The sequence below is a fragment of the Sturnus vulgaris genome, chromosome 2 (genome assembly GCF_052056855.1).
Source record: "Sturnus vulgaris isolate bStuVul1 chromosome 2, bStuVul1.hap1, whole genome shotgun sequence".
NCBI classification, from domain to species: Eukaryota; Metazoa; Chordata; class Aves; order Passeriformes; family Sturnidae; genus Sturnus; species Sturnus vulgaris.
Window position 1 is genome coordinate 102,244,110 of NC_142244.1, and position 72,089 is coordinate 102,316,198.

Below are 72,089 nucleotides of genomic sequence, written 5' to 3' on the forward strand. Positions count from 1 at the left end.
ATGCAAGTGGTGTCTGTGCTTATCCTGACATTTTAAGTCTGCCAGAAGTACTGGTTGCTTTTGTACTGGCAGACCCAGAGGATATCTGTCCTGCAGCCAGCATAGCACTACTGTCCACTCTCTAACAAGCCCTCTGACCAATTTGACAGAAATACAGTTCTGCCTGTGTCTGATTTGGATCAAATTATTTACTGTAACACACAGGTCTGGTGTCAGTTATGAAGCCACAGCACAGACCACACTGGACTTGGTTCTACTTTCTTTTTTTTTTTTCTTTTTTTTCAGCTTTACTAGATTTTACTGTCTATTTAGTTGCAGATCCATTTCTGTTTTTGCAGCCTTGAGGCCACATCGGAGTACTTTAACACTGATATATCAGCTGTGCTAGAAGAGAAGGCTTGGCCTAGAGGTCTTCTGTTTGTGTCTTTAAAATTGCACTTGACAAACTCTTAAAAACTGGCAATTTATGTCGTAGAGTTCTACATTGTATGAGTCTGAGTTGGCACAAACTGGAGAGGCAGAACTGTCAGGTGAGTTTCAGCTTTAAAATGCTAACAAAATGGGTTTAAGTGAAAGTTGAGTATGTGGAGGAGAAAAAAGGTGCAGTGACAACAGTAGATGGAGCTATTGGAAACCTAAAATGTGTTCATCCTTATGGGGCTGCAAAATACCTCTGTGCAAAGCTGAAGAACCTTTATCTGGAATGTTTTATTTCCTACTACTAATGCCCCTACCACACAAATGCTCCAGAACATTTTTAGTACTGTTCTCTATAGTCATTATACCAAATAAAGTATTACCTGCCTGCATTCTACAGTTTGAATTTAAAGAAAACTGAGTTTCTTATAAAATATAAGCATGAACTATCTATAGTTCTATAGATTGATACTATAATTAGCTTTATATTGATAGTTTGAATCCAGATTTAAACTGTAAAGCAAGAATAATTAATTTTAATTATGCTTTAAAATCCATTAAATGAGACAAGGTATTCTTTAAATTAATACTGCTACTGTAGCCTTGAATATCTAGAGATGAAAACAAGGTAAGGTCTGTGGAGGAAGAAGTAATTTATATTTGATTGTTAGAATTGAGAAGACTCAGAGAGGCATGCAAATGATTCTCGAAGTGTGAAATGGAAGCCACAGATTTCAAGCTTTGTATGGGCTGGAAAGTGCTGCTCTGAGGTTAATTTAATTGATGTGGAGCAGGGCAAGGTGAAAGGTGACTGTGCTCCAGGGGCCAGGTAGAGAAGTGTAGGCATTCTTAGCTCTAAAAACTTTTAGGAGTGAGCTGTGGGTAGATTTAAAATGGGATGCACAGGGAAATGGAGGAATAGAGAGACCAAATGACTTTCAAGGGATTTTCATGATGTGCCTTCATAACTCAGCTACAGGAAAATATTGAAGTTTGCTGCAAAGACAATCTTGATAAGAAGTATTACATAGTTCTTGTGGATGCCTTAAGCTCTTCCTTGTGTCTCATCACTTGTATTGGTGATTTTATTTTTATTGAATCAAAGTAACTGCTGCGTAACTGTATTTAAATGTTTAAACACAATTCTGAAAAGTTAGTCCATTAATAGGAACCAAGATACACTTTCCCAAGAAAAAACATCAAAGGAGGCACATGAGTGTGCATAGACAGTGGGATCTGGGGTCAAGGGAAAGTTTTGGATAATTGCCTTGCCAATGAGTCACCTAACAGAAATGGATGGGTTAGTCTGGGTGTCTTGCATTATCATTTCAGGTGGACCTGTGGTCCTAAGCCACACATCAGAGATAGTCTTCACCAATTAAAAATACCACTTAGCATAAGATAGTGGGGTAAACGGCAAAGTGAAATGCTTCTGATTTTGTTACCTTATTTTTTGGCACTTAATTTGTAATTACACACCATAACTAGATATTTTTTGTATAACTACTGTTGTGTTCTTAAATATATATTCTAGTCTGCATATACCAATGAAAACTAGAATTAAATCATTGATTATTCAACTGTAAACGTTTTAAAGGTACCTTTAGATATTTAAGAAAGGAAACAGTTCATGCTAATTTATGGATTCCCCACTGCTCTCGGCCTGGAACGACCATTCACATTGAGTAGTATTGTAAAGTACAATAAAAGTGGAAACAAAGAAGTGTGTTAATGGCATTGAAGTCAAAATGCAGACCAAGCCCTGACACATCATTTTGTGTACTCATTTTGTTTTATTGGCCAAAGGAGCACTTTCCTTTTATCTTAATTTAAAACAGATTTTTTTACCCCTGAATTAAAAGTTTTTAGTGAGGTTTTAAAGTAACTGCTGATGTAGGAGTTTGATAAATAACATGAATGGCAGTACATCACTTGTAACCCCTGCTTGTTTGTTTTTATTAATGTAGACTTTAATAAATGAGAACATAGATTTACTTGGCCTGGTATCCCTTATAGTTCCAGAAAGAACAATTCACTCCACAAGTCCAGAATTAGAAGATGACAACCTCTTTGATATTTTAAAGTTGAAATGCATTTACCAGTTATTTAGAAAATACAAAGGAAACAGACCGCTGAAGGAGCTTCCTCAGATTCAGTTTTGGGTTCTCAGGATTTTCCTTTCCTTTTTTTCTTTTTTATGCTACTGTAAAGCAAAATAACTTTAATTCCATAAATCCTGACTTGCAGTGGTACAGGAAAACAGAAAATAAGCCTAAGCAGATTCACGTTTGTTTTTGCTGGAATACAGGAAGGGACCTTACGAGTCAGCTGGAGTTGGTGCCCAAAGGATACATACAGATTTATTTGTTTGATACAGATTTTTTGGTTTTGTTTTATAGAGATTTATTTGTTTGTAGGGTATATGAGTATGACAGGATTTATATGTGCTCTGCCAACCCTCCCATGAATAATTCTTGCTCTAAGCAATGTCACAGCATATGACCTGTGATAGCCTTTGAAGTAAATGAGAGCAGTACTTTCAAGACATGCTTGAATTTCTTCCGTGTCACCAGCATTTGGTAAGAGCACATGTACCTCTGTCCTTCTGGAAGTCAAGTATGTTTTTGCAAAGAGATAAATATTTCCTGAACGTTTCAATGCAGTGTGCATATTTAGCTATTATTATTCTGATTCATATTCTTCCTTGTCCCCTTCCTGCAAGAAAGCATATATAAGTAGAAACTAGCTACTCATAAAAACTGATGGTTTGAGAAACTTCATTGTATTTATTTAGAATTAACAATTATTATTTAAGTACTGTCATTCCTATTACATACATAACACAAATATCACATTAAAGACATCCCTCACTATATTAAAAATAAGACACACCACAACAGGAATTTTCAACACTATTCTTCTGCCTATGAAATCTGTAAATCATGTCCATATGCCTAAAAAGCAAGTCATGCTGAACACAGTAATAAAAGGCCTTTCAAACTTCAAAGAGAACATTCCACTGCTCAATAACCTTCTCTCTCTGAGGGTCATTTAGTCATAGGTTGAGTTAATGACATCAGTCAAAAAACAGATCTGCTATGAATTTAACATACCTAATTTAATTCTTCTGAATTGCTATATTAAATATCCTAATGGAAAGTCAATCTGATGTATTGATATGAAAGATAACATAAAGCATTTCTATTTAAAAATTTGTTGAATTTTTTAAAATGAAAAATCCAGAATTTCACCTACAAAATAGCATTGAACTTTTATAGATTCTCATCAAAATCTAATTATCTGCATGTGTTTGCATCTTCACCCAGACCCTCCTTTTAGTCCTGGTCTTCCACGTAGAGGATTTATGGCTATGTCACAGGGTTGATGACATCCAGGTATTCTTGGGGCAGTGACAGTGAAGACCATCACACAGCACTGTGCTTAAATTCATGACCTTTTCCACATACTGTTTCAGTGAGTGTTACAGATATGCAGTACATGCTCTAGCTTTGGTAATTTTCTAATGATTAGGAGAGCAGGGTAGCAAAAAGCAGCACCCTACAATAGAGACTGGCACAGGACCTTAGGAGCAGATGATCCCCTGGGGTAGGAATTTATTGTAAAAGAAATAGGCTGTAAGATGCATGTAGGTTGCACTAGAGCTGACAACTCTGCTTGAAGCATGCAGTGCAGAAGTACATTCATAAGCCTTTTGGAAACTAGGGCTGAGAACCTCTGAGGAGAATTGAAGTAATAAACTGGATAAAAACCTGTGTGTTGGCTGCTTAGGTCACACTTGCTAGTGAATGCCACCACAAGCAGTTTCCTTTTCCATCTTCACAGCAAGCCTAAGAGCCATTCTTAAGCCACAAGCTTTCAGGCACATTGCTCCTGCAAAACAGAAATCCCTCACATGTAGAAGAACCTGTAGGGGGTTAAATTCAGTGAAAATAACACTGAATTTTACATTGACCTCCAGGTGTGTTTTTGATGATCACACGTTCTCTGTTGCTTGAGCATGTTTGTATCTGTCCTGGTTTGGGCTGGGATAGAGTTAACTTTCTTCTGAGTAGCTGGTACAGTGCTGTGTCTTGTTTTTAGTATATGTTGATAATATACACTAAATTTAAATATTATAATATTATGATGTTTTGGCTATTGCCAGGTAGTGCTTACTCTAAACCAAGGGCTTTTTGAGTCCCGTGCTCTGACAGAGAGCAGATGCACAAGAAGCTGTGAGGAAGCATAGCCAGGATGGCTGACCTAAATGGGCCAAAGTGATATCCCATTCCATAGAACATGATGCTCAGTGTACAAACTGGGAGACTTAGGGAAGGGGAGTTCTATCACCACTGGGATGGACTGGGTCAGTGGGTGGTGAGCAATTGTGTTGTACTTCGTTTGTGGTTTTGGGGTTTTTTTTCCTCTCTCTCTTCTTTCCACTACAACTGCTATTAGTAGTATCATTAGTATTCTTATTGTTGTTGTAGCTGTTATATTTAATTTTGTTTCAATTATCAAATTGTTCTTACTTCAACCCATGAGGTTTACTTTTTCTGTCCAAATCTCCCCACTAGGGTGGTGGTAGGGCAAGTGAGTTGTGGGGTATTTAGTTCCCAGCTGGGGTTAAGCCACAACACTATCAAAAATATTTGCCTAAATGTTTAACAAAGTGATCCACAAGATTTAAGAGCAAAATTTTGAGGTTAAAGGTTAAATTCACCCAGAGGCTTAGACTGAAAGAAGTCTATCTCAGTGAGATCTTCAGTCCTGCGCTGGGCATCAAGCACAGGTCTCTTTTTCAGTGCAATGGGGAAATGTGAAAAGCTCAGAGCAGGGTTCACAGTGGTGGTCAGTGCTGGTACCTTTCCAGCCTAGGTATTCTAATGGCCATTGTAGTCTCCTGGAGATTAGGTGGTTCATGTTCAAATCCCTCTCTATCTCTGTGAGAAAAGCTTTGGAGCATGGTTTTCAGCCCCTCAGCAACTGCTTTATCTAAGATTCTACTTGTCTCTCTGGCAAGAGTGTTCAGTTTTGAAAAATGAAGTTAATATAGTCACTGGTCAGGACAGAAAACCAAGGAAGCCTCTACAGATCAACACTGACAAGGCACAGATGTTATTAATACAGCATTCCAGTTGCTAAACTCCAGGATAAGCTAGGAAATGTAAATGTTGATTTCTTTCCATAGAATTTAGCTTTACAAATACTTCTATGTGGTTTTGCATAAAGGTGTATTTTTACTGCATATAACTCTGGTGCTACCAGTTAAGTGTCAGGTTTGCCTCTGCAGCTCCCTGGCTTTCTGAGGAGTGTGCTACAGGGGTAGCTTATTGGCAACACAGCCAAATGGTCAGGGTGCCCCCAGAAGAGATAGAGGAGAAGTGATGGGGAAGTTCACTCCATTTCTGGACCCCTGTGCAGCTCAGGAACCTCACCACCACAGAGATGTTTGAATTTAGAGCCTCTTGGAGGAGAAGGGGAGATGTAAGGGTGTGCTTGTGCTGCCAGGCTGGTTACTCTGGGATCACCTTCCCCTTCTTGTCCATGCAGAGTTCATGCTGGCAGCTCTGGAGGAGCACCCACAAGCAGGATCCCAGTGCAGCCCAGGAGGTAACCCTGCTCCAGGGGCTCCACCCAGGATGCTCACAGGTCAGACTACACTGCTCAGTGAGAGAATCCCAGGCCAGTTCACAGAGCAGATAGCACAAACAGCCTGCAGGTATGTTTGTACAAACCTAGGTCCCAGATGGCTTAGGAAACACTCACAGAACTCAGGATCAAATCCTAAATGCCTTACTGAGACTAAAGGCATGTTAAATTGTTTGGTGTTTTGTCCAGCCGTTCAATCAATCTTACACGATTTGGCTCTAATTTTATTATAAAGCAATCTATTTTTTCCTATATGAATAAAAAAGGAATCTTAGTTGCACATCAGAAATCAATTTCCTGTTCCCTGTGTTGTGTCAAACGTTCCATCTCTGTAACATTTATTTCATATACTCTATTCCCTTTTTTCACAGTGCAGTGTAGAGTAGGAGAATTCAGCAACTGGGAAAAAATCATACAAATGTCAAGAATATCACTTCCAGTTCAGAATTATTGCTTATAATATTTTCCCTGGACTACCTCACACAAGATTTCAGAGGCTCAGAAAATAATATTGCTCTTTTACCTGATCTGCTTAAAGCACTGTTACTCAGGCCTCACATTGGGGAGAGGAATTTCAGTGCAAAGGAGATATTTTCATTGCATAGTAGGCTAAAAGGAAAACCATCTTCTAGTGAAGTCCTTTTCCAAAAAATCACTGAAGAGTTAGTACTGGTGTGGTGTTATCCTCTTAGGACAGTTAACAGACTATACCAGCAACAAATAAATAAATCACACATGCTGTCAGGCAGAAATGGGAATTTTTTTTTTTCCCCCAGAAACTATTGGATCAAATGACCTCGTTTCGACCTGGGTTTGGGCAGAAGCCAGTCCCTGTGGAACAAATGTAGGAAAACTGTACTTGAAATGGCTTTGGGTTTTTTCTTATTTTCTTTTTGTTGGGCAGAATTTTAAAATAACAGAGAAAAATCAAATCCACTCGAATAACTGATGTATTTATTTTCTTATATACACTTAAATATGGCACATCTGACAGTAGTTGTACAATAAACACAAAATGATAATCAAAGCTGGACAGTAGATCAAATAACTCAGTGCTGAACCTATTAGAAGCCAAATCCTGTACACTGAATTTCTGAAGAAAGTTTTACCCAGGAGCTGCATTAGCTAAGGATTCAGAGATTAAGATTATCAAGTCTCAGTTTCTGAATGACTGGCTGGAGACTGTGACTCTATTTCCAATGCACAGTTTCATCTTCCATAATGTAACATTTAACTGGCACTTTCCAGTCTTTCTTCCATGCAGCCAGAAATTCATCAGCTGTTGTTACCTCTTAGAGAACAATTACCAATGTCCCAAAGGATTCACTTGCAGTTAGTGATTACTCTAATAAATAAATGCAGACTGGATTAATTCTTCTGCTATTAATGTGGAAGATGTTCATGTTTACTATTGTTTGAAAGTCAGTGACAGCTACTTTGCAAAGCAGTGGATTTTCGAAGAATAGGGGAAGCTGAGTCAAGGAGTTTCTCTGCTTTGGGACCCATGAGAACCTCTCTTCTCCTTTGGACAACGACAGTGCCTGGAACACACTGGTTTGGCAGTTGGGCATGTTCTGGGTTGGGGTGGACATCTGTCTTCACAACTGTTTGATAAAGGAAAAAGAACACGAAAGAGAAAAGCATTTTAATATGAAAATTCTTCACTGTAATATTCCTCAACTTTTTCATCAATGAACACTGCAATGCTCCCTACACACTGTTTAGGAAAATGTTGACATCCTACAACACAGGGAGACAAGAATTTGCTGCTTCACAATTTTTGTCTACAGCAGCATATCTTGCAGTGGTCCATTTGTCCAGATTCACATCTTAAGTGATGCTTTCCTTTCTTGAGACCAGTGAAGTCCTGAGGGTCAGCACTGCATAGTGCTGCCCTTGGACTCTGCAAAGTAGCTTATCTCACTTCATCATTCAGCTTTGCTCCTCCAGAAATACTGCACACGGAAGTCTGGCATTAAGGTCATGTGTCCAGATTACAGGAACTTCTAGAAGCCAAATTCATGTAAACAAATGATTACATTGTTCCCCTCCCACCTCTCTGAAACATATAAATAACCAATTCTTTCATGCTCATTTTTAGCTCGACTGATTGTTTTAGCTGTTTTTATACTTGCTAACTATTTTGTGTTTGTCCTTGCTCTCAAAGCTGAAGATGAAAATGTTAATTCTTCCACAGCATCTTTCCTGTGAATGAATTTATGAAGCCACTGAGAGTGGACCCTGTTGGTGAACACTCAGTGAACTACACCTCTCTCATGGTACCCAGGGAAACTGGATGCTGACTATCCTTATATAAACTTTGAGACTAAGCTACTGCATGCTCCTGGGTCTCTACATGGGACCAAAGCTTTCTGAAAAATTTTAAAAAATTAACTAATCCATGAAAACAAGTGTTCTAAGAGGGCATTTTCTATCTGTGATTTGATACAGAAACCCTAAAACTAATAATAAAAACAGATTACGGAAATTTATGGAATATAGTAGCCCCAGAACAATTTTCCTGCTTCTCAGTGGGGTCAGAGCTGGTTTAGTAGATTTATATGTGTACAAAATTGCATTAGGTTTAGAAAATTATTTGCTCTGAGGACCAACTGGAAGAGGAATGTGCTGTGTGCTCTGTGTGCAAATATAGGGAGCCTTTGTCTCTAACCATCCATGAGATTGCCTTCAGCTGGCACAGAGAACACCTGTCACAGGATGGGTTCTGCCTACCTACAAGACTCGATAGCTCATTGCAAGAACTAATATCAGTTGTAGTACAGTTTTAATCATCATTCCCTAAAGATAAGCAAAAAAAACCAAACGGTAGTAAGTATTGATAGTTGATTTGCAGCCTTGTCCAGATTTCTTAAAAATACAAATAAACCTTAGATTCCTTTTATATGGTAAGTATTGTAAATATAACCTCCAATATTTTTATCAGTGTTATTATTTTTTTATTTCTGTAATTTCAGCAAGGTATTTTATCCCAAGTGGACCTCCCAGCCAGTTAAGCACTTGCACCTCTAATTCAGCTCTTGCAATGTAGACACTGAATGGCAAGGATCACTTACCTGCAGGTTTCAGCATGAAATATCTTGTGTTTTAGAGCACAGCTCTCCTGGCTCTCCCTACACAAATAGCAGCTGCAGTTCTCTTTACTTTGAAAGAAATCTGTGGGACACTTATGTCTACAGATGCATTCACAATTTTCTTCATCAAATTCCATATGTTGTCCACACATAGCCAGCTCAGCAAGAGGAGGGAGTCCTGCAACAGCACATACATCTTTTAGCAGTAAGCTTTACATGACTAAATCCTGCTTTGAAGAGACTCTTTATATTCTCTATTCATTAGGACTCACACATGTACTTTCTATAGATTCTAGACTTCACAATTTCTGATGCAACTTCCCATGCAGAGAAGGACTCTAGAGGACTGAGCTGATTATTTCACGTTATTCTAATACTGCTATTTCTAGTGAATTGAACTTAGCACAAAAAAGTTTTGGGGGATGTATACTGCAAGAACCTAGTGTTATGTTTTGGAATACACAAATATTTTCTGGACAGCAAGTTTTAAAAAGATAATCTCAAAAGGATTTCATCTATACCTGTGACAAAAAGGCACATCCGTGCACACTACCACACCCACCACATGTGTACTTCACTACACAGTCACTGCAGGAATTTTTAAGGAGTAATGCTATGTCTACTAGGGGGCAAGCTGGCCTAGCACTTCAACAAGGAGCACATTCATATTTGTCAAAGATGAAAGAAAATACTTCATTTGAGAAAAAAAGCCAAAACAGCCAAGGGAACTCGCTGTCTAATATCTTCCCTGAAAATGCACATCTGGAGTACAATATGGAGCTAATCCTAGCAAAAAGGGAACACATTTTGTGAAAGCTTTATTAAAATGCAAGCAGCACATCCCTGGTTAAAGGTCATGGCATATAAGGTGTCATTGGGAAGGTAATTTCCTGTAGTTTTACAATTAGCTCTTGGATATAACCTATGGAATGTGAAATGTAACCTGCACCTCTGCCATCTGATCCCTGATCTCAGTGGCCAGAAAAGGCTTGCACATTACTTGAAAGAAATTTTCATTATTATTTACTCAATACTGAAAAATCAGTATCTGGACAGAATAAAACCTAAGGCCTATTGAAAGGGAGGAGGGAGTGTGCTTAAAATTCTTGGAAGACAAACCCTTTCCTTGGGGTGATAAAGCTTGGCATGTGTGAAGTGGTGCAGAGTGTTTCGATCTCACTTTGTTTCAACCTCAAAGACAGATTTTAAGTTGTTTTGTCCCAGCCACTTGCCAAATACAATGTACTTTACTTTTTCTGAGGAAATATTGAGTCTATGTCAGTAGAGGCCATAATTCAACAAGTCACAGATTTTAATGCTCCAAGCTGCCTTTACAAAAGACTCCGAGTTAAGGGGGCTCTGGCTATTCTCAGTCCTTTGGACTCACTCTGAAATACAGAGTACTAATCCTTTCTGGACTGAGAAGTGTAACTTGTGTTTTATTGCCTAACCTGATGGTCAGAGGATCTTATCCAGAGTGAGAAAAGATCCAACAGAAACCACTATGCAAATTATTTCTTGCTTATTAACATTAGGAGATTGTAATCAGTAAACCAGTTTATGAGGTTATTTAGTTTTATTTTAGTTTTCTGGTCTAGGAATTACTTGCCAGACTGATTTATTGTTGTCTTGAATGGTTTATTCTTTGTCTTGCTGAATGTAGCTTGAAGCACAAAGGCAAGGTTTCTTTCTCTGTCTGTTTCCTCTAGTGCCATGATCGTGTTATTTTGACCAATACAATTTCCTGAGAAAAACAATTTTAAAAACCTTGCATAGGACTTGGAGAAAATTTAATTTCTCTTAATATTTATTGCTAGTAAGTATGCTTAGACTTGCACAATTACCACCCAGAATACTTCCTGCAATTTTCTTTGACAAGTTAAAATTTTACAGGAGAAGCAGAGGAAGAAAGGCAGTTGCTATTCTTCTACAAATTTTATCATCTTCCATTTCCTTCCACAGACCTGAAGAAGTATACATACATACTCCTGAGAATGTAGGGTATATCAGTTTGAAAGATTCCTAAATAACCTAAGATTATCATTAAAAGTACTCAAATATTTTGAAAGGTTGTATAATTTTTTGCACTGAGTGTAACTAATGTGCAGGACTGGTTTTGTCTCTCTTATTCGCTATTAATTCTTTTCTTAAGAACTGAAAATAAAATTTAAAAAATAAAATGAGTACCTGCCTCATGCAATGTATTCTAGGGCATTTTTTTTCTACAGTTAAGAAATTTCCCTAATGCCCACCATACAATTTAAGGCACATGTGAAACAAAAATTTGTACAGAGCGCCTACTTCACAAAATCTTATAAATACTTTCCTATGTCCTACTCTGGTTGCTAATATAGAGAGAGTAAAATATCCAAGAAAAAAAGACCAGAATGGGAGAGAAAGAGCTTGGAGATAGTATTAAAAAGTGTCTATTTGTCAGTCCATCTTTACCTTCTCGTCTGTTGGAGTGCTGTGTGTCTATAACACATTCACATTTGTCACTATCCCAGATCCATCCATTATGGCAGAATTTGTTGGTAAAGGGGCATCTAGAAGAAAACCAAATTGAGACAGGAATTTAAGAAAATAATTAGGGGCATCAGAGTATCCATTTGGCAAAATGAGGTGCTGGTGTGCAGGATCTGCCACCTGTACCAGGTGAAGGCCTGGCACCTGTGTGCTTTTCTGCTGCAAATAGAGAATGGGGTCTGGGTGGTTCTCTGATAGGGCAGAGCTCTCACAGGACACAAGTTCAGCACCTATTTCAGATTACAGCCTTAGGAAAAAGCTACAGTTTTGCAGCTCCACTTTTCCACAAAACAGCTTTACCCCAGGCAGGGTGGTCTTTGTCCTGCAGTGTTCATGTTGTGTAACTTTACTCAATTTTGCCTTACTGCCAGAAGGTTCAGTTCCAGTTTAATTTGCCCGTGCTCATGGATGCACAGGGGACTATTTCAGTGTCAGAGGGACAGATTGACTTTCAGGCCCTTTGCTCTGGGAGAGGAACTCACAAACTGAAAAAAGACTGGGGTTCTGTGTTTGTCAAGAAAGAGGATTCAGAGGCCAGCAGGCTGAGGGAGGGCTGGAGTGGCTTTGCTGAAGTGACACCTCTCCCCACCCCAGTGTCCAGCTGAAGGGCAGTGATGGGGACAAGCCAAATGCAGGGCTTGACAGAGAATTTCGAGCTGACTTCCAGTGAGTCACTAAAGCTCTTTTAGTTTCTAGAGTCTTTGTTTAATTTATGTAGCCTTTTCTCACCAGGAGTGCTGGTATTTTATGCCATATTTTGGAGTGAGATGTGAGGTCACTTTTTCTCCCGTCCATGAGCCCGACAGATGCAAACCAAGACTGGATCAAAAAGTGGAAAGCCAAGATTCACATCGATTCTGACCCAACATGCTCTGTCAAGTATGACAGAGGGCTTTTGCTTGAGCACAGAACTCAGTGTGCCCTGGCTAAATAGTGACACAGCAGAGCTGTGAGTTTGCTGTCAAACAGAGTTTGCTGTCTCAAATAGCTCCACTGGAGCATAATGCCAGTTTGAGCACTTTGAGTCCTTGCTCAAGAACCTAAATATCTTAATGACTCCAGATGCTGCTGAACTGGCCTACAGTTTGTTGGATTCTGATGACCCCTCACTTAACATTCACATGGTTTGGGTGTACTTCCTAACCCAGAGTGATAACTAAGTTATTCAGAAAAACTGTTGGGATAACAGAAAGAGAGTGGACCATTATAGCATGCAGATCAGGACAAAACAATTTCAACATGTGTAGAAGTTTGCAGATGAGGGAACTTACCCATCTTCTTCTGGGTACTGGACAGATCTTCGTATGATGGTGTACTGGGGGCGCTGGGTATTTGATGTACACTTACAGGCTGTGTGATTGGCAATTTTGATGGGCACAGGCTCAGGAACACTTGTCAAGGGAACTGAGATTTCAAAGAGCTAGATGGAAAAAAATGACATTTATTTTACAGTTTCCATTCTTCAGCTAATAATTAATTAATAGCTATTAAATAATAATTAATAATTAACATTTTAAATAAAATTATTGTATTCTTTACCACCATTTTCCCCATCTTTGCTCTTATCTAGAGATAGTTACCATAAATAAAAATGAACAGAAGTGCACTGGAGGTTTTGAAGAATAAGCAATGCCCACCTAGGTAGGAACTTGCCAAAATGGGCACCCAGGACTACTCAAAATTATTTTGCAAGCAAACACAAAAACCTCTTTTGGATGCTGGAGCCAAATGTGAAAGAGGTAGGTGTTGAGAACTTTGTTCTTGGTTGCACCATCAGTTGAGTCTCTACCACTTACAGAGACACCTACTTAACTGTCCTTGGGGATAATCACACTATGCATCTTCAGGGACCTAACTTAAACCTCACAGCCTCCTCAGAGAGGGGAGAAACAGGAGTAAATACAGGAAAGTTCATTCTGCTTCAGCTGGGTTTCTGCAGGGAATCTTCCTGGAAACGTCTCTCTGTTGACTGTAGCAGGAGCTTTAGGAACAAAGCAGCCTGCTTTCAGTGCATCCAAATTGTTAAGAGTGACCTCTGGGTAGGGCTGTGGAGGCTCTGGTTCCTTGGGCAGCTGTGTGTAGGAGCTGTTGAAGTAATCCACATTCCCTCTGCCCCTCAAACCAGCTTCCTTCCCATGGAAACCCAAGCACTGGGCACATCTTGGTGTGCCAGCATGTCTTGGCTTAAAGCTGCATCTACCCGCAGGGACTGAGTATTCCTAAGCAGACTGCTTAGGCATTAAAACTTATGTGTTGCAGTGTCTAACTTTAGGTGGCATCAATATCCTCCAGTCGATATTTTATACCAAGGGAAAAAATCCTCTTACTAATATGAGAATATGGGAATATGGGAATAATTCCACCAGATGAATAAATCTGGACTGATCGCGGTGTATCCAGGAATGGAACTTAGCTGGGGACGTTTGAGGGAATGCTTATTTTGAAGGATGCTAAAGGAATGTTGCACTCTGCAAAATTGCAGTTTTTCAACAAACTTATGAACTGCTGCTTAAAAAACACATAAATAAATAAATACTTCTTAGCCTGACCTAGCTCCCTGAGCTGATCAGATGTCTTTTGTGTGTGGCCAACAACTCATAACAGCTTCCTCCTTCTGGTGTGGAATGAAAGCAATTAATGAGCATTGACGCAAGAAGGACAAGCCCTGATTTATTTTACTCCAGCTATATTCCAGCACAACCAGACAGAGTGGAATTACATTCCAACAAACACAAAATAAATTCAGAAGTGAATTGGACCTGTTCCCCATAAGGGCTTCAATTTTCTTTTAGAAACAACTGCCTTTGATCTTTATTATGATTTAAAGAGAAGCCTTTTTCAGAAGTAGAATTTCATTTATTACACCAAGTGAAATAGGAATGCACAAGATGAAGGTTCATCAAAGAAGACAAGTCTTCATCTGTGGGTATGAATCATAGAATCATAGAAAGGCTTGGTTGGAAGGGACCTTAAAGATCAGTTCCAACCCCTTACCCCTTCCCCTGGGCAGGGGTGACACCCACTAGACCAGATGCTGATGAACAATGGATGGTTTCATCCACAGAGTGGATTTGAAGTACTAAACTTGGAGCTCTGCTCACTCACCCACTGGAGCAAGATATCTCTGTGCATAGCCTCTAGTGGGAGTAGAGAAAAGCTGTCTGTCTATCTATGCTCAGTTTTTGGGAGTGGCCATTAAAACTTGGGTATCGCCTGTTGCACCTATTTAGTAATTGACTACTGGTTTATGCCTTTATTTCCCTAAGAGGCCTGTAATTTGGGACATTCTGATCCTGAGGCATGCTAATTAAGAGCATCTGGTCTCACCTGATGAATATGTCTCCTTTTTTGGCTTGAAAAATTGCACATCCAAAATTATTAACCAGTTATTTACTTCTTGGTACAGACGATAATGTTGAAATGCAGTGGCCCAACACAACAAAATTTCCTGCAGTTAAACCTTGAATACAGAGGATTTCTAGGAGACAATGCTCTCAAGGGATTCCCAGTCCAAGTAACAATATATTAAAGAAGGATCTAACTTCTGGTGGTCACGAGCCTGCAGTCGCTTTCTAAGAGTCTGATTTTCTATCTCTACACAGAAATAAACGATTTTTTAATAATGCAACATGAATGTAAAGTGCTATTGCTCACTCCTGCATTTGCTCCACATGGATAAAAAATTAATTCTTCTGTTTGTTATGATAGAGCAGACAGATCTTTCATAACAGGATCTCAGAAACCAAACATCCTCCTTCCCCTCCCTTTTTGGTGAGCCAGGGTAAAAAGAAAACAGATGCACAGCCTCATTTACCGTTTTTGACACGTAAGTTGTACTTGTATTCATGCAGCTGAGACTTTCCTCGTTGCAGCAACCTCCACATCTGAACACATTCACACAGGGAGGCTTGAAAAATTTATTGGTTGTTGTACCCAGCTCTTTGGCAACTTCCACGCAGGTTTCCCTTGGCACACACTGAGTCTTTTGCCATTCTTCATCTATGACTGGAGAAAACACCATTTTTATGAACAATCATGGCAAAGTTAAACCTCTTGATTAGTGAAGCAGAAGAATTATATAAATAAAAATGAAGTGCTGGCAGGCCATTTACTTGCATCAATTTGCACTTATTTGTATCAGTCTAATGACCAGAGGGAGCCTGAGTGCAAAATTATCGCAGAAGTTTACACCATCTGCCCTGGCAGAGAGGTTGTTGCATTTATCTGCCTTTAGTTTTCAATGCAAATGACCAAAATCTGTTAATTCCAGCAGATCAGGTAGAGCTGCATTGATTTCCCTTAGCTGAATATCCCCAGCTCCACAGTGTCTCTCTGACAAAGCTGCCCCACACCCTGTTCCCCTTTGCTCCAGGGTGGCCTTCCTTATTGTCATTTTATCCTCTCTCTGAGTGTTCCCCACCATGGACTCAGCAGAGCCTGGCCTTTAATGTGCAAAAGCACATTAATGATTACCAGATTCTGGTCAGAGGGTATGAGTACTCCTGGTGGATGTCAGCCAGGGAGCACCGTTTCCAAAATGCCCGGTGAAATCCAAGACAAACAGTCTCACACCTCAGTACCACCAGGGGGTTCCAGGCTGAATAACAGGAATATTAATTCAAGCCTGAGTCATCTAGTCAAAACACTGTGGCACCTTTCAAATTCTGAATTTCTGTAGACTAGTAGTCTAGGCTTGACTGATTTGTCAAACTCTGACTTTAAGGAGGAATAACCCATTAATTGCCTGAACCAGACAGAGAAAACAGTGACATTTACATACTATACATAATAGTCTTGAGTTTTGTCAATAGGTGGCTCTCCATTTTTTGCCTTTTGCTAACTTGATTCAAGGCATGGAATTGCTCATGAGTTATCAATGCTTATGCCTTAAGTTCTTCTTAAAATGATGAAAAACAGTTTTCCTCTTTACCCCCTACATCAGGCTTGTGAAAGACGAAAAGCAACTTTTATACTATTAAAAAATGCTCTCTCTTCCAGTGCAACACACTTCCCTACTATTGTAAAAGCAGTGCCTACATTTACAGTGAAATTCTGAGAAAGAAGAAATTCTGGAATATTTTAACCTCCATGCTATACCTCGCTTTCAGATGAAGATCTATTTTTCTCATTCCTGATTTTCTTTTTGCTATTTTAAACTCTTTCTTTAACTGACTTTGTATATTTAAAGAATTTTGTTTATTCCTGCAAAGTCCTTTGACAGGGTTGATTTGCTCCATTTTTCAGTCATGCAAAGAGTACAGGAAATAAGATTTTGATGTCTGAATTGTGAAGAAGAGGTATAAATTTAGAGAAGAATAATCATTAAAATTAATAGAATTTTCTAGAGTAATGTTAATTCTATCAAAACGCTAATCTAATCCTATCATTAAAATAGAAATTAAAGTGTTTGCACATTCATTAGGATATGTACATGCAATCGCTTCAGATGTCACTTCAATGAGTATAAGCAGCAATGACCTTTCCAGCTACACACATCCTCACTTTATTAACCACTTCTTTAGCAGAAGGGCTGTTGCAGGAACTGGCTGACAAGGAAGTGGGTGTCACATCTTGTTCAGAAGCCCCATGGTCACTCTGGTCATTTCTGTGACCAAGCACAGAGCAGTTTCTGAGAAATTTTTCTGTGATACAGTCTCCAGCTTGAAAGTGCTTAGTGACTGAGCAGCTCAGGGGAGACTGTGATTAGATGAAGTGACACAAACTTTCAGTTAATTCACTATTAAAGCTTTAGAAAGGAGGAAAAAGACTCCTGAATTTCCCCCAGAGGAGTTTGGAGTGCTGTGGAAGATACTCTAGTGAAAAAATGGTAAGTCTTGACCCAGCCTTCTCAACAAAACATTTTATTAAAACAAAACTGATTCCCTTGGCAGAGAGGTCACTGTTTAATGACTGGAAAGGGTGTGGGAAAGAAATACATGTTTATTGGCCTGTGTTTTTTTAGAAGAAACTTTAGTACCTTGAACATACGAATATATTAGAACAAAAGTACTTTCTGTCCTGGGATAATTCCACTTTGAATGGAAGAATGGAGAAGGTGGCCCAATGGGCTTTTTTTTTAACTTGAATTTCGACAACCTGACTTTTAACGAGAAAGCTGACATCTCTGTGTCTAAAGTTAGACTTTCAAAGGGAAAATAGGAAGCAACCTAATAGCTGTTCCCAGAAGAAAACTGTGTCTATATAACCACAGTAAAATGGAACCACAGAACAGTTTAGTTTAGAAGGGACCTTGAAGATCAGCTAATTCCAACACCCCTGCTGTGGGCAGGAACACCTTCCTCTAGACCAGGATGCTTAGTATTCAATCCAGCCAGGCCTTGAGCACTTCAGGGATGGGTCATCCACAGCTTCTCTGTGCAACCTGCTCCAGTGTCTTCCTAATATCTAATCTAAACTTACCCTCTTTTTTCATTACATGCCCTTGGGAAAAGTCCCTCTCCAGCTCTCTTGCAGCTCCCTCTTAGGAAGGCTGGAATTAGATCTCCATGGAGCCTCATCTTTTCCAGGCTGCACAACCCCAGCTCTCTTAGCCTGACTTCATAAGGGAGGTGCTCCAGCCCTGTGACCATCTCAAATTAGTCACAGCACATTAAATGGCCTAGTGACCTTGTTATCTGAATATTATTTATGTTATAAATATTGAATTACATTATTCTGCCACTGAAAAATGCCCATCTCAATGTTCCCTGCCTCAGTAACATTTTATAATGTCCCCTGTTTCCATGCTTTTTTGACAAAAGGGATGTTTTAGTTTTGCAGAACTGTTGGTGTTCACTAAATGAGCAACAGTGAGTAGAGGATTACAGCACTTGACTCTGGGTACTCCTAATAACTCTAAGGATTTTTAATGTTTCTGAGTAGAATTAAAAGGTTATGTAAGCAAGAATGTTTATCACTCTTAAAAGCTGTCTTAATTGTTCTTCATGTGTGTATTTGTTTCAACTTTTTTTCTGTACAAAATTACTGTGTCAATTGTAAAACCATGCCTGTTATATGAAAACCCTCTTCAGACAGGCCCTTGTATACACATTTCTGTGTTGTGGCTCAGAGAAGCAATTTAAGGCCTTTGCTCAGACATAATTTAGCTGAGTAATGGTGTGTGAATGTGGCTGGGGTTGATGTAAAAGTGATATTGGAACAGGATCAGCAATATCTAATTTCCCAAAAGGAAAGTGATATGATAATATCACGTCAGAATAAAGACAACAAAGAGATTATCTGAGCCTGTCCTTCATTAGGCTGTAGTTTAGCTTTGCTGTAGGATGTCAATTTGCTGGACCAAAATATAGTAACTGATCCTTTGTTTTACATCCATGAATATGTAATGCCTCTTGAGCATCACAGCTAGAAGGAACAATATTCATACTTGTTCCAGATGGAGGGAGTAGGCTGTGATTCTCCACTTTTAGTTCCTGGTGGGTTGCCTCAAGATCACTTTTCTCTGCAGAAACTTCCTTAAACAGATTGAGGTTAGGACAACACCTTCTTTCTCTCAATTCCCACACAGAAACTGCTGCTGGTGCAGTGCCTTGTATCAGAGCACACCTAATAAAAAAGGGATTTCTATGCCTGCAGTAAAGTTTGTTCATTTCTGCCTGCAAGCAAGTTCTGAGATGTACCACAGTGCTGCTGTCCAGCCCCTCAGCCAGTTGTTCCAACCTGGTTTTTGTACATTGACTTCTCTTTCTTCTGTGCACTGATGAATCCCTGAACAGTACATCTTCCCTTTGGAGAGTATGCAGAGGAAATAAGCCTGATTTGGCCACAGAACAGGGAGGTGTACTCAGGCTGTTGCCTTTTTCGTGTTTTCATGTTCATCTTTTCCATACAAAGTCATTTTCCAGTAATGCCCTCTTGTTTCCAGTATGGATATATTCTAGGAAACCCTTTACTTCACAGTTTACTGCACAAGAATCAGGGAGGGGTCTTGAAGCTGAGATCAGACTTGGCCACAAACCTGCACCTACCTTTCAGTGTGTCGATATCATAGAAAGCAGCAGCAAATCTGGTCGAGCGATGTGAAGCAGAGCGGGAGTCTAAGTTGGCCAGGCTCTTGAGTTTTAGCCTGCATTTCCACAGCTTCCAGTCCTCAGAGTGAGTGATGTGAAGCAGCTCTTCCAGGCTGGATGCTCTCCTAATCTGCTGTTCTGACCGTTCCAGTGCTGACAGAGATGTCCTCTGGAAGGAAAGGGGGCAGTCAGAAAGCCAGTACTTCACACCCAGTGCAGCACATGGAGCACTTGGACCAAAAGGCAGCACATTACTGAGGACATCTGAGTGTACCTGGGAAAACAGAGGCACACAGAGATGTCCCAGGCTTTGAGAGTGCCCAGCACCAGACTTATCTGCAGGCTTTGTGCCCACATAGATTGGGAAGGGGAGATACCCACTTCTTCACCCTCTTCATCACAGCCCTCAGAACTGTTTGACAAATGCAGACTTTACTGTGTCCCTGGTATCCAGGGAATCTTGTAGACACTGATCACATCACTGCTGTGCCTGAGCTGGCCAGTCATGCCAGAGTGAATCCCAGGGCACCCTACAGATAACCTGACTCAGTTCAGCTGGTGAGCCCAGCCCATGTGCCTCTGCAACAAAGCACCTCAGGTGCCAAAACTCTGGTTCCAGCCAAGAGACATCACTGCAGGGTCAGGTGACACAGCTGGAAGCTGCACTAGGTACGAGGGCCCATCCGTAGGGCAGGCAAGCAGATGATTCAACATGCTGCAAAGGGCAGGATGCATCTGCCATCTCCCGTTGTGCCTACACTGGGGTCATGCCCATGTCCAGCCTCAGAGCTGTGGCTGTGCAGCAGCATTAGCACAGTCACTGCATTCTCCACCTGTGTGATGTTCATGACCATTCTGCTTCCATTGGAGAAAACTCTCTACAAAGACCTGTACCATCAGTTTGAAGTTAATATTCACTTTAAAAATAGCTGTTTAATACTTAATATTGCACAGCACCCTGTAACAATAGTGCTTTCTTTGGCTGCTGCTTTCTGACATCTGTGTTTGTGCCTTTATCAAGGCACAGAATATTTATTTCCACTGACTCACCAGATCTGCTGAAAACATTGTCTCCAACACAAGTAAGAGGTTATCTTTGTAAATGTCTGTGTTGCACTGGGCTGGTGCTCTCTCAGCTGTTCTCTCTGCTCATACAGTGAACTATATTTTTTGACTTGCAAACAAAGGGCTGCAGTGCCAGCTGTCACAAATAAAATTCCAGCTCTTTAAAGCAAAGCTGTAGTGCAAGAGGCTGTCGATGAGGTGTGTAGCAGACAGCAGTCTGGACCAGTAGCAAGCGAGTGCTCTGTATAGGGCTGGGGAAGGGGTGAGGGAAAGGGCCACCTATAACAGGAAGACTTTTAGATGAGATCTGAAATCTAAGCACTGAGTGCATCTGTTACTCATTTTAAAGACAACTGTGGCCTTTATTTTGCAACAATACAGATGTTAGCCTGTACACATGGGCCAAGTTAATTTTTGGGTAATTACCTTCCACTGACCTAAAATTCCTTAAGTAGTTAACTCAGAAAAAAGTTGTTTGCTCTCCTTTTATGCCCATACAGAACATTGTATTGTGCTCTAGCAAGTTGCCATATTTCATTATAGAGAGGGCTGCTTCATAGGTGAATGATTTCTCATGCATTTCATATGTGGTAAAAACTGGAAACCTCATCTCAATACTTATGGACAAATAGCTCAGAAGGAATGTGAATACTTAGCACCAGTAACTGAATTTCTAGACAGTTTTACAAACAAGATACCCAGAATTTTGCTGATCCAGGAAAGCTGAAATTCATCTTGAGGTCAATGTGTCAAGACTTATTTGTTCTAAGAACCACAGCTTATATTCACTCCCATTCACAAACTGTATCCTTGGTCTTGCAAAACACGTGAGTGTAGGACCAGCACTGGCATGGTAATGGGACCAAAGATATCAAAACTGAGGTCTATTAAGAATTGACTTTTTTCCTCTCTCTTTGCAGTACTAAATATGTTCTAGCTGAATCAGCATCTAAGACTTTTAAACTAGACTGAATTTACAGAGAACCTGTAAAATGAGATGACAGCATTCTGGAACTTAGAAGACATATCCCTGCACTTCTTGTAAGAGCCAGCAGTTTGGGATGACTAGTTTCTCAATTTCTCTTACTCCTGTATCAAGAGGTTTTATTAGTCATAGAATCATAGAAGGTTGGAAAAGACCTCTAAGATCATAAAGTCCAACCATCAACCCAACACCACCACTGTGTTCACCACTAAACCAAACCTTGATTATTTTATGAGCAAAATAAGGTCTAACCCTGAGATGAAAGAGTAGAGAAAAAGTAGCAATGCCTCATCATGGTAAGCAAAGATCACTAATCTTTATCTAAAGCAAGAATTTTTACTGCTTTAAGGACTTTTTAAAAGTATATAAATTCCATAATGTGGACACAATACACTGAAATTAGCAAACTTTATGCTGTCACAAGTACTATTGTGTAGAAGGGTCATTAATAGAGGCAATTTCTATGCCAAAAAAGTATCTTCTATAGGATTTGAATTCTGGCAATTAAAAAAAACCACCTCTGATACTGATGCATAATAGTGATACTAACAAAATCTGCCTATGTATTCAGGTTGTTTCTTCTCTTATTGCTTTTCCTATTTTGGAAATTGGAGGGTATGGCCAAAGGAAATGGAAGGAGCAGTGCTCATTGTAGAATTGTCATCAGAAAGGTCTCCTAATTAACCTAATCATGATCATCCAAAACTCACAGAGAGTTAGCACTTCTCTGTCAGATCCAGCTCTGCTCAACATTGCCTAAGCTATTCAACCCCGAAGGGAATCTGTTGCCCCTTCTCTTATCATGTTTCCTGACACCTATCCAAGCTCTGCAGCTGGGTGGGATTGCCTGTTGCCTACCAAAATAATGCAAGAATAATTGTATTCCTGCTTCTTATATTTGACTTCTTCCTACAGGGAACAGATCTCACAGCTGACTTTTTAACTTCTTCACAGGATTCCTTATCCAGTACAGAATTTTCTGATGCCCTTTCCCATAACAACAGCACTGAGATAAAGTATGGTCTTTTCCTCTGAGCATTGCTGACACTTGGCAAGATGGTGAGCTGAAGGCACTGCTGGCATTTAAGGGAGGTCTGAATCTCAAGTCGTTATAGGATTTTACAGTGGAGACATCTATTTTCTTTGTGAGCTGGTCGCCCTGAGCTCTTTCTGTAGCAAAGACAGAGAAATATAGGCACTTTTAGAACATGATTCATTTGAAATCACACTGAAAGTCTTTTTGCTGGGTGACCAGCAAGGCCAGACTCACCAGATCACAGGAGGTATCAGTGTGGTACATCTTTGGTCAAACATATCTCAACACAGCTGTCTGGGGTATAAAACATCTGAAGAGAAGCACTGAATTTTGCTCCAGTCTTGCTAAGTGTCAAAACAGGAATAGTGAAAAGCCCCTTATGTGTTTTTTTTTTATTTGTTTGAGACTACTACAATGTTCTTATCTAAAACATTGTTCTAAATGCTTGCTAGAGCACACAGCAGACAGTTAGGCAACCAGAATACATCCTCATCATAATACACTTTGACCATAGAGGTGACTGCCCAAAGAGAGCATTCAAAAGTAAAAGCTTAAAAAATGAAATGTGTAGAAGGTGCATCAGCTCCATCAGCAGGACAAAGCCCTACAGCTTGAACTGCTTCTACTGACAGCCCTCTTCCTACAGCACAGCTGCACCAAATAGAGCATTGTCATGAAATCTTTCCACAGCATTCATTTCTGGTCATGCTATTTTGAAAAGGACAGCACCAAATAAAAACACAGAACCTCTTATGGTCTCAGATAATACCATGGATGAAGTTCCATAGGGCACCACACAGACCTGGAGACTTCTTACATATACTGCTGTTTAAATTCAAGCTGTTTAGATATAGACATACTCTTTCTGACTTAAAAGATCTACTTAGAAGAATGCAGCTTTGGACAGAAATATGAATAAATCTTTCAAAATATGAAACTGGAGGAGGGTGTTAGATTCAACAGAGTCCCAAACTTTCCTGTCATCTGATTTAGAATTTTATCACCTTGATAGCAAGTGGAAAGCAGTTAAAACAGCATTTCAACAGGAGGGGAGCTCTTCACTCAGCCAGAGAGCAGAAGAAAGATATATAGATATCAAACTGACATTTCACTGACATTTCTGGGAGATCCAGCTCCTCACAAAAAGCAAAGGAGGAACAGAACAATTGACTGCCTGCTTTCCCTGACTGTAGCCATCTGCACATGTTGTTTCACACTTTTCAGATATCCCTACCTCCCTTTTTCAGTCTTTCCCTGAAAAATACATTCCTTCCTTCCAGGTTCCCATCTCATTCTCCACTTTGTTCTCAACGTCTTGAATTCCTTGTTTGTATGCTGTTTATTTTCACTCCTTTCTCCATATTTTGGTAGGTAGGAGTCTAGTGAAACCTATCTCAGACTGAGCTGCTCAGCCTCCTGGTCCAGAGGAACATTGATTTTTTTTCCCTTCCACGCCCTCATCCAAATTTCCTTTACATTCTCACAGATTTTAGCTGAGGTGAGCTGTCACCATTGTGGAAGTTGTTGGATGTAATGGTTGCAACCAAGATACAGAGCAGAACTTCACTGCACTTGGCATGGTACATGTAGGGAGCAAAATCATGAACTCTGGCCCCAGAAGGCTTAAAATATGCATTAAGACTTGAGAGAAAAACAAATTAGACAAGGAGACATTGGGAAAGGACCATGGCAGTGTAGTTTCAATGCTCCCAAAATGAAAAAATTACCTGTGGAGCCATATCACTACAAAGCTCCAAATGCCCTAAACTTTCAGTACCCATCAATGTACACCCCGTAGTCCACCAAAGACATAATGCTATTCCCTGTGAGAAATGTTGGAGCAGAATTTATCGATAACAGGTATCAAAGGTTTAAGTAGTTCATTCTTATCTCCTCAGCTTGCTGCTACTCCTAATGTCATTTTTCTAAGTACCTTATCTAAAAACGGATCCCATATCCCAAGATAAAAACCAGATTCATAATTAACTGAAGTCACATGTGTTTTGAAACACTGACCTTTCATATGTTCCAAAATTATCCTTCAATTCAAAGACGAATATCTGTTTTCCTCTATTTTGGCTATGAACAATCATCAGGAAATGATAACGCAAGTTAGCATTGTGATTTTTGGATAATTACAACTCTTCTTCTTCCAAAAGAAACCATAATGGGCTATCTATCTTCTTCCTAGTAATCTTAGATGCCAGAAAAACCCTAAAAGTAGTCAGCATTGGAAAGGAACAAGAGAAAAAGCAGTGATACATTCAGTGGCCTTTCCCACATTGGACACTGACTAAAATCAGACACTGAGTTCATTTCCCCGCTGTTCTATGCTAATCCAAAGTTTAGCTAAAGCATCATGTCCTGAAGATGCACAGTCCCCCAGACAGCCTGCACTGTTCAAAGTGGGCTCTTTCTTGAGTATTAGTATTGGCCATACCCTGTCAGGGGCTGCAGCTCTGCAGTTTGCACCTTTTCTCCATCCTTGACAAACTCCCAGATTTCCTCCTTAGGAAAAACAAATCAAAATTATGTCTAAGAAAGCCACCAGAAACCCACCTTTGCAGAACTCCTTTTTTTTTCTTGGCATGTGCTGCTCTTTTCAGCAGCATTAATGCTGTGTTTCAAGACCTCCTGGAGGTATTTTGAGCAACAGAGGAAAGATGTGGAGTACAACAGTAAAAAAATAAAAGTCTGCGAAGGTCCTAAATTTATTTAATATAAAAACATGTGAGGTTGTATTTAAGAAAACAGATGCATGAATGATCTGCATTTCTGCAGATGAATAATATTTCGTGTAAGAAGGCAAAAATAAAAATTGATTGAAATCTATATTTTGCTCAATCTGCCTGCATTTCCTCTGTACTCAAGCATGCTCACAGACCCAGGAAATAACATCCTGAAAGCTTTATATATATGATTACTTTCCTTAAGCCCCAGCCTCTCTACAGTAGGACATACACCTCTGCTTAAAGCTAAACACATGTAAGAATTCTTCTGATAAGGAACGTTTTTCCGAGTTAAGGTGACAGACATTATCATGGCAAGTGCTGCATAAATACCAATGGAAATTTTCAACATTACCACTGTGTCTGAGACCAGGACAAATTATTAAGGAACCTCTTGATAACCTTGCACTGTTTAATCATCCATCCTCTCAGCAGCTAAGCAATAGAAAAAAGGTAACAGATTTATCTTGCTAGTGAAAGCAGATTGTAGCTGCATAGCACAGTGATTATTCCCTTAATGCCATTGTATCACAGACTTGGCCACAGGCTTAAGATAAGGTTAGACTATAGCTTTAAAAATTAACCAATCTGTGGGGTGGAAGTTTTGTCTCAAAATGAGGGCACCTGAGCACAAAGAGTACTGGCAGCACATGAGGACATTGTGAACCTTTATGCCAGCCTTGTGTGCTTTACACAGCTGAAGCAACTGCATTCAGTTCTAGAGAAGTTATGTAGAAGACAAAGACTTGATGCAACCAGAAGGTGAATTCCCCCTGTTCCAGTGCTGCCTGAAGGCTTATCTCAGAACTAGAGTCAAACCAGTTTAAATACTTGGTAGGTGATTCATCACCACAAGAAAATACCAAGGAATTTTGCTTCTATGTATGGTACACCTGAAAGCAACCTCCTTTTCTCTTCCACAGTGCATTCCCCAAGGTGATTTTACCACAGTGTATAAACTGATTGTAGTTGCAGGCTCATCTTTTGGAGAAAGAGTGGCTACAGCTCCTTGCCACCCCACAATTACCAAAAATAAAAAATACTCTGATTCTATGATTCTATTCACCTGAATGAATATGAGCTATTTACCTGAGAGTCCTCTCATCGATAATGGAGAAAAATAGGGCAATGGGTGAATATTCACCCCATTCTAAAGCCTGTTGAAGTAACTGTGCCTCCAAAATGCCTCTTCCTCTCCACTGATGCTGAAGGATGAATTGGGAGATCACCAGCTCAGCTGTAGTGAGGGGACCTGAATCCCACTCAAATGAGAGTATCAAATGAGATTAAATAACCTCTCCTAATCTAAAGCACAAGAAATTTATGAGGTACACAAATATGATCATCCAGAAAGTGCAACTGCACCAGGGTCAGAAGGACCTGGAACTGGCTGCACTGGCAGGGGAAAGCACTCCATTCCCTCTCTTGGCAGTAAAATAAAGAAGCTCCTGCCACTATGATGCCAACACAAAGAACTACATTTTCCTTGTAAGAATAACAAGCTTTTGTGGAGTTTTTGCAGTAAGAAGAACTCTTTTGAAGGTTTTCATCATTATTAGTAGTATTTTTAGCATTATTGTGTCCCCTACGACTTTGGAGTCAGGTAAACACATGAAATAAAGACATGATACCTAACCTGGTGTCTATAGCCAAAGCAAAAGATACAAAAAAAGAGAGGAAAGCATTCATCTAAAGGGAGTACCAAGGAAACAGAAGATATTGCTCAGAGTGACAGGCCATGATTTTGGCCTGAGCAGGGGCTCAACCATTGCCAAATTTTATCATAACAAATATTGTCTGTAATACAGCATCTTGTTATCTTTGGGGTGTTGCATAACAGGTAATAAAATAGTGAGAGTCTTCTGCAGCTTGAAAACATGAGGCTTGGAGGAGTGACTTACTGCCCTATCAACAAGCAACTGCATCACCCCATAAATATCCATCATGAGGCATCTCACTCTGCCACATATCTGACATATTAGCATGCAGTAATTTTATCATCACATTGTATTTCATTTCTGGGGAGAGAAAGAGCATTTACTTTTCAACAGCTCCAGTAAAATAATAATTTTTATTCTCTCTCAGCTATGAACTTCTAATATATGAAGTTGCATCCTTGACTATATTTGTTCTGGAAGCATCATTGTACATAATAAGTGCACAAATAAGCTATTTTTAATTACAATGAACATGACCACAGAGGGACAAAACAATTAGATATTTTGACTTCCTACTAAAATTGTTCTCTGAAACATGATGGGCTTGTCATGGGATTTTTAATTGGCTATTACAGTCTTTGTCACCTCAGAAGCATGGATGAAATTTCAGGAGCACGCAGTACTTCACTCAACCTTCAAAATGTCGTAAACAAATACTCAAATCTCTTCTAAAAATGTTTCATCTCTCACAGTGCACTGCCTTGTCCAGACTGAACATTCATTTGATCACCACAGTTACAGCATTAATAACCCGAAGGGGCATTCTGTTTATAGTGGGGACAAGTTTAGGCCCTGTGAGACAAATTTCCAGCTGTCACTTTTTAAAAAGAGTGTTTTCTCCAGTGAGAGCTGTATTGAAAGATACAGTAATTCTGTCCAAGTGTATAGCAAAAAAGGATGGAACTTCTTCCCTGAAAAAAGCTCAAGGACTGAGGAGCAGGCACAGGAAAATTTAACTTCCCTCACCCACAATATGTTCAAAACCTCTCTGCAGTCTGCCTTGAGAGTTGGAGAATGCTGGCCCTGGCTGTGCATCCTCTCAGGAAAGGGTGACCGTGTGACCACAGCACTCCATCCTCAAGTCCTGTGTGCCATGGCTGCTGGAAGGGAAACTGCATGGAGCCCTGGCATGGGAGAAGAGCAGTGTGGAGTTGCCAGAGCACAGGAAGAAGGACTGACAGATATGTTACTTGTGGGTTTGGGAGGAACAAAAAATGGTCAAACTAATAGTGTGGCCAGGGGTTGTATGAGGTTGCAGAGTGCTGAAGGGAGACATTGACCTGAGACTGTCACATTTCTCACTGGTACATTTGTGATGTTTGAGGGCCTCTTTTGCTGAAACTTTGTCAGTACATCATCTGACTGAGACACAAAACCAGAGGAGGAGGCGACTCTAGACTGCCCCACCTCATGTTCAATGTGGTAAAAAGCTTCTTCCAGACACTCCTTGAAAGTCTGTCTTCTTGGTCTCCAGTTTAACTTCCACTGAAGAAGGAGATCTAATTACCTGTTTTCTAAAATTAGTGATCAAGGTGGTGATAAAACAGCTTCTACTTTAGCTGAAGATGACATGTTCTCACAAGTAAATCATATTAACGTCTCTGAGGCTTCAAGAAAACAGCTGTTTTGTATTTTGAATGGCCTTTTGAACTAGAATAGATCTTTTGTGGTACTACAGCAAACAAATTAGACTTCTTGCACTTTAGTAGCATGCTTACATTATAAAAATCCTTGGAGATGAAACATTTCAGTTGCTGTATTCTCTCTTGCATAAACCAAAATACTGAAAGCAAATAACTGAAAACATCAGAATTGGACATGATTTGGTGGAAGCATGGATCTCAGAATATTTCATTTAATTTTTCATGTCCAAAGCAGAGACTGATAATATTTTATCAATACCTCTCAGAACTATATACTTTTAGCCAGTTGGGTCTTTACACCACAATGAGGCACTTTTGCTCAGCCAGCAAATATTTTGAGTATCAGTTGCAACTCTCATTAAACAGATGATTCTTCCCACAGCCAGGTCTTTTGGCTCTCATGGGAAACATCCTCCAGTTGTGATTTTGAAGATAACAACATCCATTGTGCATCACTTTGTGGGCAGTAATGGAAAAGCTGGAGTGGTAGATGAAAGAAAAGGACTGGTCTGCTAATTTTCTTCATTTTCAAGCCTAGTCAACTACATTGAGAGTTTACCTTTAGGTCCCTCCTACAGTGATCAGACCAAGTACATTCATTTGGTAAGGCAAAAAACACAGGTGATTTGTCATAAATGTCCAGTGTGGTAACTCATTGATATATCCTAAATTCTACTGACAAGTTTGGAATTCTTACAAATTTTCCAAACTTCTGCTTACATGCTTGTTCTTATGGTCTTGCATTGCTGCAATGCCTTGAGGCAGATGTGCTGCTTAATACAGGGCTCAGCTAGAACATTATCACTTCACTGTACACCAGGTTAGGGGCTGGCCCAACACTATGACAGGGTGTACACATCAAAAATAGCATATTAAATGTGTTTACATGAGCGTGTCCAGGCTGTAGTCACCGTCCCTTGATATTTGTCCATTCTTTGGAAGTCACTGGGGTTTGGAGAGTGAGTTTAGAATGGCTCAGTAACACAGACCTCCATGAAATCAGATGACTATGTATTCTTTTAATATTTGAAAATATTTTTTAATGTGATGAAGGGTCCTTCAGTTAGTGCTTTCATTGGTTTTTGGGTTTTCCCCAAGATACTTTAATAAATGTTTTGGAAGTATGAGTAGCCAGTTGGACAGCTGGGTTTCAAAATGTCACTCACAAAGCAAAGCCATTGCCAACACTGAATGAACTTATGTTACCCCAATCACATGCACACATTTTCCTGGAATTGTAGTTTTTCTTGAGTAATATTTCCCTAGCAATTCAGAAAAGTATCCTAACGTGGTTTCTGAGTCACGTTGCTAATTAAAGTGAAAAGTTTTGCCTGTCTTTGTGGCACATTCTCTGTGTGCGAAGTGACATACGATACAGTAACATGATGCAACTTTTTGCAATTCAGCGTGACTCAGATAGAATTCCCTCCCCAGCTGCACTCAGCAGTGACCACGCTGCAGTCAGTGACCGAGAATTGTCCCACCCAGCACAGGCTGTTCCCATGAAAGCATGGCTCAGGCAAACCCAGCCTGACATCCCAAGAATGAGGAAGGTCGCTGCCCCTTTCCAAGCCCATTCATGAGGTGCCCACGGGGATGGCCAAATCCCACGAGTCCAGCTCCACGGTGTTCGTGCTCAAACTTTGTGACTTTGTGGAAGCAGAAGGACCCTAGATGGCGTCCTACCACCAGCTGAGTGCTCCCACACCTTAAATCACATTTGGGCAAAAAATATTAAAAAAAATACGCGGCCGTCCTTCACAAAGGAAGGAAACTGAATTTTTCTTAATGCAAGAAAGCTAAAATAGCTTGTGCAATTGTTCTGCTGTTCATTGGTACAGAAGCCCATATATCACCAGGATGTTAAAAAAAGATGTTCTGCTTGGTTTCCCATGGGCAAAGGGGGTCTGTGCAGCTGTGGTGGGGGCACTCAGCATTTTGTTTCCATTCCTCAAATCCTAGCAAGATGTATGATGATTTGCAAAGCATGCTGGGGAGGTGGAAGCAGGTGGAGAAGTAGATAAGGGAATGGCACATAGTGAGAGGAATAAGAAATTTCTCAGGAATAAGTGTTTCTGAAGGAAAGTTACCGTATCAGATTTACTACCCTGCAGCAGCATAGCTCAGGTCATTTTCCCCCCTCAGCAATATGGTCTCAAAGCCAAGTCCAAGAAAGGGCAAAGGCCAGTTTTATAACCAGACTTGCTTGCTCTTTAAGAAAGGCCTAAAAGAATCACAGATCCCACTGTGTGATAACTATAAAAAGTATTGTACAACGTCTTTTTAGTGGGAATAAATGAGTTATCACCTACAACTGTACCTTATTTATTTTTCCCAAATGCCAGTAGGGTGTCCACTGGAGATAAGACACAAGTAAACCTTATCTGGAGTAGTGACAGTGTTGATCAGAACAAAAACTGCAGACATCATGGCAGGGGTCTCACAAGCCAGAGTTTGCACCAGTTTTTTTCCTGATTTCAGGCAGATCATTTCTGTGCTTGCCTCCTGTGGGAGCCTACATGGATATCACCACACAGCACCAATGCCTGTGGGAGAAAGCAGCAGCAGGCTGCAGAAAACAGAAACAAACAACACTTACTGAGCCTGAGCTGATGGCTTGTTTTGGTTGCTTTCAGACCACTAATTAACAAAAATATGGCCCACTGCCCTCCTAACCTGCATTCTTGCCTCCCCTTGGTTTCACAGACTTTCAGATGTGAGCTACAACTGATGGAAAAGTTTAATTAATGTTTAATTTCAAACATCTGATAATTGGATTTCTCAAATGCTGCATCTGATTAATCTACACGGCCTGGTGTATCTTTCCAAGCTCTGCTCTATCCTCAGACATTAAAATCCTAGCTGAGATGGACTGGATTGGATCAGCAGTTGGGAGGGATTATTTTGCTATTTCTCATGAGTGAGAACTGTTCTTGATAAAGTAGCAGGGTGTTAGTAGTTGCCTTTCCAAATTGATAAGAGCCAAGGACGGATGCTGTGTGGCATGATAATAATACAGGGTTGTTCTGTTTGCCTTCAGTGCACCTTGTCAAGACAGCAGCAGATAAGTCAGAACAAATTGGCTTTCCTCACAAGTTCCCTGATAGCTTCTCACTTCTGAAGGAAAAAACGCAAACAATCATTTCTGCAGGAAGATGTAAGTATATTTTCACACATTTTTGGCTCATTGTGCCTTTCAGAGATGGTAATCATAGAGAATCAAAAGCAGCAGACAAAACTGGGAGAATGAACTACTTCTGAAAACCACAATCTCATAATATTTTTTTAGAAGTGTTTCCTAACTTTGAAAGGAAGCTGGATTTGAGGATAAAAAGCTGGTTTAAACAGAGAAATTGTTCCCAATGACATTTCATATTGCTTTTCGTAGCAGTGGAGCACTTTGCTGGAATTTCAGGAGTTGCCTTTGAGGAAGAGATCCCACGACACGGAAGATTTGTTAGAATCTAACTTTTCTAGAAACTGAGCAACATTTGCAAGCAGATTTTAGAAAGCTGTGTAGCTCTATCTGCAAAACATTATAATGTCAGTTATAATTTCAGAGACAAAAGCTTACAGGCAGCTGTGCTGCTCAGGTTTCCTCCCAGGGCTCTGTTTCAGCTGTACAGACAGACAGACTGCAGCTGCCTCTCGGAAAGGAGATGTAAAGAGCTCCCTGATTTCTCCCACCCGTGGTGTGATGGCTCTCCTGTATTTCCATGCCTGCCCAAGGGCAAGGCCTTCTCCACTTAGGTGGTCCAGGGCCTCAGGAGGATGGGGAGGTGCTGCTCCACTCTCACCAGGGGACAAGGACTATGTACCAGCTGTGTTTGGGAAGTGGCTTCCAGCACAGTGACAGCAGGAGATTAAGAAGATCTGTTTGAGCAAGAACGACCACTCGAAGCTTTAACAATGGTTAGTGCAGAAGTAAAAAAGATTTAGCTGTGGAAAAGGGGTGCATGTAACAGAGAACAGCCATGTTTACCTCCCAGCCAAGCCCACCTAACCCCTCGGTTTTCTGATCAGAAAGCAGCTTTATAGTTCAGGGACACTCCTCAGGCCTGTCCACTGTGGGCTTCTCTCTAACAAAACCAAAGGAGGGCTCAGCATGGGGACAACACCTCTGCAAAAGGAAAAGTCTCTGAGTCTGTTTAACTTGGAAGTGACCAGCTGCTCCTTTCTCTTGCCTGTCCCCCAATGCTTTATTAATAATGTGAAGCAGCAGAATTGAGGAGGAAATCAATGAGATTTTAATTCTCCAAGATCAAAACTTGCAGCCTCATTAGAGAGGCAGTTTTAATGTTGGAAGGCAGAAGCAGCTCTGATGGATTGTTGGCTTTTCTTGGCAAAAAATTTCCCTCAGCTCTGATGAATATAGGACATAGCTCTTCACATCTAATTTTAAAATTCTGGAAAAAGTAGTTTATGTCTGTTGCTGCTCTAGGAGAGGAAAAATTTGAGGGGGAGAGACAGAAAGAGAGACAGTGAAATTTGCGGTTCTCTAGCTGAGTGGTTCCAAAATGTAAGAGACTGTTGGGACAGGAACTTCAATAAGGAATTTTAAAAGCATTTCCTGATGAAATAAAACTTTAAAAAATAATTCTCAGTCTTCAGAAAACCCACGTGGAAATCTAATTCTTCTATAAGGACTTCATATCTTAGGTTGGCATCCTGAACCAAGCCACTGGAGGGCAAGGGCCAGCCTTGACATCAGTTCAGCTCTGGAGCCAAGCCCTGTTGGACACCTGTGTGGCTTTGCTGCCCCTGCCTGAGGCTGCCCACTGCTTCCCACCATGAGCCTGTGCTCCAGTTGTGCTTCTGACTGCCAGACATTCGATGTTCAGGCTGAAACTTTCCATACCAGATGTCTGCCTCAAAATTATTTTAATAATTTTTTGCTTTCCTCTGTCAAAATGGTTTGACCACAGTGGAGGATGAAGCTCCTCCTTTATCCATGCAAAAATTTTTTCTGTTTCCCTACTATGAATCAAAGATGTGAATTTTTGACACCTGAGGAACCTTTTTTTCTGGCTCAGATGTGTTTACTGCTATCTTTGAAAAAAAATCCACCCAGATGTGAAAGCCTCCAAGGGCTGTAGCATAGCCCTCCCAGGGCTTTCAGCAGTCAGGTCCTGTGCTGGTTCCAGTCCATCTGGGAGCAGAGCAGGACATGGGTGCAGGCCCCCCATGGGGCTGAGAGCACAGGACCTGCCCTTCTTCCCCCTCAGGCCTCAGGGGTCTGGCATCCAGGGACAGGAGGCTGCTGGGTTTGCCTGTGGGAGGGGAAGGGGGTGAATACTCATGGAGGAGGGCAAGACCTGGCCAAGGAGGCTGAGATCATCTTTGGAGATCAGAATGAGAAATGGGTTAGGAAAAGGAAAGCTGGGGCAGTTAAAAACACAGGGACAAAGGAGGAAGCTATGGATGGAGAAGGGAAGGGGGAACCATGGTCAGATATGACTGGAAAACAAAGGTGTCCATTAGGGCTGTCTCTGAGGAGCTTGGACAAAACTCCTGAGGGTCTGACAGAGAAGAAGGATGTCCCCATCCAGGAGGAAGTGAGTGGGAAGGAGGGTGGCACTTGGATAGCACAAAAAAAAGAGACCAGTTGGAAAACTGAGTCCCTGAGTCCTGGAGGCAAGGGAACACAGGCCAGGTGCTGGGAGTAGAAAAGGTTGGGAATGGAGAGAGGAAGGAAGAGCTCTGCCAGGCAAGGAATACATGTACTGGTGGGGAAAAAGGATTCATGTGCTCAGAAGAGGATGGAGTTTTTGAAAGGTTAGGAAAAGCCAGCTGCCATGGAGATGCTGGATCACGGCAGCTTGTACATAAGCTTTTTAACATTCATGCCTTTAATCAGGATATTTGAATGGGGAAAAGAGAGTACTTAAACCCTTAGTCCCTTGAAACTGTATTGCATGATGCCACAATGACACCACCTGATGGCTGAAAGCATAAACATTTTAAAAATTCAGGTGTCCTGGGCAGAGCTCACCTCACTTGGATTCACATAGCAGGGGGCAGAGCAGCTTGTTGGTGCTTAACCCTGCCTAGGTCTCATTAGTTGTGTATTACCTGCATCCTGACCTTGTGGGTTTTATCCAGGCAATGCTGCTCTTGATCTTTAGGAACTTAAAAAAAATATGGTAGGGTAGGTGAATGCAATACATCATTTCTGTGTGCTGCAAATTCGATTTGAGGTGCAAACGGTAAAAATAGTCATAACCCTGTGTGCCACCAACACTGTGAGATGAAGGACGTTTTGTAATGTATTTCCACATATGTACACACAAAGAAGACCACAGGTCATACAGGAGAAAACAATCCAGAAAGCTGACACTGTATGTAAAACATTAGAAGAAAACCAAACATTAGCCAAAAACCTCTGTCTATACCAAAAGAACAAGCAGAAAGCCAGTCTTTTCCTTTTGGCAATCAGCAGCCAATGCAAGTGAAATACAGCACTTGAGTGTGATACCTTTTTTAGTGTGACACCTTTTTGAGTGTGACCTGTAAGATTCCTTCAGGATAGTCTTGGAAACTCTCAGTGAGTTGTTTCAAGAGCAGTAGCCTGTGGCTAAGCTGACTGCTTGATGGTGGTAACCAGATGTGAGTGAAAATAATCACAGTGGTACCCATGTTGGATGGACAATCCTACCACAGTGACTGAACTGTAAGCCAGTTATAAGCTAGCAAGAAGATCTCTTGCATTTACTATAGGCAAAGTGGATATGGATTCAAAGTTCACAATCAAAGGGCTTTCCAGTGGTTTTACTACTGTGCTGAATAAACTTGCGTCCCACACGTGGATAGAATTATCAGCCCTGCCAATTATAAAATGGTTACTATTCTGTATTAGAAAGCATGTTCTGGTTTAAATAAAGTGATTTGTCATGCAGTGCACAAATTGATGTATTAAACAAGGCTTATTACTCTGGTCCTAATGCCTTCAAAGAATTGATTGCTGAGGTTGTAAATTAGAAGCTTGTGAGCAGTCAGCAGGCATCAGTCATCCTGAGGCACACATTGCTCACCACGACTTATTGGGCTGGCAACAGCAGGCTGCAATTAGGCACAACTTAGCATTTCTTCTCTAAAGCACAGGTCAGCATGCAGCAGGCTCACAGACTAGTGTGTGGTCATCACTTGCAAGCAGGAGGTTTTCTGAAGTGAAAACAAACATATTAGCTTGTTTTGCTCTGCTAGTGAAAAACAAATAATTTGTTCTGGACCACACACTGAATTAATCATTTTTGGACAGACTGGATGTGTAGAAACTGGTTCCAGTTTTTGTTCTGATTTTTCTAAATGATTGTCCTGCATGTTCTCACATTGCCTCAGAGTCAGATCTGAAAAATCCTACTCTCATGGTGAGGCTTCAGCTTAAATTTTGTTCCATGTACTATATTCGGAAGAAAAGTTAATTTCCAGGCAATGTGCTCTATTATTACTAGTTGCTGTTTATTTTTAAATCCTATATAACTTTTTCTAATGAAAGAAAAGAAAGATGCTTCTATGATATCTGGCAAATAACTGAACAACTGATGAACACGTGTTTTTACAGAGAAAATTTCAATGCCAGCATACTAATTCCTACTATTATAAACACCTGAAATAATAAAGTGTATTTACCAAATATTCTAAATACTCTGACTCATGCTTCTTTTTCAGATTTTTCTTTTATTTTGCATGACTGAAACGAAAATTTTAACTCAAGAACAAAGTATACAAGTACTTAATAACTAGTAAAAAAGTCATAAAATATTAAGTAGATAATATAGATTTAAATTCCCTGTAGATTAATTTTATTCTATGGTTGGTAAAAATCTCTGTAACTAAACCATCACCAAAGAAAAAAAAACAAGCCATTACCAAAACAGCAAGAAACTCACTACCTTGCACATTAAATGTAGCTAATTCTGGAAATTTGTATTATTAAGAATCATAGTAAATAAAGTTCACTTACCTTCACAGATCCATTCTCATAGTCAGATCCATGCAGTAGATGTAGAAAAGAAACCATGAAAATATTCACAGTTGCCCACGGTTTGTACATTCTGATGTTTAAAATCCACAGGTTACTACGCAGTCGTTGTTGTACAGCTGGAAGTGTCTGTTTCAAAAGGCATTTCTCTGCCACCGACACTGAAAAGCTTCCAGAATTTCTCTCATAAACTCACAAAGGATTCCAACATCTGAGAGTAAATATCTGTCTCTTTGCTGCTCAAAACAATTGTAAGTTCCTCTAGAGAATGTAATTTCTTGGAGCAGATCTTAGATACGCTTGAAATAAAATCATGATAAGGTTTTAAATAGATATATATCTGTATGTATACACATACACACTCACAAGCAATCAGGTATGGACTCCAGTTAATGAAGTAAATATATCTTCCATCAAGACACAAAGAGACATTCAAAATCCATCTGTGGTCCAGAAAATGTAAGAAATCTGCTGGATTCTGTGCTCCGTGTTACAGCAGGCTTTTAAGATGGTAGAGTAATGGCCAGTGTTTTGAGCCGAGAGCTGTAATCCAACTCTGTATGAAAACTTTTTTCACAACCTTCATGGAAGCTTGCAGAAGCATGTGTCTTAAATCTGATACAGACTTTGGCAGCAACACAGGCAAATTTTGGCTCAAATCCCATTTTCTTCCTACCAATAGCATAGCACTTTTTAAACTAACTGATGCAATCTAGACTCCCATTATTTTCAAGAAGATTACCTGAAACATGAAACTTCAGCACACGTTCTTACACCACACACATTTTTTATGTTACTTCTCTGAAAAAAAAAAAAAAAAAAGAGAAAAGGGAGGGAGGAAAAGAAAAGACTGACTTTGTTTCATGTGTTTTGTCTTATGTGTCATAGGGGGTTCTGAATAAAGTTTAAAAAGCAAAATTAAGAACTATCTCTGACAGAAAACAAGATTTTGAATTTTTAAAAGCTCGTGAAGCTACAGATATAAAAGGACAAAATCTCTTTTTATTGCAACAAAACACAACCAGTATCTCTGCTCCAAGATAAGTATTTTCTCTGTATATTTCTGCAGCTTAAAACAGAGATTTAAAAACAGAGATCACTAATTTAAAATTATAGCAGGGACAAAGACTCCAATAATTATGCATGTTAAATCTATATTGCTCTACTCATATATATTGTGTTCAGGACACTAGTTCCACTATCACATGTTTTACTGGTTGGAATCAGACTCCACAGTTAACATAAAACAGTCAAGTATATAATACTTCAGTCTTGGATTCCTGCCTCTGATGTCCAAACAAGTGCTGTCTTAAATACAAGTTATACTTCTCCACCTACCATTCGGTTGAATAAATTCTTCTTCAGTATTCACCACAAATGGATCTTAGCAAGAAAATGATTTTAATCCAGTCTTTCCAGTAGTTGTCTGTTAACTGTTATTAGGTTTTGAAAAAAAAAATGCAACTCTATTATTTTTTAGCTTTGACTTTTTCCACTTGTTTTGTGAAAGCAATCTATTTCTTATTTTTCTGCTTCCCCCCCCACCCACCCCACACTGGTTAGTACAAGGACAGCAGGAATTTCACCTCTTGGAAATTAGAGTGAAAAAGCTGTTTTGTCAGTGTACCTGCTGCTCCCCCTCATACCTCCCCTGCACCCAGCTGCCAGAGATATTCACAGTTTTGCACACCCCATGCTATGAGGGTCATCCTGTGTCTGTACTGTAGGTTATAATTAAAATTCTTTAACTATTTCATTCATCATTTTAAATTATTGTGTTATCTAACACTTAGGTACAGTCACCTTGGCCTCATTTAATGTCTCTGGTTTGCTTCTGATACTAATACCCATCTCCTTGCAGGAGCTGAAAGCTGCTAAAAGAAATAGATATGCCTCAGCCTCGGATGCACAGCTTCCGAGTAAGGGATCCGACCAAAAATAACCTCTGTAGGCTCAGGACTACATGAAAATAACTTTCTATCGACCTGCAGTTAACTGGAGGCAGTGTCTGCCCATACTCACCTCTCGTTTATGGGGTCATTTGGAGCACAGACCCGGAGCCATGGGAAAATCAAGAAGCAGTATGTGCCTTCACTCCTCCAAGCCTGGTGAGTGGGATCCTTCCACAGCCTGTGTCCAGCACAGCTCAGGGATGAGCTGCTCTGTTCCCTGGTAGGGCTGCTGCCAAATGCCCACAAAGTGCCCTTAAGGGACTCTAAGCAATCTATCACTAGCAAATTAAGGCTATTTGGTTTGGAAATGTTGGAGGGAAACACCTCAGTAATATTTGCTGTATGTTGTAGTTCATTGCTCTTAGTTACCAAATTCAGCTCTGAATTACAAATATATTTGGAAAGACCAGGCCTGCATATTTCTCAAAGCAAACCATTCATCAGAAAAGGTCACCCACCTCTGGCTTCAGGGGGCTTTTTGGCAGGAAGGCTGAACTGACCCTCAGGCACTGAATCAAACTTGTTTATAACGAGCAAGTTAGATGCTGCAGGCAGAACACAAGTACCTAGTCTCTCCCTTAGGACTCAGACACAAAGACTAGCAAATAAAGGAAAAAACCTCTTGTTAACTGCAGAGAACTCTAAAGCAGGCTCAAAGCTGTTAGTGAAAGCAAAGGCAATGCAAGAGAAACCAGCTGATAGGACAGCAGAGCAACTCAGATAATGAATTTCTGGGAAGCTGTTTTCACCATCTGTATCACTGTGCTCATCCCATTCCCTGTAGTTCTTGTCTTTCTCCTCAATTCCGGATAAGAATCAGTTCTCCTTTCAGCATCAGCTCAGCTCTGCTCCTTACACAGCTTTCTTATGATTTTTCCTGCCTAATGTTTGATAACAATTCAAATACTTCTGTGTTGGAGCTCGAATCTCAAAAGTATGGTGAGATTATATTGTAGACTGCCTGCAACAGCAGTGAACAGACTTTCTCTCTGGCCAGACACCTCTGTTTTCATTTATGAACATAACTTAACAATACACACACTCTAGTTTCTTCTTTTACAGTTGTTGTAGAACCACCTGCTCAGTTCTGTACAGGGTTTGGGGTTTGTACTTCTTTTAAAATCTAACGCTGTCTAAAAAGGGGCCTAAATAAAATATATATTACTATTTAAATTACTTTTATAACTGAATAATCACCTCCACAGACATCAACAACACTAAATACTGCACAATTAACTGAAATTTCAAACGTTTATGCCACCTTTGGGTAAGCAGCTAATACATTAATATTGTGGCAATGAGTCAGCTCTTTGCTAGAAGAGCCTAAAATTTTATTTAGTTAAATCTCTTTCTAATATTGATCAACATTGATTTCTGAAATGGATGAACTTTAAATCTATTCATCTACAAGCATTATGTATGATTTTTTCAATAACATTTGAAGTAGGAGTCTTTCTTCCAAAGTAATAGTCTCACATACATTGCACAGAAACCCTGAATCACTGATGCCTATTCTCTGTTCTTGTGATGGAAAAGAACATGTAAATGACCCAGAACTTGGTAAATGAATGGATTAATCATCATTTCTTGGTACTTTTATGATAGGATATGCAGACCAAGTGCAATTTATTTACTATATATATATCCTCACCATGATGCATTGAGGGTCCTATATTTGGTCTTCACAGCACATAAAGAGAAAAAAGGCCAGTACAGGTGATTAAAACTAAAAAATCAGCACCATATTTAATGTGTGCATTTCTTGCATGTGTGCACACCCAAGGAACAGAAGAATGTCCTGACTATGCTGAACAACTCCTGTTCCTCAAGCTGAAGTCCCTTCAGGTGAGACAGTAAATTCCTTCAGTAATCTGATAAGGACTTAGACCTCCAGATAGGCCCATACTAGTGTCACTATTAGCCAGAAAATACTCAAACAAACAAACAAACAAATCTTCATTTGGAAAAATGTAACAAAACACCAAAGATATTTCAGACTTTTAACACAAGAGCAAGCCATACATCAATAGGACTACTCAGATCAGGGAAGGTTTGTGAGGATATGCCCTAAATAAATTCAAATTAAATTGATCAATTTGCAAATTTGAAATGGGAGATAAATAAAGGCAGTTCATAGCCTTTACTTCAAATAAAATATTGTTTCACCAGCTACTTCAGACTTGAAAACTCCACACCATTAGAAGTTTCAGGATGGCACAATGTTCAGAATAACATAATTCCCAATGAAGTTCATTATGTATTTTCAAGATGATTCTACAAGCAGATCAGTACATTCCCTGTAATTTATCCATACACAGAGGAACTTATTTTCTTGAAAACTACATAGAAAAAGAAAAATTGGCACAGTTTATAAAATATTGCAAACAAGGATCTAACTTATATTTAATAAAGCACTCATGACATAGCAGTAATATGGCCATCCATTCGCTTAGCACATATTATTAAACTAATTACCAAGTAATTATTAAATTAAAAACATTTTTTGAAATACAGCAATGTTTATTAAATTGGCTAGTGGCATCAGAAATTTCTGTGAAATAGCAGAATGCTTTAAATATCACACTAATGCTAAGCTGGATTGATAGAATTTAGGGAAAAAAAAAAAAGGGGGCAAAATCCCATGCACAGAATCTCAGATTCAGAGAAGACTCTGCCAAAGCTGGGCTAGAGGAGTGATGGGGACACACCACAGAGCCAGAGCCATCCCTCTCACCAGCCACAACACTGCTTCATCTCCTCAGGTTATTCTTTAGTTGCCCTTAAATTAGGTAATTTAATTGTCTCCTTGCTGCAGCAAACCTGGAGCTCACAGCAGGATGCAAAACCAGCCAGGGAAGAGGGGAAATCCCACTGGGTGCCTCTACTGTGCTCCAGGCTGCAGTGGCTAAACTGCTATCCACACCTTCATCTAGCTGGCTGAAAGTTCAGCAGGGAATGTCTGCACAGGCTGCAAACACACCTTGGCTGAAGGGCAGGCAGACTCCCAGCTCCCCACTGCATCCCCTGGCTCCAGGCAGGGACGCCCTTGCTAATGCAGGAGTGCTGTCAGCAAAAGGCAGATACAAATCACCAACAAAAACTGTTTGTTGAACTTTTGGGAGATGCAAACACTGTGTAGCTGCTCTGTTTTTGAATAGGCTTTGCCTCATCCTCATGAAGAGCACAGCTGCCTTGTAACCCTTCACTAGTTCACTTTTGTAATGTCTAATGCATGGAAAGACAGAAAAACTCTCTGCTTTGCTGAGCAACAGTTTTATATCAAGTATGAAGAAATCTGTGCTTCTTTTGTTTCAGTGCTTCCTTTGTGTCTGTTTGTGTAACTCCAATTTGTAAGAAGTCTAACCTACACAGAGATACCTGATCCAGAGAGCAAGAGCTCTCTGTGGATTCCTGTTATTCATATTTATCTTCAATAATGGGAGCTCTGTGTCTGCTTGTCTTCACATCCATCTGTGTTTACATACCTGTTAATGAGGGCACAACTGAAACAATAATCAAACTTTAATTACAAAGGTGTGTGATAGCTTTCATAAGCCTTTATTTCACTTGTTATTTTCTAAGTTCTCATTTCTTTCTACAGAGAACTGGGAGAAGCTGAACATAAAGATAAAACAGGTCTTGCAGTTAAGGAGAAGGAAAAGGTGGGGAGGTAGGGGATAGGTGAAACAGGAGAGAGAGGAGGAAGGAGAGGAGGAGCTCTGACCAGATGATATCCTTCACACCTACCCCTGACTGCAGCCAGGCCCTTGTCTCCAGACTGACTGTGAAGCACTGGCTGGTGTCCAGGTACATCTGAGCATCACTGCCTGTTCAAGCCAGCTCTGAAACAGTTCACAAAGCCAAGGCAGGATGCAGTTACCAAGAGGATGGAGTCAACATCCAGAGTTCAATGGCTACATTCAGTCTGAGGCTTCATCCTCAGCTACTGTACAGTAAGAAAGGGAAGGGTAACTGCAAAGCACAGTAAATATCCAGATTACTGAATCTGGAAGGTGTTGCAAGCAAAGCAGATGAACACATGGGCTCTAATAAGGAAGAAATTAATAATACATTCTCATTTTCTACAGCACACGTGGCACTGTTGCTAAATTAGCCAGGGAATTAAGGTATGCACAGCTTGCACCAACTTGTGTAACTGAACAGACATTTATTGCACTGTTCCCATCAAGCCCAGAATTTCTCAAGAGAAAAATGTGACTGCAGGTGATACCAGCATCCTTAACCTTGCATTCTCTGGTAATGTCTTCAGCAAGTCTACATGGCAGAGCAACATTACAGCTTGTTCTTGCTTCAAACACTTGCTTTCTCCTCATCCAGTAGAGTCTCCCAGCAATATAATTCAAGTGACTGTAGAGTGGATGGTAGCAGAAGAGTAGCTACAAGACATCAAGGAAATATATTTTACATGAGAAAATATTAAATTATTCTAGTGACTGTTGCATTCTCGGAGGTCAAGAAGCAACTATGTGTTATGGGACTGGAGAGTTAAAGCAGATTTGTGCAAGATTTTTCTGAAGCAGTTGTTGCCACATGATCACCTTCAGGTGCTCCTGGAGAGCTTCATCCATCTCATCACAACACTTCTGTGAGGTAAGGCAGGCTTTGTGACAGGAGTGGAAAATGTAAGATTAGTTTCGTCTTTGCACTTCAGGCATCAAGCTAGAATGTTCCAGAGGCTCCCATAAGCAGCTGGTGGAACTGTAGGTGTAACTTTGTGTATCAGAACAGAACAATATAAGTAGTCTCACAGTCACATCTACTTACAATTAGCTTTTGGCCCTTTTCTGGACTTTATAATCATATCCAGTCTGCTTTAAAAAAGTTCTTGGTTAAACACAATACAGAATATCTCAAGTTCAAGTGCCTGGCCAAGTTCCAGGGCTCAGATTTTTCTTGCTTCCTAATTCTGATGTCCTGTCAAGGAAATTTGGCCTTGAAAAAAGAAGAAACAGCCCCCTGGGAACAGTTTCTGTGCCAGAGTCCCAGACTCTTGACCCAGTGGGTACAGCCAGAGCATACTGTGAAAACATCCTGCCCCTCAAGGCCAGCAAGGAACTCCAAGGCTAAGCCCCATCCATACAAGACAGCTTAAAGAGACCTGTAGTCACCCTCCCTGCCTCTTTCTGTATTCACTGAACACAAAACAGCTTTTTGTAGGACCTTTCAGTATTAAAAAGTCTTAGGAACAACTGTCTTTGCCCAGAATTTCTCCTAAACAGAGACTTCTGCTCCTCATATAGATATTTTCACAAATAAAGGCTACTAAGTGATCGGAGAAATCAGGCAGAGAAGTTAAAATGTTCAGAGGTAGAAAAATTTATTACAAGTCTAAGGATAACTGAAATGACATTGTGGGAAGTAGGACAGCAAGGAGGTGATAATAAAGGGATTTATACCTTTATTTTCTACAGGTGACTTCCCTACTTATTTCTGCAGCACTCTGAAGTCACATCCTTGGAACAATATGTACATACATAGCAGATGGTCAGAGAACCAGTAGAGGGTTTAGCATAATTATCCTTGCAGAGAACACCCCAAAAATGTGCACACAGCTATAGCAAAGCACTGAAAGTTAATTTCAGGACTTATACCAATCTGAGGACACTTTAGAGTAACAACAGCTCAGTAATATGAAAATAAAACCCTTCTGGTGCAATTTAGAGTTTGAGGATGAAATGGGTATTATTTACATTTTGTTTTGCTGCTTTGACACTCATAGATACTAGGGCAATAAAAGGACAAATCAGCTCCCTGACATCAGCAGGGGAGAATAGATGAGATCTCTGTTGAATGTTTAGATAAGAAAATGTATGCTTCAAATTGTGTATATTGCAAAGTTCATCTCTAGCACTAAAAGAATGATTTTTTGACACTTAAAACACAAAAGCAGTTCTGTGTTTTTACAAGAAACCCCCCACTTCCTATTTTTATTACATCCTATTGCTATCAATAATGTGTAAGCATAAACACAGTTTGTCAGTCTCACCCTATATATTTCCCATTGAAGACAAAATAAAAGATGGCCTGGCTAACTGACTCTTCTACAGTTTTCATCCCCACATTTTTAGTGCTGCTCCAGCTCTGCTGCACACAGGATCTAATGAACATTTCAGATCCATCATCATCTGGCCACTCACCTGTGTGAAGCAAACTGCTTATCTCTAATGCCCATCCACTGCAGACATCAGGGTTCAAAGACCAGGGGCCATCAAGGCTTCTCAAAGGACAGGAGGTGTCCTGAGGCAGCTCACAGAGTGTCCTGACATACATTCATTCATTCATTCATTCATTCATTCATTCATTCATTCATTCATTCATTCATTCACTCATCCTGGAGCCTGCTGCTCACACCCAGTGCACACTTATTTTCCTATGGATGAGACTGCTGTCCCGAGATCTGCTCAGCAGTGTAAGAGTCTGCACTTCTGTTCAGCTAACACAGAAAGCTGATGGATCCCCCATCAGTAGCAGGGGTGTAGAGGAGGAGAGTTCACTTGGCCATACAAACTGTAAGGTTTTAACCAGAGTGTTTTATAATGTCACAAGAGCTCTGAGAGACCTCCTTATCCATCTGGGAATTACCCTCTTTTGGTATTTGATGAATATACTGTGAACTCAAGCCTCCAGCACTGCCTTTTGGCCAGGATATTCATAACAAAATCCTCCAGGTTCAGGAGGGCAGCTAGGGAACAGAAACCAATTCTATGCTGCTTAAAAGAAAAGGGGAAAGACAAGAACCGAGTGAAATATTGAGATATTTATTCTTAAGTCCATATCAACTGCTGTGTTATTCTTTAAGCACAGTGGAGAAATTTTATAGGAAAATTTCCAATTAAAAAAAAAGTGAACACTATTTAGATACTGAAACAGGAGTTACTTATTTAAAGAAAAAAAATAGCAAAGAAAACAGGCAGAAATTAGTCCAAAGGAAATTAAAGCTTAATTATTCAAAAACTCTCTCAGAAAAATCGATGCTGTAACATGTTAAAAACAGTAATAGTTAACTTAATATCAAATTTTCAACAAGTTCTAAAACACTGAAAAAAAGCCCCAGGATGTTCTCTATCTAAATTTACCTAAATATTCAATTCTAGCTGTTCTGATCCCTTCAGTTTGACACAAAATCTTCAGTAACAGCCTTCAAGCAGACAAGATTTTAAAGAGCTGAAGTTGTTGCAAAATCTTTTCAGGCTCCATGAAAGACACTAAAAAGTACATTTTAATACAGTAAACAGGTTTTAATGAATTTATTCCTTCAGTATTGACTGGGAATTAAGAATATCTCTGTTAAATATAAGAGAGGCAGAGTTTTGAGTGTTGGATCTCTGCTCCTCTGCTGTAAGTCATGGTTACCTTGCTTCATGGTCCTGTTTTGGACCACTCTAGTCAGCTCACTCCAAGGCAACACCCAAGCATGGTTCTGGCACTAGATCATTCCAGAAATCTCTTTCCAAGGCTGAAGCAAGGGGATTCCCTGATTCCCCTCACACAGAGCTTTACAGGCAGGCTTTGCTTCTTCAAACATGCACAAGTGTCTTCCTGCCACGCCCCAAGGCATGGTACATGCATAATTATGATCTAATAATTAAGTCATTAAGGTTAATAATGTTTAAAAAGTCTTTTAAAGGGGATAATTGTTACTTAAAGCCACAGGAACATCACATGGGGCTTGGAGGAGATGTCTGGCCAGATGCTCCAGCCCAGATTCAGACAAGCTGCTCTCAGTCCTGATGGGGGATGGCCTGAAGTGCTCTGGACACAAGTGTCTTGTCCTCAGGGAGAGAGCCTGTTCCTCTTTTATACAAAATCCTACAAATAGTCCAAGGATTATTACTCATATTTCTACCTGAGGCTTATAAAATATGTGCTATTACATGTGCTCTGTTCTGGGCAGATCTGAATCTTCACTGGCCTTTGATACAAGCAAGGATACTTGATGATACTTCCCTGATTTTAATTATCTTCTGCCATTGAGGGACAAAAGCAAATACAGTAAACCTATTTAAATAGATAATTATTCAGGACTCTTTCTGCCAAGCTGGACTTCACAATCAGAATATTTCTCTGACATGCACAACACCCCACCCACCATTTTTCTGCCTATAATGAGGAGCACTCAGCATAAAAGGAAGCAGAGCACAGCAAAAGATCAGATGAGTCAGAGGGTGAGAGGATCCATCATGATCTAGATTAATGAATAATCATAATGACTGACTGAGGCTGTCTACTTTGCTCCCCCAAAGAGACACTATTTCCCTGTTACAGTCTCATAGAAGATCCCCAAGGCTGGAAGAGTAGCCCAGACACAAAAGAAACTCATCTGGAGAATAGTTAGCATGCTAAGTGTAACTACAGACCTACTATTGTTGTCCTTTTGTCCTTTTTTTGGGGGGAAAAGGGACTTTGTTCTGGGATAGTTAGATTTTTATAATGGCAAAAGACATTTAAAAGAAATGATCAGTCCAGGTGAAACTAATCCTGATGATGTCAAAGAAAAGGTCTCCTTTACAATTTCAACTTCAAAATTAATGCAGAGGCTGAAGGATTGATGTGTACCATAAAAATTCAGAAAAATTTGACCAATTTATGAAAGACACAACCATTTTGAAATATTTAGGAGCTTCCTGATCTAAAATACTGAGAGTAGGTTTATAAATTTATATTTCAAAGGCTGCAAGGAGGTGTCAGGAAGGTGTTGAACCAATAGTTATGGCTTATAACAACAATGTCAGCAACCCACATCTTAAATCTTATGCAGAAATGTCCTTCAGACTGCAATCATTAGGGCAGAAATACTTTGTCCTCAAACTGAGCAGTCATTGTCAGTCAATACACTATGGTGAAATTTAAGTTCTTTAGCATCATCAGGATCTTTGAATAAAACAGACATTTAAATAAGAAAACAAATACAGGAACCAGGCTGTATGTTTTTTCCAAACACTTCTGAATTATTTTTTTTTTGCTCAGAAATATTTATGTAACTCTTACAATCCATTTAAAATCCTTACAAGAAGGGTTTTTTCCCTTGAATACATTCAGATTCACTCTTAGTGTTGACTGGAAGAAGGCTATTTTCTCTCTACTTTTAAGACAGATATGTGCAACCAGCCTTTTCTCAAACACTGGATATAAAGGATGGCCCAAAACCTTTTGTTGTTGCATGGACTATCCATCTTCTCTGTCACTCTGTCTCCATTTAAACATTAAATATAATTTTTTCAAAGCCACATATAGGACTTTTTAATCTATTAATCTGAAATTTGAATATATCAAGAGTGCCCTTTTCATAAAGGGCATATATACTCCTTGGAGAATTTATTTTCTCCTGTCCTTTCTGAGGATTCTAATTTGCACATTCTTAGTACAACTTTGCCAAAATATTGAACTTCTGACTTTATATGGGATCATTTTTCCTTTCCTCACTTTTCAAAGGGATGGCTGGAAACAGCAATATTGTGATATGAAAGATCATTTCAGATTACACATAAATGTAGTTTCTATGGCTGTTGCTGGACTATCGATGGCTGTCTTCATGGTTAAATGACAGAGCTTTGTCTATAGTCCCAGACACTGAAGTCAGTTTATAAAAAGGGGGAAAGCTAGCTATATAAAGATAGATTGCATATGTAAAAGATGTTGCTCTTTATACATAAATTGCTTACAAAAGATTTGCAGTGTAGTATCAAAGACAATTACATAAATGTTCACAGGCAATTTTTTTGATTCATTGTGAACACTGTTATTTTTTGTAAATCAAAAATGTTTCAAAAGACAAAATACATCTTACATGTCTTTCACTTATAAATACAGCCAAATCAGATAAGAAATATTTTCCATTGCTAACCTGGGCCAAGAATGCTAACTAACAGCACGGTTCACAAGGGTCTCTCTGAAAATAGCTGTTCTAAATATGTGGTTAGATTAGGCTGTCTAAACATTTGTAAGAGCTCAAGGAAAGCTATCTGGAAAGGCTATCTTTCATTTCTAATTGTAATATTTTCATAGGGTATGACTTTTATTGGCTACCACACTTAATCCCCATTGACTCTGCTTCCCTTCTTCTAGTACTGAGGATTAAGCAATAATTCCCACCATCCTGAGACACACAGATCACACAATTTAAACTGTAACATACACATTGAAATTCTGATTACTGCTTCATATTTTGGTTGGAAGTATTGAGCAGACTTACAGATTGCCTTAACTCTCTTAGCAAGGGAATAAGAACTGTGGACTTGAACATGGAAAAACTATCCCTGTGCTCTGATCATCCTATTCATCCATTTAGGAAGAGGGTGCAGGAGAGCTGAGCTGTCAGATGCTGCAATACAACTTCTAGGTCACTCTGCTGAGTTGGGTGCAGTCAGGGGCACATTTTCCCCCTGGGTTGCTCTCTGTGGGTGGCCCCTGCCTCCCCCAGCATTGTGCAGGCATGCAGCCCCACGGAGATAAAAGGGTGGAGAGCACTGGGTCCTTAAATCAGTTCCAGCAGGTGGGAAAACAGGTCTGATAGATAACGTTGAGCATGTAACTAATAATCTCATAATGCAAACCTCTTCTCTGGGCATTTTTCTTTAAAGCACGGTGGTGTCAACAGCACTCAGGCACTGAAGAGGAAATGAAAGCAGTAAGCTGTCAAAACACCAGCACGTTGTTCTGCTCAGCCACAGACTTCTGTTGTTTTTATTAAATGCAGCATCTCACATACTTGCAAATCTTGTCATCTTGCCGTTTGCCACAAATCTTGTCATCTTGGCGTGCGCCAGAGTGCTGCTTTTGGAGAGTTGAACAGAAGCTTCAAGGAGAGTTGAATACAGATTTACCAACCATACACAGTGCCAGGCGTAGTGTGAATAAAGGTAATCAACACTGGACACAAAACCCAGTGAGACACAAAACCAATGAGACAAAGTTTAATATACAGAGGTATAGGAAACAGATAGAAAGGACAACACTGAATTGAACTGAGGGGTTTCATAGACTTGGTCAGTGAGCTGTTTATGCACAGATGGGTCTGTGCTTGAAGTCTGTAAGCCTTAGGTACTGTTGCCATGTGAAGAACAGACAGCAAGAAGAGATTTAGAAAGGTGTCTTCTCCTTGTTTCCAACCTCACAGACACAAACACGGCAGTGTAACAGACTGGGAGTATTCTTAATGTTTCCTTAGGGCTCACTTGCAGTCAGCATGGTTATTTGGGACAATGATTGACTTCCATAGATAAGTTTAGAAGCTCCTTCAAAGGCTAAGTGTACATTTGTGCATGTGTGTCAGCCCTACCAGAAAACTGCAGCTCCATGCTACTTCTCAGTTTTGTGCATATATAACCTTGCACAAATGTGCTCTGAACAAGCACCAGAGTAAATATCAACACAGTCTTTCCAGCTTTGGCTGTGGGGGCCCAACAGTCCTGTGCACTGAAAATCTGAAGAGCCTAACTTAGCCTCTGAAACTGCTTGTACTGAGCCAAATCACTCACTATTCAAGGGACTTATTGGTACCTATGACTGGATTAATTTCCTCTAACTCTGGATTTTTACAAACAAGTGTATCAGTTTATCAGATAAAGTACATGCATGTGCTTTGAAATGAGGATGGTGTTCTAGGGCGCCTGTTTGCCTCCACTGACCCTGTAGTGAGTCCAGGGTGACTGGCTCAGGTGCAGGTGGATTCAGTCTTCACAGTCACAAGGAACGCCTTCAGCTGTTCAGCCATGTAATAAAGCCCCAGTGTTTTCCAAATACATATTTCTTCTGCCTCTCATATACTGCCTGGAAAATGTCAATTTCCTAGAAACATTTTCAATTATTATGCTACAAGCCAGTAATTTACCACTTGCAGAATTCACAGCGTATCCCATCTGGGTTGTTGCTTCATGCAAATTGAAATATTTATGTCGTTCTTTCCTCAAGGTGAAATGAGATCTTCCAAAATCTGCAGATCCATTAGTCTTTCAGACATTCTGTCCATTTCTTAAGTAACTTCAGACTGATAATTAATAATTCTTTATGCCTTAGTTGCTATCCTGTAGCATTCACCTCTAGCAAAAGATTTCCCTTTAGATCAGTTTACTCCCTATTTTATTCAACCTCTTCTTTTTAGTATAACACTGTTTTTACCTTTGAAAGCTTCCCTCCATTATTATTATCACGTTTGTTTTCAGGTATGCAGGCTGCAACAGAGTTACCTTAAAAGTAAGGAATCAGCTTTTGTTCTGTATTGAACTATGCTGCACTACTGATATAAGAAATTATTACACTCAGTAGAAGACATGCTTTACTATCTGAGATGTAGAGTAGTCTTACTGGAGATGCTCTTCCAAATATGACATACACATTGGTTAAATCCCAATATTCCACAACTGGAGTATTTTTTCTAGTATCAGAACACTTTAAAAGTAGCTTCTTTTCAAATATTAATCAAATGCACATTTTTCCCTGCTTTGCTCTCCAATGCAGGTGAGTTAATATTGCAATCAAATTATAACTTTGCGTGAAAAGGATTTTTGGTGTGTTAGATGTTCAATGAGTACCACAGTGGGAAATGTTCATATGTAAATAATGCACACACATTCACTAACTACTCAGCAAGCCAACAAACAACATTTTGGAATACATTTAGTATCAGGAATATATCTGCAGTAAATCAGCTGGTGGGAATTCCACTATATTACACTGACCACATTTTCTACATTCCCTTCACTTGCCATGTGCAAGGAATAATTTTTCTTGGTGATCATCTCTGACAGCAGGGAGAGGGGTGTAGTCCTTAAGTACTGAAATTCTCAAAAATGTCATCTCACACCTTTCACACTCCCTATTTTTTACCATTCCATCCAGTTTTTATAATTAGAATTCATCATTAATAAAAATGAAGGGTATACCTCAGTAAATTCTTTTTCTTCAGCTCACATACTTTTAAGGCTAGAAATACATGAACTCCATGACCCTTTAAAAGCTCCTTATCTCCATCTGCAGTTAACTCCTAAATCAAGGCCTGATTCCTGAACAGCACTACAGACTAAATCCCTCATTTGTGAACATCTGTTGAGACCAGGTCTAATGCACTCCTTTCATGCTTACCTTACAAACTGACTGGATGCCACAGCGTCTGCACCTGAAGCCAAACTGCAGAATTGGCTCAATACATTTGGCTGATACCATCCTCCAGAGTCACTGGAGAATGTTACAGCAACTTAGATCTCCAAGGATAATATAACCCTACAGCAGAGTTCTGCATCCTCCCAAATAGTTTATTCTTAGAAAGGTACTTCGGGATAAAGAAATATCTTCCAGCTTCTCTATCAGATGAACTGTTGATTGTGAAAACTGAAAAGACTTGACCTATTTGTTTTGCATGACATTGCTTAATTTTGCTTTTCTCTCACCTTGAGCAATGACAATATATCAACCTTATCTGGCTTGGCTTCTATTTGTGTTCTTATCTGCAATTCTGAATTATCATAAGTTAACTGCAAATTAGTATATTTTGGCTGCAAAGAGGTAGGAAAATCATCCTACCATAATTTCTAAAATTTATGGGACCATGTTCAGTGCTTTTAAGTGTTTAAAGAAATTATTTTTAAAATCAATCAAATCCTGGAACTAAATATTTCATTACATTGTTCACTGAAGTGTGCTTGGGGCAAATGGAATGCAAAATGCTTCCCTTCAATATATCATGTCCAACATCAAACTAACAAATCTGCCAGAAGTAGTGATAAAACACCTGGTGAAAAATTAGACCAAAGGTAACAAAAAACAGGAACCTTGCTGTGAAGCTGCAATATAAAGAACATTGGGATGCCTCTTCTTTTTAAGACACTTCAGCTAAAATAACTATAGTTTTAGCTAGAATATGCAAGAGAGTCTCATAAGAAATTGTCAACCAAATCAAACCTAACCCTATTTTGGATTTCATTAAGGTAAGACACTACACCAATTCTTACTCAGCATTTTGAAAGCAATTATCTCTTGTGGATATATGCGGAGACAGAAGAAACACGGGGAGACTATTTTTAAAAAGGGCGAGGTATTTCTACATGTTATTAAATTCAAAATCCCCATGATATTGAACTTACCTCAAAAACAACAGGTCAAAAGTGACTTGTTTTATGGAAACTAGAATACTACTGAGCTACCTCCACTTACTGCATTCATGTATCCACAGAGGGCGGGGTTAGAAACTCTGTCTCTATTTACAAATATGCATGGAATTGTCATCATGCAAGAAGAGATAAGTAAGTGTATTGTGATTAAAGTGATCTGCTAAATCAGAGCCACCATCTCCTAACTCATTCACAGCTTGAGGTCATTCATTGTTACCCTAACTCTTTGCTAATGTGAAATATTTGCTCTCAAGGTTCCTGTTACTTCACATGCCATGACCATCTCCAGTCATTCTTCCAGCACTCCAGCACCCAGATCCAGCAGGCTGATTACAGCAATGGAATACAGTCCTGACCACTCAAATACAGGCCTATTCATACACACCCGTATGATGCACTTAATGTGTAATTTGGGATGATTCACCACGCCCAGCTTCCCATCTTTATTGCTCTTCTAATATGTAAGTAATTTGTAACCTATGGCCATAAAGACAAAAAAGTTCTTTGGATGTGTTACATGCTCATAATGATTAACATTCCTCATTTGACCTTTTACTTGAAAGCAGCTAAAAACTATATTTTGTACTGCAAATGAAACAGATTTCTGGTGCAAACCAAATCCACTGCCGTAGATAGCAAGGAATTCCCTTTTATAGAGCTAGCAGGAAGAAATGTGTTACAGACGTGAAAGAATTGTGCAATGCTGAGATTCTGCTAATCCTGAGGGCAACCACTGACTACTGAGACTGGTGCATGCTGCGTGGGGAAGTACTCCCAGGAGGAAGGCTTATCAGATGGGTGCAGGCTGCAGGATGTGGCCTTGGGTTGTCTCCAAGCCACGCAGAATGTGCTGCTTACAAACCCCCAGCCTGCCTTCTGCTGCTCTCGCGCTCTGCTGAAACATCTGTTTTCTATGAGACCAAAATCACTGACCAACTCTTTAACTCTTAGATGTGCTAATTTAAAGGACTCATCCAGGCAATTAAAACGACTAGTTCCCTGAAAATTCATCATCTCTAATGGATGTGTGTCAACTTTATTTATTTTTTCCTTTCACTCCTATGTGAATTCTCAGCTTTTGCTGAATTGCAGATTACGAGTGACGTTTTCCCTGTGGTTCTGGGGCACCTGCAACATCGTCTCTCTTCTTCAGTACAGGGGTCTTAATGGAGCCTCCATCCCTCCATTTTGCAGTAAATTTGCATTATCATGTGAATAATTGTTCATGAGCAATCTCCTTTTGTGACCCGACTGACACCAGGTACTACGCACATTCACATAGTCAAGTCTTCCCTTGCTACCTGAAAAAAAATGTAAAGGTGTTGTCTGCCATACATTGTTTGGATATATTCTTAGTACTCCAAACTGAAGTAAATAGACATTGCAATTCTACTCTGGTTCCCTTTCAAAGTCTGTCTGTAGTAGATTAATACATGAAAACATCTGATTACCATTAGCATCTGCAGTTAATCTTCCAGTTGCAGTCTGATAATTAAGAAATCTACAGAAGCCAAAAAATGAAGGAACAATAAAACAACACACTTGAAATACCACATGAAAAACGTTTCTGTTTGAGCTGTCTGTGTCTAAATCTTTCTCCCAACTCTTCATCTGTTCTCACATTAATACAGCTGGTATGTATGAAGACATTTGGAAGCCTCCTCACAAGTTTGTATGGCTGACAACTACACTTTTGCTTCTATTTTTTTTAAATTCACACCAAGTGAAACTATTAAACTGATTAATCAGAATGAATTAAGCAGTTTTCATTCACTAAAGGCATTACAAGCCCACACTCTCACTTGAGGGTATTTTCAACCATCAAGTGCATGCTTTTCTATGTAGAAGACAAAGTTTCTTCCCTCATCCAGTCCATCATCAGCTAAGACAAAGAAATTCAGTCTTGCTGGTGAGCTTTGACCTTTTGTTATCCAGAAAACAGTGAAGATCTTAAAAAATCAGCTCTGGTATTAATCCATAATTCCCTTCCAAGGAAACAAGCTCTTTTCAAACAAGCCACCTCTAGATTATAAAAAGGATGCTCCTATGCTCCAGTGCAACACCTCGAAGTCACATTTAGTAGGCAGGGATTACATCTTTCCATTCCTGTTGATTTTCTGTCAGTGGAATTTGAGCTGCTCTTGAGTGCAGTTTTAGATCAATAGAGACATCCCACTCCCATGCAGAGGAGCCCAGCTCCCTTCAAACACTGTGCAGCTCTGTCCTGAAAACAGAATTTGGGAACAGGTAACTGCCTTTTTCTGTAATGTTACCAAACACTCAGAATCCAGAACACTGAAAAATTAACTTGCTTTTCACCCTATAAAGGTGAAATATTTCATCTTGTTATGAATCATACGCAGTTCATTATATTCTTGTCCCACTTTCCTCGTCCCACAAAACTAGAACCTTCTTACCTATAAGAAAGTGGTGTATGCTTGATTTCTTTGTCCAGCTTAAAGCCCAGGTACTTGCATGTGGCTAAGGATAAAGCAAGCAGGGAAGGAAAATGTTGTTTATATACTGAAAAGCTAGTTTGTAATTTGTAAGATGTCTAGGGCCACTATTCGAAATAATTTTCCCTTATTTTCGAAGTCAGCTGTAATATCCTAGGTAAATGGAATAGGAGTTGAGGAAGGATAATGTGGAAACAGAGAAAAAATAATTGTAAAAGGCAAAGCCAAAGTAGGAAACAGGGAAACAAAAAAAAGGAAATCTGGCTGAGGTTAATATTCAATACACTTCATCAGGTACACTAAACAGAAGTATATAATGTCCACTATGAAGGAATAGGTCATACACAGTCATTTTATCTTCTTTCTGCTTGATAGCTCCTGGACTATCTCATTTTTCTCTGTATTCTCAAAGTATTTATATAACTATGAACTCTTCAGAAGAAAATAGGGAATTTGAAACAAGAGAGAAATTAGTAGTGTATATGAAGAAATTACTTGTTGCTATCACCATTGAGACAGCGAAGCAAATTAAGGGAAACTTAGAAAAGTTAAAATTCTAACCAATATTACACTTCACTGAAAATGTTATGCTTGTCTTTAGAGATTACTGGCAAACTAGAGGAATCACCACCCTTGGACTGATATTCACTGGCAAAAATGTTCAAAGTGTTACATCACACGGTTTTGTAACAAAAAATTTTCTTTATAGAAATCAATAGCAATTGTGAAATCTCATCCATGCAAGTGATATGACTAGAACTTGAATAAATAAATCAATTAAAATATACATTAGGAATAGCAATGCAGTAAAATATTTTTTCCAGTGTGTGTTTAATTGGCTTACCATTATTTGGAAATATTTCTAGTTAAGAGGCAAATCCAGATGTACATTAAAAAAGCCTTTTATTTCCCTGTGTCTGCCAAATAAAAAGACGGTGTAAGCACATTGAAGTTAGACATTGATGTTTTCCAAAACATACATCAGCCCTCCCCAAAAGAAAAGAAGTAAGAATTATTTGGAACTTCCTGCAGTGTTGTATAACAACCCCAAGGCACTCCTGCCTTCTCCTCTGCAGCTGAATGAAAGAAGTCCAGGTAGTTGTTGGGAGGGACTGTGGCAGAATTAGTCCACTCAGCTGTAATGAACAGGGTTAGGAGGTCAACAGAAGAGGTTTAAATGCTGACAGACATTTCTCTGTCACCTTTTCCTCAGTGGAATGCTGCTGCATTTGATCACCTTCTAATTCTTGTAGAGCTTTCTTCTTGTCAAAGTTAACAATTTAGGGATTATTCCTGGAAATGCTGCTGAGATCATGTCCCTTCCTGAAGGCCAATTGAATCTAACGTGCAAAGCAAAACCAAGAGCAAACCCCTGAGAAAAGTTGAAGTATCTTAATAGAGAAGAAAATTTCTCCTTAAGATTTCTAAAAAAGTTGAAAGCTACTCAAAGCTCAAGAAGGTTGTGTCATCCCCATGCTCTCCTTCCATGAGTTTTCCTCATAACTCCTCATGGACTTCAGGAGACTTCACAAGACAGTATTCTGTCCATCCACAGCCACAATGAAAAGCAGATCTTGAACTGACCAGAATTGCCTGGACAACAGTAAAGCAGGAGCCCAGCCCTCCTCTGTGCTCACAGAGATTATTCAAATACATATTCATGGTCACAGACATGACCTTTCCTGGTCTCTGATGACTGATTTCAGCTGCTGGTATGTCTAACAGGAACGTCATCTGCCAGCAAGCAAACCAACCAGACCTGTGTGAGTGCCAGGCTGCACAGCAGTTACAGAAAATGTGCAAGAAATCATCTTTCAGCACCTGTGTTCTGCCTAGACAGGACAGGTTGGACACTCTAACCAGATAGTGGCAAATTCCTGAACTAAGTTATATGCTTGGTCCTATCACAGTTGCTTTGAATTGCCTTTTCATCAACTATTTCATCAAAATACTGAATTGATAATTCCGGTGAAATCACAAAACCAAAATGACATCATACTTATTGTGGATAATTTCTTGTACACCTAGCCTGCAGCATTCTTTATTTATATGCATTGGACAAAAATGAAGTAAATTGAGTTCAGAATTCACAGTGGCAATTCTCTGTGAAACTTAGACCTAATCTAGTGCTGCAACCATATAATAAATGTATGTAATGCATTCCAGTTCTCTTAGGTAGAGTTTGTTATATTTCAAAATATGTAAACAAATGCTTAATGTCTGTCTAATTTTTCCATTAAAAAAATAGTACCCACAAAACTCAGAGATTTAAGAAAGATTCTGGGTGTCAAAGATGAGTTATTGCTAAAAAATAATGCAGTGCTTATACATCATTGAAATAACAAAATTATATATTGCACTCACCTGGCTCATTCAGCACATGAAATTTGGATACTAATGGCAAGGAGAAATCATATTTGAAACTTTGGAAAAAGACACTGGGAAAAAAACCCTCAAAGAATCAATGCAAAATGTTCCAATAGCTTGAATTATCTGAGATAGTCACCTTTGGCTGCCTTTCTAGCCAATGGAGAGAAACAGAAATTTCAAAGCGTTACTCATCTTCTGTTAAACGACAAAAATACTCCTGTGAACATATTCCAAAAAATCTCTCACATATTTCAAGGAGCATCTATGGCAACCAACTCTGCAGTACATGCTCCTCTGCAGACTTCTGAAATTTGGGAAGACAAATACCATCCTGGTTTTACTGGACATGTTACATTTGAGCATAGTCTACATGTGTTTAAATGGATATTTGACAATGGAAATCATCAAAGAAAATAGGAAAAAAACTGAAGAGAAATGAGATTGAACATCTGCTTCACAGCACAGAATAGATCAGAGAGTCTTTGAGGTTGGAAGGCACCTTTGAAGACTGCCCAAGCAGGGGCAGCTACAGCAGCACTCAAGCAAGCCACATCCAGTCACACTTCGAGGATCTCCAAGGATGCAGATTCCAGCAGATCTCTGGGTAGCCTGTGCAGTTCATACAATGGGCAGTGCCACTGTCCATGTCTCCAACAAAGATACTGAATAGTGCTGGTCCCAGTACCTACCCCTGAGGAACACAAATCTTCACTGCTTTCCACTTTGACATCAAGATTTTAATGACAACTCTCACTGGATGTGACCATCCAGCAGATTCCTTATCCACTGAGTGGTCCACCTATCAAATCCATGTCTCCAGTTTGAGAGAAGGATATCATGTGAGATAGTCCCAAGTACTCCAGGTAGGTCAGAACATTCATTCTTCCCTCTAACCACCTCCTCAGAGAAGGTCACCAAATTTGTCAGTCACGATTTGCTGTTGGTGAAGTTGTGTTGGCTGTCACAGATCACCTCATTTCCCATGTGTCATAGCATAGCTTCCAGGAGAATCTGCTTTGTGGTCTTGCCAGGCACCAAGGCAAGATTGGCTTGCCTGTATTTCCTACATTTTATTACACACCCTAAGACTTAATTTTATGTGCAGACCAAGGAAAGACAAACTTACATTTTTAAGAGTGAAAATATCAAAAGACTAGTCTGTAGTCTTACAGATCTCCTTTCGGGCAAAGAGGTTTGTTCCCTTTTCCTGTGATTCATAGATTTCCCAGAACATTTATTTTGGGGGAAGAGGATGATAGATGGACTTCCTATTGCTGAAAAGTTCCCCAGTTTGTCTTGGTCTTGGGTAACCATTCAAAACTGGAGAGTCTGCTGAGGAACAGAAGAGGCCACAGAATACCCTGGGTCCAGGCAGATGGTGAGCTCCTCACCTCCTAATAAAGCGTTAAATAATGTTAAAAATTGAAGCTCTTTGATGTTCTTTTCCTTCCTGCATTTTTGCCAATACAATCTCTGCCACCACCACTGGATAGTTCCCTAATAAAGGACTGAACCAGTCGAGGAACTGGCCTTTAGCAAGTAGTCTCACATTGTAACCAAATGCACTGTGTTGGCACAGAAAACATGCAAATTAGAACTAAAATTAATTTATAAATTCTCTTTCTAAAATGAAGAATTTCCTATATTGCGCACCCTTCAAAGAGTTTCCATTCAGAAGTCTTTAATTTTACCGCCCCTAACATTCTTTCCTTCCTTTCCTGGGTTTTATTTGTAAATGTGTTCTTAATTATAAGAAAAAAACATTGCCACACATAAGCTGTGCAGCCTATGGAAATCACAGCTGCTCCAACGGGAGGCACTGGAGTTTCTAGTGTGCAAAAAAAGTACAAGAGGCAGGAGTATGTATGTCCACACCAAATTCCCCTCCTGCAAATTAGGAATGATTTATGAACCTTTTTTAATATGTCTATTTTATTGCCAAAGTGAACCAAAATATAAAACATGAAATCAAGGAGAGGCTGAAACACAGTGGGGTCTGCATACCAGAGCAGTCATAAATTTTTCAACATATGGCTTCAAATGTATCCATAACTATTTTACAGTTATATTTTAAAGGTATTTCTATTTAATATTTTCTTCAAGCTTGATCAATTTTTAAAATTTCTACAGAGTATTGTGTTCAATTTCCTGCCCCAAGTATAATTTGCAACAGAAGTATGAAACACCATGTCCTAAGACATTCTAAAAAATGAATTAGTCTTCCTCCCTGGATTTTTTCTTTTATTCTAGTAATACTTTCCGAAGAGAACAAAGAAACCAAATAGTTTGTGTACAGAATCAGTATTACAACCATAGATTCCTATAATGGGGTGGAAGAATCACTTATTCATAGTTCCAGGAATACTATAAGCTGTGCTTTGCATGGGAATCAGCCAAGATTTTGTCCAGTTTTTGCTTCTTAAAATGCTATGTATTGGACATACTCATTCTGTGAACAGCTGTTCTATGGGACTCAGATCAATGCACCTTCTAGAATAATTGCTGTTTCTTAGTAAACTATATGTTGCTAATGATCTGTGTTTTGCTTTTATTCATATATTGCAGAATTGACCTTTTCTTACCCGACACCTTGCTTCATCTACCTTTGTTTTTCTCTTGTACATCTCATCCATTTAGCCTTTCCCTTTCTCCCCTTCTCCTTCCTTCAGCATCAATGAATCATGACCCAAAGGTGCCATTCCACAACCATCTTCTCTTTTTAACTCCTCTCTGCTCTTCCCTAAATCCTTTAAGTCTTGAGCCCAGCTTTGCTCAAGCAGCTTTGCAGCAGTTTGCCATCAATGTCCCTCCGGCAGCCCACATGCCACTCTGCCACGACCTGTACAAACACAAAATAAAAGATTTTGAATCCTAGAGAACTCAAGGATGATCTTTACAACAGAAATCACAGACAAATGGGGGAGAGAGAGAACCAGTGAGGCAATCTGGTGATGATAGCAAGGGGGCTCAGCACAAACTCAAGTTATTATTAAGCTTGCTGCAGACAGCCAGGGAAAGCTAGTTCTTATGGAGAGACTTAGAAATGCAGATTTCACTAAATGACTACTAGACTTAACAAACATAAATTTTTACATAGTACAACAGGTTGTATCTGAATACATAGCAAATATGAAAAGTAGTGTGGGGTCAAGGAAAAGATGGACAAAGAAACTCTTACTTTTAGCCATGTTAATATTTATTTTTCTTAAGACAGATCTTTGTAACCATTTTGTTGCTATCATTCTCCTGTTGGTTTCTGGTTTCTGCTCTTGCAATAGATTTCCTTTCTGTCCAAATCTTTCTTGGTATCTATCAAGTATATATCAATTGCATCTGAAAGATCAAAACCTCTTTTTGAGGTTTTGCACATCCAACTCCCTCCAGCTAAACAGAATTTCACACCAGTTCAAGATTTTTCCTATGTAGATAAAAATGCAAAATAGTAGCCCCACATTATAGACTGTTTCAGGCAGGGAACACATTTGTGAGATCCTATGAAGTGCACAAAACACTTTGGACAACTTAAAAACTTCTGCAATCAAGAAAAAAACTGCCACTGAAGACAGTAATTAAGGACTGCAAGCAGGATGTTAGGGAGAGAGACAAGGAAAAAATTATTTCATTTTAAGAGCAATAGCAACCTCCAAGTCAATAATTTCCTGGCAGTAAATGTCCAGACGGATCAAGATCTCCTCCAGATGGCCATTAACTGCCAGGAAATAGTCAACTGGTTGGCCATTAGTGCTAAAAACACCATTAGGGTACTGCTCTTCATTAGTTACATTCAAGTGATGTTACTGTTCACTAAGGATATGAATTCAACAGAAACCCTCAGTTTTAACAGACAACAGAACAAAAATAGAGCTGAGATAGATGGATAGTTTCATTTAAGCAGAGCTACATTGCTGCTGGAGCTGTGAGAATGTGGTGATCATAGAAATCACTGTCAGCACTGTAAGCTCCACACACTAATCCACTTATGTGCCTTCTCTTATGTCCTGAAGGGACCACCCCAAGGGGTGAAAGGTCAGTCTCCATGCCAAATCAAGTATTGGTTTACCTGCTAAGATGTCCAAAAAGTATGTGACTGTCGAGATTAGATTACTTTACCAGTATTAAAAGGACTAAGAGAAAAATTCCAAGTGTAGAAAGTACAACCATTTTGTTTTATGACATACACGTTTCTTACAAGAAATCTCCAAACGCTGTAGTTTGCTATAGTTTATATATAGTTTACTATATGGACTATACTACACTAAAGTTTATATATATTATGTTATATGTAATTTACTGTGATTTATATACAGTTTCCTATAGAACCATAGTTCACAGAATCATGTGCTGTATGTAAATATAGCTACTCTGGCTATTTACAGAGCTGTGTAGTAAGTTTAACTGATGAATCCACAAATAACTAGAGCCTTATTTATGATAAAATCTCCAGAGTTAAAGCTAGATTAACCTACCTTTGAAAATACTTTTAATGAGTCTTTATATTTATATGAACAAATGTATAAACATCTATGAACTGAAAAAGGAACTATTTGTGAAGTCATTAATTAATTAGGGGAAAATAACTGTAATGTCCCTAACCCAAGATAACGAAAGGATTAAGGTTATCTGTCTTCAAAAACACTCAGTGAACATACCTAGAGGTGTTTTAGTTTTACCAGTTTTAACAAGTACAAATATTCCTTAGGCATCAGCCAATCCTTTTCTGAAAAAGATAGGAGGAACGGTCTCACCATATCTTTGCCAAGTTTAGTTAGTATTTTTGCAACACATTTTACACAAAGGGAATATTAAACCTTAACTTGGAAAGAGAAAGCTAGCGAAGAACTCATGGGAATTTCTGCAAAATAAAACACTGCTGATTGCTCATTTGGTGCTGATGCTACAAGGCTTTCCCCCTGCAAACTGTAAGGTTGATGCTGCAGCCAAGCTACACATTTTGAGAGTTCTGATTCCTAATACTGTGAGAGATAAAATTCATTATAACACTCAGTTATGCTCTAGAGGAGCTGCCACTGAAGTTTTCTTACCTGCACGCTATGAATTGCATTTCCCTGAGCTTACTATCCTGAATATGGTAAAATACATCCCCAACAGATGCACAGACAAGCTAAACGTTTGGAGATGCCTTGTTTGACTGGGTCAAAGCTGTCTTCTTGGAAAGAGAAGATTTTTTTATTAATGTCTTCCTTTTTCCTATATTATTTTACTATGGCAGATTATATTTGAAATATTTTTGCTGATGTCTTCCTAGGGAAGCAATGGAATTATTAAAAGAAAAACCAAAACACAACAAAACCACAACCAAAAACCAAGCTTGAGATAGAAAAATTAATATCCCCAGAAATGCCAAAGATTCTTAGGTGCTTTCTGAAGCACAGAAAAACACAAGGGAGAAATTCCTTAAAAAGGAATAATTCTAAAAGTGCCTGAAAACAGATGGTTTATGAAAAAGGAGTGAAGGACTTTTTAGTAATGTGAACGTGTGTAAATTAATAGTTCTGTATACCACTGTTGTAAGGTCTTAAACTAATCCATCAATTTATGAGGAATTGAAAGTGTGCACAAAAAACTGGGGCTGGCAAGCAGGCTGGATAGTCACTAAGTGTAATCTTAGCACTTTAATTTAACTTCTGTCAAGCTGCCTCTCTGAAAGAAACACAGAGTGGCCACAGCAGACTCTTGTAGCCCAGTGGTGTATTAACACAGCATTTGGCTGAACTCACCAGTCCAGGGTGGAATCCAGGTTGCCTCTTTCATAGGGAGCTGCCCCTCAGCACGAGAGTGAAAGTCATGGATAATGTCTTGGAGCAATGTAAGTCAGTTGGAGAGGAAAGGCTTTCTTTTATTCCAGGCACTCTACAATGGTGTGCTAATATCAAAATCATTTCTAACAAGCTCAGAACAGGCTCCTGGATGTCCTAAATAGCAATGACTTATCATGCCCAGATGTACAACACAAGCTATCATTTAGCTCCTTTTTCTAATGATCTGTACACTTCTGTTTGTGGCCTGCCAGGCCTGTTCTGGGGAGCAATCAGATGATTTTCTCACTACTTGATTACCTGAGTGGTGCCTGCCAGTTACAGGGTACAGATGTCTTACAGAGTTCACTGCAAAGAATTAAAAAGTGCTCCTGTATGCACAGGTAATAGCAATGCCAGAAACTTAGTTTTTATAATGAGTAATCATGATTTAGTTCCCAACTTGTAACAAGTTAGACACAATAATGTCATGCTGTATGTGAATGTCACCTGCCTGAGACAGGCAGCATACACAGAACATTCTCTCCATTTGTTGATGGCAAAATATCTACTGATGTCAGAAGGCCCAGAACTTCACCTCAAAATTCTTCTGATAATTTTTTGTATTAGAATCGCAATACGAAAAAAAAAAAAAAAAAAACCCTAACAACAATATTTCCTGAATTGATGTTATTGACAATAATGTAAAATATTGATTTGTGTGTAGGGTTGTTGTGTAACTTAGTATCCCTTTAAGAAAGCCTAGGTGAGGATAGTTTACAAAATAGCATGATGTAGTGATAGTGCAGTAAGAGAGTTGTTCTGAAGAGAAAACTGTGAGCAGCAAATTAGGATGTCATCTTCCATATCCAGCCTTTCTACCAATTATCTGGTTGGGTGGACACTGCCTTAACCATTAACAGACCTAATAATTGGGGTAGCGTCCCTCATTTACCCTCCTTTTGTGATTTTTCCAATCATTTTTCCCATTATTGGCTGAAGATATGGGAAAGACAAACAAATGATTTAAAAAAAAAAAAAAAGAAAGAAAGAAAGAAAAAAAAAGCAGAAAGTTTCCTCCCTTTTTTTCTAGGGAGGGAAGAAAACCCAGGAAAAACATCCCAACCCTACCACATGGACCTACTACTTTTTTGCCAGAGGGCAGTAAATGTCAACACTGTAGTATATTTCCTGTTTTGAAAATGAACCAGTTTACTTCAGAGCTATTAAATGTCCCAGCATTGGTAACCTTTCCTGTCTGTTGTCTTTCTGTTGGGCAGAACTCTTAAATCATTCAAGGCTGCTGCCTGCTAGAGACTGAGTCCTGACAAACGAAGCTGCCCCTGCAGTCAGATTTCTGCAATAAGGCTACGCTTTGATCAGAGCTTTCCTTCTTTCCCCAAGGATGAGTTAACCTCATAAAAATGCATATCCTGCCCAAATGTTTGTTTGCTCTCATTTATTCCTTTCTTAATACTACCAGCAAGATTGCTGAACAAACAAACTACTGAGCCTGGGTATAAACACCCACCCTCCAGTGGCCATTTGTCAGAGGTGGCCAGGGCCATCCCACAGGTCATGCTCTAATTGTAGCCTGGGCGGCTGCTGTTTTTCTTGCATTGGGTCAAAGACACCCATTGAGAACAAGCATCTGGCCTTGGAAAGGGAGCAGGGATGTGAAATCTCAACAGCACAAGAGGACACAAGTCTGAGGGGTTTTAAAAAATAAATCTACAAATTCTTCAGTGCTCTGCCCCAGTATATATAATATAATACAATATAATTCTTACTGGGAGCAAAGTTATGAATGTAACCAGAACTGCCTACCACTACAGGTTTGGTTTAACACCAGCTGAATTTAGATCTGACTGCACAGACTCCTGCCCTTGCCTGTACCCCACTCACCAGCATCCAGGGGACTGCAGAGCAAGGCAGGGAAGGATCATGCATAACAGAGCTTGGTGAAACATCATAGTCTTATTCTCTATTTTATAATAAAGTGAAGTAGATGAAGTTGCATGGACCATGACCATCTGAGAGGTAGGCAGCCAAAGTGATTTTCCTCAAAATCAAAACAAATTATCTAGCAGACAGTACAGGAGACAGCCCCTAAATGTTCAACACACTGTAACTGCACACAGACACTGTCTCCTGATGAAAAACTGAGGTGTAATGCACTTTATCACTACCTTGTGGGAAAAAAAGGACTGTAAAAGAAAAAAAACAAAGTTTATGTAATGCAGCCAAGTTAATGCTGTCTTTGCAGCCTTGCCCACTGTTATTTCTGCACTACTTTTACCCCAGAGGATCTCTATCACACAACTTGTGCTTTCTCTGGTATTTAGGGGTTTAGATTTTCACTGGCTCTATCAACAGTTCTGGTTTTTTGAGGGTTTTTTGAGGTGAGTAAGTAAAAGCAGGAAAGAAACCAACATCATCCAACCACTGTCAACTGGAAATTTGCTGCCAGCTTGATCACAAAGATCAAGAGGACTGAGCTGTTTCCACATCCAACCCTTGCCGTAGTTCCTTTCCCATTGATAAGGACAAACATCAGAGCTGCAGAACAATGAGAAGTGTGAGTTTAATCAACATACCTAAGAGAACCAATGAAAAAATAAAAGGCATCTGATTACAGTGTTAGTAGTACGTATAGAAATATTACTGCATTATGGATTCACCTTCTCTTTCCTCCATAAATGTTAATCTTAATAAAGATAATAGAACCACAGAGCCATATATCTCTGCAAAATAAATAATAATGGAGGAGCTACATAAGACTGTCATATATCATGCAGCAAGAGTACATGAAATGTGCTTATGTCAGAGGTAATGGGATGTCCAGTTTTGGGGAATTATTAACTGGGGTTGGTTAGTTAATAAGCATTAATTCAGTCCTTTAACTGAGAAGACAGCCTAAATTGCAGTGGCCTTTTCAACTATGAAAAAAGCAAAATGCCATGAGCACTTGAGTCAAAGCAACAATTATCTTCTGGCAATGAACAATTCCCATGGCACTTGTGCTGAAAATCTGGCTTCGTTCTGTTGGTAACAAATAGTTGACTCTTATCTTGATTTGCTGAATTCTTTATAAGCTTCAGTCTCTGTGGCCCCCAAAATATTGGCAGAACAGTCAGAAAGCATTTAAGATTTTCTTTTGGATGGACAAAACAGCATCAAAAGTTTGGCACTGAATGAAAAATCAAGCTGTCTACACTCATGGTAAGGCTACACAACCTGGCAATACTGTCTGCAGAACGGATGGAGCCAGAGAAGGCAAAGTTTCCTTAAACTAATTTTTAGTGGTGTCCAACAAATCCATGAAGAATATGAGTTCCCAAGCTGCACCTCTTGTTTTATCCATTGTCATGAGAAATATTTTAAAGTGTGTTCATAGTAGTGGCAACTACAGCCCCAGTTCTGTTTGCAAGGCCTGTGAAAGTGCAGGGAAACAGGTTTCCAGCCCTATCTCACACTTTCATGTGAAGAAGGGGGGTGAGAGCCAGGCCATGAACCATTCCCTAGCACAGGAAGAAGCATTTGGAGAGCACTTTGAAGTGACATCTATAATGCTGCCAGCAGCTGTTCTTAATGTGGGAAGTGACCTGTAGAATGGTATGTATAAAAATGAGAGCCTGCCTTTCCTCTCTGTTCTGGAAGAGCACAGGATAACACAGCTCCCCCTCCCTAGTAACATCAGGAAACAGTTTCTTTTGATCAAAAGCAGTCATAAAATGCAGACATTTGCATCTAAACTACTTCCTGAGGTCAACAGGCCTGTTTCACACTGAGCTAAAATGGAAATCTAAATTTAAAAGAAAATCCTTATCTTCTACAGTGATAGCTGAGACCTTAAAAATCAGGTAAAATAATTCCACTTACCATGTTTCTAAAATAGTCCTAGAGCATCAAGGCCAGAGTCCTCCTAGTCAACATCCATCTGTGGTCTTTGAAACTTCAGTTACACCCTTTTCTTTCCCTCTCTGTAAACAAGTACTTGCTCCATCTGGCAAAGAGAACCATAAATCTCCCTTGACTCTACTGGCTATTCTGGCATTTTTGCAGTAGTTCACACAGATGGAGTGTATTTAGACAAATGGCAGAAGGAAAACACTTCTGTACACATATAAATCTACATCTCATCTACAAACAGTATTTCTTCTGTATTAGCCTGCAAATTCATGATGCTGCACATCTTGAACTCAGCTGCACCTTCTGTCTTTCAGCACTGCTTTTACTGTCTCTTTATGAAAGCTTTCAGCCAGAAATACAAGATCAGTGGAGGAAAAGAATGCAACAAATATCACCACTACACCAATCTGCCTTACAAAACCTCACTTGAAAAATTAATATGAGCCAGCTAGCATGAAACAGTCACATGGACTGAAAACGTCCATGCATGTAAGCAGAGGGTAATGATGAATATCAAAGTACATAGGTCAGGGGAGACAGCTAATGGAAGATTTAGGCATCAATGTAAATCTGGTTTTATTTAAAGTATGCATTTACTGTCAGGAAAACCAAGGGTTTTCTATATAAATGTCATTTTTAGTTGTAATTAAACCAGGAGGAATGTCAACCACCAGTAAGAAGGGAGAAATCCTGCAAGGAGTCTTTCATCAAAAGCAGAGGGTGAAAGGTTTGTGAAATCATGTCTGGGAGAAATATAAATCTTGGGGAAAGGAAGGGATCTGAAAAACTGATGCATACAGTGAGAAGAGGGAGACACAGTGACGGTGGTGCTGAATGACACAAATGGGTAACAAGAATAGCAAACTAGAGAGCTCTTCCTATTACACTGTCATACCCAAAATGACACAAGATGCAATTTGGAGTTCCATGTGCAGAGAGGTCTCCACACCCACCCCCCTCTCCCCCCGTGTGCTCACTGGGACACTGCTGGGCACCAAGGGGCTGGGAGCAGGAGGCAAGACAAGAAGATGTTGGTTTCTCCAGGTTCCTCTGGAAAATGATCTCTGTATGCTGCATTAACTATTCCATGGACACAGCTGAAGCAAAGGCAGAGATAGGTTGTGAGAGTCCACAGAAGCAGAGCCTCTTTCAGCTTCCTGGACTTTGAGACTGTAATTCACAGGATTTTCAAAGCCATAAAAACGCAAAGAACCATCTGAGGAGTAAGCCTGCACCAGAGGCTTCTGTTAGAAATCGTGTTCGAGATAAAATCAATTGTTAGAGCCTTTTACACTCCCCATTAAACTGTTCTCATCACTATTTTCATTAGCGAGAAACTGATTCTTATAGCATTTGGGGATCTATGAAATAGCTGGATGTGTATAATCAATAATTTCTCAGGAATTCGTTGGAAGTGGAGACAGAAGAAATGAGAGGCTGAATTCAGACAGACATCTGGATTTTGCACTGCTCTAATCTTTGCATACAAGATGAGCTCTGCTTTTTGATTTACTGTGCCAGTGGCCTGGCAAAGAGCAGGATGCTAACAGGAACATCACAGGAGCATTATATACTCATATGTAAATGCTCAGAGAAAAACAAAAGACTCAAAGCTTCTGCCTCAAACTCTTTCAGGGATCTTATTAAATAAGTGTGTGTGTAGAGCATTAGAAAAGGGAATTATTAAATCAATCAGTCCAGCATCTATCCAATTGCTCAGAATCATTTTTTCAAGTAGCAACAATCATTAGGCACTCCAGAGGAAACATAATAATAAAACTCACATCAGACAGATTGTTTCTGTTTTCTATCAGAGACTGTCTATAACTCAGAAGGATGTGGTTTAATAGCATTCTGATATTTTATTTTTTTTAAAAATAAGTAATCACCACGATCCTGAAAGTTTATTAACCCTATAATTTTGTCAAATGGTTTATGAATCTTGTTCAATTCTCAACATGGACAACCTCCTACAGCCTGAGTTACAAAGTCTAAATAAATTTTTGGTCAAAAAAAGCGCATTAGCTTATGTCAGTCTCCAATTGGCAAACTTCAGATCTGCACTGAATGGCCCCTTCTTGTCTCTTAACATCAGAAAACTAAGTGCTCCTGGATCTAGTGAAGTGCCACACTCTATTTAAAAAACAAATTAGTTCCCACTATTTGCTCACTTCTAGTAGCTCTCTATATAATTTTTTAATCCTCTATACATAAAAAATTCTTGATTACTTTTCATTTTTCTCTAAATCTCTGCTGTTCAAATGGAATGACATTCAATGTAACATGAGACTTAGCTGTGGTACTAAAAACGAAACAAAAATTCTACTTTCAAATTCCCTTTACTAAAACTTATGTGACAATATAGATAAAAATCATCAATTAATTTCCATTTTAAGGACAATGAGTTTTGTGTCCCAAGCTACTGCCCTAAACATAAACCATTCAGGGACATGACCAGCAGTTGGAATTTCTCTTCTTTCAGAAGAGGTTTTGCCAAACAAACACTCATCTGTCCAGCCTTCTGGATGTAGCAATAGACCCTGAGCCTGCAATTTGTCCTTTTAGCTGCCATTTGTCTATTCCCACAACGGAGTGATCACTATATACTCACTACATGTTCATCAGAAGACATTCAGTCGTCTATAATTTTAAGTCTGGTTAGTGTTTTTTTCTCCTTAAAAGAAAGAAGTCATGAAAAACTTGTTTTGTAAGGCTGAAGCCAGTGACAACAAAAAAAATAACAATTGTTTGTTTGTTTTTGCAGAAGTACAGGCATGGATTGGAAGTACTTCTTGAGGGACATTCAATCTATTCCTGAAATCCTGGTCATTTTTGCATTTCTCTCTTGGTTGAGTCTTCTGTGGTTAAAGGAATCCTCCCTATTCATCTACCCATAACACAGATGAAATCAAATAATTTCCTAACCAGCTTGCTTATTTTTAAAGGCACCATCATTGCAAGAAATTCAAGCATTTCATACGAGCTGCATATTTACAATTCTGAGACATTATATACCCAGCTGAGGTTTTAAAGCCTTGTAACTGCAGGCACCCTACCCAGACAATACAGAATGAGGTGCTTCTTGGTGTTATCAAGGCTGCACAGCAATTGGGAGGAGCCTCTTTATCTTACCTGAGAAAGGCTATGATGATTACAGAAATTGCTAAATAGTGATAGTAAGGAGCTAAAATCAGAACGAACACAGGTCTGTCCTTGATTTTACTACATGCTCAGAGGACCTCTCAAGCTCTTTTCCTCCCATATTACATCTCTTAAAAGCAGTTCTGGCTTCTACTTTTTTTGTGGCATAACCTTACTGCAAATTCATATTTGTTGTAGCAGCAGATTTGCAGCAGAGATAGGTCTATTTTCATTAACTCTAATATATCATCCCTAATGCTCTTGATGTCGAGTGAGAAAAAACTTGTGCATTTTTTTCTCTGTGTACACTGTTATCTGTCTTGAAGAGAAAGGAATATCCTGTCCAAGCTACAATGTGCAGCAAAATAAAATGGATCCCTTCCAATCCACCTTCTACAGCAACTAGTTAATATCAGCCTATCAGAAACAAATTAGAACAGCCAAAAAAATCTAAACATTCCTGAAATGACTGATGCTTTTTCTTCTCTTCATTTATCTGCCTGCAATTACAGATGGAACCCATTACCACTCACTTCCTCAGTTGGGAAATGGTCCCTCCATTCACTTTGTACTGCTCCTCAGATTGCCTGGGTGCATTTATCCAGTTTTTAGTGAATTCTGTCTCTGTTGCAAGCAAGTCAAATGTAAGCCAGCTATGGAGCAGTTGTCTTATGGATAAAGTCATGGATACCCAATGAAAAATACCTGAGCCTGACCACAGCACCAAACTGCACAGCACAGCTCCCCTGCTCCAGACCTGCACCAGCTCATACATCCTGTGGATAGGGAATCCCACATCAGTCTGAAAACATTGGGTAGATGTGCCCCTTGATATCATTTTTCTGTGAGCAGAGACTTGCTGGATAATTTGGTGCCCTGTTACTTACATGTTTACAGTTTATTTCTTCCTACCCAGTTTATTTTCTTTCAACACTGCATTATTTACCCTCAGCCTAATGTGAGCCTCCAAAATACTACATCAGGCCTGTGGGTTTTACATAAAAGGTTTTGCTGCCTTACTTTCCTTAAGGATAGAAAGAAAAGCACCTGGACAGATATCTGGCTTGAAAAATGTGTAAAATAGAGAATCTTCTTTTCTTATCAATTATTTAGCAATCTCCAGATGCTCAGCTAATTTCTGTAGAACTCTACCAGCTTTACAGGAAACATACAAAGCCAACAAGCTTTCTAACTGGAAAAAATTACAGCCTGGAGATACCATTTGTCTGAAGAATACCTCTTATCCATCCTCACTGAACTGGAGGCAGAACAGTAAGACACAGGCAGTGCCTTAGGGCACTCAGAGTTATCACAGAGAGCTTCGTCTTCAAGCACTGGGAAGGAGGAAAGCAAAAGGATTTATGAGAAGGTATAATGGGATGAGCACGTTTCCTTACCCATGTCATTTATTTTGCACAGATCCTCTTTCTAATTCTGCAGGCTGTCTCCTCTAAAGCCACTGCCTGAAGGGGCACCTGGGCTGAGCTCCCCTCGGCTCGGAC

At 39.6% G+C, this 72,089-nt stretch overlaps 1 protein-coding gene across 1 annotated transcript; it reads right to left on the bottom strand.

The window, feature by feature from the left end:
* Positions 1 to 7,001: 7,001 nt before the first annotated feature.
* Positions 7,002 to 37,082, bottom strand: VEGFD (vascular endothelial growth factor D). Its single transcript, XM_014875883.2, has 7 exons — positions 36,857 to 37,082; positions 19,676 to 19,886; positions 15,502 to 15,692; positions 12,959 to 13,107; positions 11,610 to 11,707; positions 9,144 to 9,339; positions 7,002 to 7,673 (listed from the first exon to the last, which is right to left on the bottom strand). Exons 1-7 carry the CDS (start codon positions 36,944 to 36,946, stop codon positions 7,547 to 7,549), a joined length of 1,062 nt encoding a protein of 353 aa, XP_014731369.1. The 5' UTR covers positions 36,947 to 37,082; the 3' UTR covers positions 7,002 to 7,546.
* Between the last annotated feature and the right edge of the window lie 35,007 nt (positions 37,083 to 72,089).

Coding starts and splice junctions, on each gene's coding strand:
- VEGFD (XM_014875883.2), bottom strand. CDS start 36,946: ATGTACAAACCGTGGGCAACTGTGAATATTTTCATGGTTTCTTTTCTA. Junction 13,108..15,501: donor CAACTTACGTGTCAAAAACG/GTAAATGAGGCT, acceptor TTTTCCATCTAG/CTCTTTGAAATCTCAGTTCC. Junction 7,674..9,143: donor TTTCATGCTGAAACCTGCAG/GTAAGTGATCCT, acceptor TTTATCAAACAG/TTGTGAAGACAGATGTCCAC.